General features: G+C 55.8%; 1 pseudogene and 12 gene segments (V, D, J or C); all 13 read right to left on the reverse strand.

The window, feature by feature from the left end:
• Positions 1–3,288: 3,288 nt before the first annotated feature.
• Positions 3,289–4,215, reverse strand: LOC118258919 (T cell receptor alpha variable 1-1-like; the record flags this gene model as incomplete). The annotated part of the segment is given in 2 exon segments: positions 3,289–3,635; positions 4,167–4,215. Coding segments are annotated over 2 exon segments (396 nt in total), but the record flags the coding sequence as incomplete, so codon positions are not given.
• Positions 4,216–7,143: 2,928 nt separating this feature from the next.
• Positions 7,144–8,180, reverse strand: LOC118258918 (T cell receptor alpha variable 26-2-like). The segment is given in 2 exon segments: positions 7,144–7,619; positions 8,066–8,180. Coding segments are annotated over 2 exon segments (528 nt in total).
• Positions 8,181–12,269: 4,089 nt separating this feature from the next.
• On the reverse strand, positions 12,270–13,342 carry LOC118258917 (T cell receptor alpha variable 1-1-like). The segment is given in 3 exon segments: positions 12,270–12,339; positions 12,465–12,762; positions 13,294–13,342. Coding segments are annotated over 3 exon segments (417 nt in total).
• Positions 13,343–16,286: 2,944 nt separating this feature from the next.
• LOC118258916 (T cell receptor alpha variable 26-2-like) lies at positions 16,287–17,306 on the reverse strand. The segment is given in 2 exon segments: positions 16,287–16,747; positions 17,192–17,306. Coding segments are annotated over 2 exon segments (513 nt in total).
• A 5,943-nt stretch (positions 17,307–23,249) lies between these two features.
• Positions 23,250–24,593, reverse strand: LOC126913774 (T cell receptor alpha variable 1-2-like). The segment is given in 3 exon segments: positions 23,250–23,319; positions 23,445–23,742; positions 24,545–24,593. Coding segments are annotated over 3 exon segments (417 nt in total).
• A 2,247-nt stretch (positions 24,594–26,840) lies between these two features.
• LOC118258914 (T cell receptor alpha variable 26-2-like) lies at positions 26,841–27,813 on the reverse strand. The segment is given in 2 exon segments: positions 26,841–27,316; positions 27,762–27,813. Coding segments are annotated over 2 exon segments (528 nt in total).
• Positions 27,814–29,104: 1,291 nt separating this feature from the next.
• On the reverse strand, positions 29,105–33,042 carry LOC118258913 (T cell receptor alpha variable 1-2-like). The segment is given in 3 exon segments: positions 29,105–29,194; positions 32,167–32,462; positions 32,994–33,042. Coding segments are annotated over 3 exon segments (435 nt in total).
• Positions 33,043–35,983: 2,941 nt separating this feature from the next.
• Positions 35,984–37,006, reverse strand: LOC118258912 (T cell receptor alpha variable 4-like). The segment is given in 2 exon segments: positions 35,984–36,444; positions 36,890–37,006. Coding segments are annotated over 2 exon segments (513 nt in total).
• Positions 37,007–38,497: 1,491 nt separating this feature from the next.
• On the reverse strand, positions 38,498–44,321 carry LOC118258911 (T cell receptor alpha variable 1-1-like). The segment is given in 4 exon segments: positions 38,498–38,648; positions 42,982–43,044; positions 43,170–43,467; positions 44,273–44,321. Coding segments are annotated over 4 exon segments (561 nt in total).
• Positions 44,322–46,569: 2,248 nt separating this feature from the next.
• LOC126913775 (T cell receptor alpha variable 26-2-like) lies at positions 46,570–47,607 on the reverse strand. The segment is given in 2 exon segments: positions 46,570–47,045; positions 47,491–47,607. Coding segments are annotated over 2 exon segments (528 nt in total).
• A 4,089-nt stretch (positions 47,608–51,696) lies between these two features.
• LOC118258910 (T cell receptor alpha variable 1-2-like) lies at positions 51,697–53,040 on the reverse strand. The segment is given in 3 exon segments: positions 51,697–51,766; positions 51,892–52,189; positions 52,992–53,040. Coding segments are annotated over 3 exon segments (417 nt in total).
• Positions 53,041–60,211: 7,171 nt separating this feature from the next.
• Positions 60,212–61,494, reverse strand: LOC118258909 (T cell receptor alpha variable 1-1-like). The segment is given in 3 exon segments: positions 60,212–60,220; positions 60,619–60,914; positions 61,446–61,494. Coding segments are annotated over 3 exon segments (354 nt in total).
• A 5,431-nt stretch (positions 61,495–66,925) lies between these two features.
• The window catches only part of LOC126913776 (T cell receptor alpha variable 1-1-like), a 5,549-nt pseudogene continuing 4,142 nt past the window's right edge, over positions 66,926–68,332 (reverse strand).

The raw sequence follows: 68,332 nt of genomic DNA on the forward strand, positions 1-68,332 counted from the left end.
CCCAGGCTGATCTTCCTGGCAGTGGCACCTGTGGCTTCTTGATAGGCCAACAGCTGGTGTGAATGGTGAGGTTTGTCTCTTGTCATTGCCTCTGTGTTTGTTTTCTCTGGTCTCAGTCTCTGTATGCTTGTTGATTGCCTCCTCTTTTCTTAGCATCCCAATTGACAAGGTCCCCGATCTTAGAACCTCAGTGGCATAAACACAGCCACAGGCCTGTGTACCCCTCCAAGTGGTGTGACTGCCCACATTTGGTCTCCTCACTGCCTCCCTCATCATCTGTCAGTCAGGCTTGTGTCCCTGCATGTTCTTCTTTCCAGCTTCCTTTTGTTCTTTCTCTCTGCCCCCCTCGCAAGTGCTGAAGGGCTGCTTCTAGGGAAGGAAAGAAGGAGTGGGAAGCTGAAAGGTAAGAAAGAAAGGTGCTCTCTGCAGAGAAGGCATCTAAAAGCATGAGGCATCCCGACCAAGACTTGGCAAATGTCATTGAAGGGGAGGTTGCCGAAGACAAACTGCATGGAAGGATGCAAGGGCTGGTTGGGCACCAGTCTGGATTCCCAGTCTGGGTGAAGTGGTCAATGACTGAGTCCAGGATGAAGAGCAGCATCTTTCAGCTCTCAGACAAACCCAGCAGCAACAAAAGAAACCACTCTGTAGACCTTCCCTCGCCCCTAGGGGAAGACAGCTGCAGCAGGAGGAAGGAGGAGATGGAGTTGCTGCTCAGGATTCATTCTCCTCCACCCCTCGATATCTTCTGGACAGACAAAACATCAGGGCCTCAGCAAGCCAGGATGTTCCTGCAGAGACAGTAGAAAGTAAGATCCCAACCCTGGGCTTCACATGAGCAGACTCTCCTCTCTTCACTGTGTGCACGCCTGTGTGTGTGTGTGTGTGTGTGCCTGACTGTACTTCAGTATGCATCCAGGAGTGCCTGTGTGTGGATCGATGAGTTCATGCATCTTTTTACATGAGCAGCAATGTGCGTGAGTGCTGTTCCCTCCATCAGCTTTTGATGTCATGAGCGATATCAGTATGAGAACAAGGGGCACACTGGGAATTAACAGAAACAGTGATCTGACAACAACATCCCACCAAGGCTGAGATGTGGTGATTATGCAGGTTGCCCCAAGACTCCTGAGCAGTCCTAGCCAGTCATCTGAGAAACCCTCCCAGAGGATCACAGGCTGCACCGCCAGCACGCATGTAGTCCAACCCTGTGTTCAAAGCAGGTCTCATCAGATCAGGTTGCTCAGGATCAAGTCCAGGCAAAGTTTGAACTCTTCCAAGGATGGAGCTCCCATAGCATCTCTTTGGCAGTCTGCTCCAGGCCTTGAACACCTTCAGGGTAATTATTTCTTCCATGCATCTAATCAGAATTACCCATTTCTGAATTTGCTAAAATCTGTGTAGAGAACATTCACAGCCCTCACATTTCCACAGTGCCAACCACCTTGCATAGGAGACAATGAAGCTGGGCAGGCATGATTGGCTCTCTGTACAGTTTGGCTGCTCCTAATCTCCTTGCTGTTTCCAGCACCCACATAGTCTAACCCTGTATTCAGAACAGGCCTCATCAGATCATGTTGCTCAGGATTTCTCAGCCTGTCTCCCTGTACATAAAGCTAACGCCATTCTTTTGAACTCTCTAGCTGTGGGGAGAGCAGCTGCGTCCTGGCCTGTAGAGGCAAGGAGGGGTGACTGCCACCATGCTCTTACACTCTGAATCCCGCTCTATGGAATAAAAGAAAAGGACCAAACTAGAGTGGACCCATGCTTGTTGGGCACTAAAATTGGCAGTAGCACAGGGTGGATTTCCTAGGGTCAGGAGAAGGGGGTCTGCAGACACAGAAGCTTGCATATCAGTGCGTGTGCTGTGGGCACTTCTGGGCCAGGATTGTTCTGTGGTTGTTCAGTTGCTCTCAGGTTCCTTCTTGCCCTGGCTGCTCTCTGGAGCTCACGGGCAGAGCAGTGGAGAATGCTCTGAGGTGGCCAGCATATTTTCTTGTGAGGGGGTCACACAAACACACACCTCCTCTTGCACACCTGTGTGGAATCATGCAAAAATCTGCACCCACAGACACTTGCACAAATCTAGCACACAGGCTGTGGTGGTTTCACACCAATGGTCAACTAAACAGCACCACATGGCTCTTTCACTTCCCCTCCTCAATGGAAGCTGTGGGGAGAAAATATAAGCCCTAAAGGGCTTACGACTTCAGATAGGGATAATTACATTAAATTAAGATAGGGAGTTGAGGAGTGAGGAAGGGCTGCTTCTGGGAGGTCTGTCATGTGAGGTGTCTTGTGGGATATGATGACAGGGCATCATGTGGTCTCAAAAGATTCAGAAGTGGAACAGTGTAAGAAACAGCCTTTGCAACAGCCCCAAGCATTCTTCTCCTCATCCTCCCATCAGTCTGCACAATGTGGGAGCATGGTCTGCACACAAGAGCAAGAGTGGCAAGGAAGGTGGCCTATACTCCCTCCTCATCCCAAAGCGTTCCCTGCACAGCCCAGGAGCTGCACAGCTTTGCAGGGTAGAGGTGACTCGCAGACTGAGGGTGAAATCAGCCTGGCCAGGCCGCACACAAGGCCCCTCACTGGCCTGGCACACCCCCAGCTCCCATCAGACAGGGCCATCCAAGGACAGCATCCGATGCCCAACCCCACCCTGGCTGCTCTGCAGGGCCTGCCTCTCCCCTGCCATGAAGCAGTTCTCGGTCAGTCCAGCCCTCTTCCTGGCATGGCCAACCTCTGTGGTGGTGGACACAGTCCTAGGGATATGTCTAACACACAAGAAACCATGTCCGATCTCCTGTGTTCCTCCCTGCCTAGGGATTTCCACTTCGCTGGGCAGCTTGGGAGATCCTGTTCTTGCTGATGCTGTGTGCTAACAACATTATGTTCTGTAGGAATGCCCACCCAGGGACGGTCCATCCTACCAGACCTATGGGGAAAGTCAGAGGACAAAGAAGCTTTTTGCATGGGACTGCCATGCTCAGGTGAGTCTCTGACCTCTTGCTTCCAGCCCTCGGTGCAGAGCAGAGCGCATAGATCAGAATGGGCCATGAGCTTTTTGCAAAGCAAATGGCAAAAGCTGCTTTGTCCATGGGTGCACAGGGAGAACAGTTTGAGGGCAAGGGCTCTTTCACCACCTTCTCCTTCCTTTCAAGCCACTGACACCAGTCCCACTGGGAAAGAGGATCTGGCTGGCAGATCTCGGAGTGCACAGGGGAAGCAGCGCTGCTAGGGGAGAGCTGAGGGCCCCATCCCAGAGCTCTGCCTTGCACAGACACATCCCCTCCCCATCCGGGGTTGTTCCTCAGCCAGGGCAGCTCTGTGCAGCAGGGTGTCACTCACAGCACAGAGGTACAAGGCGCTGTCAGAGAGCTCAACTTCCTTCAGCCGCAGGATGCTGGATTTCCCCACAGTGTTCAGCTCCGTGGTGAAACGGCCGTTCTGCTTGGTGCCTGCTGTGTTGTGATATGTGCCCAGTTGAGGGGCTTGTCCCTTCTTCTGCTGGTACCAGATCAAGGCATACAAGCTGGGGATTTGATACGTGCAAGTGGTCTGGAATGTGTTTCTCTGTTCCACGGTGACTTGTCCTTCTTGCTGGGTGACGGAGGTCTGCCCCATGACATCTGAAAGAAACCAAATGTCAGCAACTGATCACAGAAACCTAGAGGAGAAGCAAGCTTCTGGATGGGAAGGCTTCCTGTGCCTTCAACTGCAGCAAGAATCCCATGGATGTTGGCGTCTTTGGGAAGGAAGTCTATGACCAGAGGTTAGCATGGATCCCAGAGCAAGGTAATATTCATTACCTCCCACAGGTAAGGCCATTACCATACCCTCACGGTAGAGCTGTCTTTAGTTCCTTCTCTCCTACTGCCCAGAGTGTCAGAAGAGAGGGGCAGAGTGGCATGGATGGTTGGCAATAGGAAAGGAAGGGAAGAAGATCTGAGATGATCAGGAGAGGAGGTGTTTCTTGTGTCTCATCTTTCTTTCCAGCAGTAAGAGCATCTTCAGAAAAGAGGTGCAAAACAGTCATGATCTGATACTAGCCATCATTTTCCCAGTAATTCAAGAGCAGCTCCCTGCAGCGAGCTGTTGATGGGGGTGATATTCTCCTGAGGAGAAGGAGAATCATGCCACCAGCCACCGGCAATGCTTACCCAGTGGTTGCCTCAGGAAGGCAGCGAGGATGAGATAAACAAGGCGCATTCTGAGACCAATCCTCCTGCATGTGTGAAGGAACCTCAGAAGAGCACACGTCCCCACCAAGCACCCCAGGAGAGCAGAGCTGCAGGAAATGACTCGGCAAGGGGAACAAAGAATGAAAGGGGGAGGAGAAAATGCTTGTTCCTGGAGTGTTTGAAATACCTGGCTGGGGTCCTCCTCCAGCAGTGACAGTATTGCTTCTGCAGCCAACATCTGCACAGCTGGGGAACATGGTGGCTTTTTGGTCCCTGTGGTAGAAAGGGTCTGTTCCTGCACTGATCCTCCAATGGCGTCCTTCCTTCTTCAGTGAGAAACGCCTGCTCTTCTGCACACTCCTGATTTAGAGTCACCAAATCACAGAATCATTTAGGTTGGAAGAGACCTCCAAGATCACCTAGTCCAACCTCTGACCTAACACTAACAAGTCCTCCACTAAACCATATCACTGAACTCTACATCTAAACTTCTTTTAAAGACCTCCAGGGATGGTGACTCAACCACTTCCCTGAGCAGCCTATTCCAATGCCTAACAACCCTTTCAGTAAATAATTTTTTCCTAATATCCTACCTAAACCTCCCCTGAAGGAGGCTTCAGGGCTCTTGCCCCACTGGCGTTTTACACTACCTCCTGGGGTCCTCATTTCTCTGAGGATGGTTCTTTTTCCTCTGGGAACAACTAGCACTCTGTTTCTACCACCTCTCCCGTTTCCTTTCACGCTGCACTGGCAGTGCGTGTTTGCAGCCCAGAAGGCCAACTGCATCCTGGGCTGCATCAAAGGAGGAGAGGCCAGCAGGTCAAGGGAGGGGATTTTCCCCCTCTAACATGCCCTTGTGATGCCCCACTTGGAGTACTGCATCTAGGTCTGGAGTCCCCAGCACAAGAAGGATGTCAATCTATTAGAATGAGTCCAGAGGGGGGCCACAAAGATGATCAAGGGGCTGGAGCACCTCTCCTACGAAGAAAGGCTGGGAGAGCTGAGGCTGTTTAGCCTTCAGAAGAGAACGCTCCGGGGTGACCTCACTGCGAACTTTCAGTACTTGAAGGGGACTTGTAGAAGGAATGGAGAGCAACTTTGCTCAGTTGGATGTTGACAGGATGAGGGGGGATGGTTTTAAACTAAATGAGGGGAGATTTAGTTGAGAGGATAGGAGGAAATTCTTCACTCAGAGGGTGGTGAGGCACTGGAAGATGTTGCCCAGAGAGGTTGTGGATGCTCCACCCCTGGAGGTGTTCAAGACCAGGTTAGGTGAGGCCCTGATCAACCTGATCTATTGGGTGGCGTCCCTGCCTATGGCAGGGGGGTTGGAACTAGATGATCTTTGAGGTCCCTTCCAACCAAAGCCATTCTATGATTCTATGATTCATTCTACGATTCTACGATCCTTCCTCTACCAGCTGGGAACACCGCCAAGGTGATCCGCTCTGAAGCAGAATGCGTCCTGCAGTGGAGCAGGGGGATCATGGCCTGCAGGGGTTTTCCTACACCAAGGCAGCTGCCAGGAGCTGGAAGCACTCAAGATGGTGGCTGATGAGGCTTGGGTGGAGCCAGGAGCAACCCCACTCTGTTGTACAAAGGCAGCCCCTGGGGAGCGTGAGGGACCAGGAGTGTGGCAAACAGAGTGGGTAAACAAGGCATGGGACAAAACACCTCCTGGGGTCCTCATTTCTCTAGGGATGGTTTTTTTATTCTGGGTACAACTAGCACCCTGTTTCTAACCCCTTTCCTGTTTCCTTCCTCTACCACCTGGGAACATTGCCTTTTAATCAAGTCCGCAGAAATAAGTGAGGAACCCTGTGGTGCAGCATCCCAGAAGTCTGGCTGTGTCCTGATGGGGTGGGATGAGGTATGGTGTAGTCACTGTATCATTCAAGGTTCCAGAAGGTCTCATTAGAGTGAGTGTCCAGCAGAGACATTTCTTATAGCCAGGATGACATGGCAGCGCTAACAAAGGGCTTGGGACAAATCCTGTACAACAAGTTCTTAAGAAGTGACCACAACAGAAAATGGAGGAAAACCAGTGTAGCTGTTCCGATGCTCCCTTGGGCCCGTGCTGTTTAAATCCAGGCCCTGCAAGGGGACTTCCAAGCACCGGAAGAGTCTCCTGGCGAGCCTGGCTGTGTCTGTACCCCTATCCCTGCCCCTGCCTCACCTGCCCGGCCCCACCCACCCCAGGGCACCGCTTTGACCCCCCCAGCTCCGCAGGCCCTTGGCTGCCTTTGCTGCAAAGGCACGCTGCTGGCTTGTGTGTGGCTGGGTGCCTCCTGCACCCAAAACCCCTTCCTGAGACTCTGCTTCCTCGGCAGCCAGCCCCCACCCCGCATTACTCTGGGGGTGCTTCCTGCCCAAGAGGAAAATCCTTTTCTTTGCTCCTTTGCACCATCCTGAGGCTCTGGTCAGCCCCCTTCTCCAGCCTTCCTGCATTCTCTGAAGCCCCCTTGTCACCTACGCTGTCACCACCTGTGTGCCCCGGTTGGGGACCATGCACAAACTGGCCAAGGGTGCCCTCCTCCCGACTGCTCGTGGCCTTAATGAAAGCATTCAGCAGGACTGGATGTCTCTGGCATTGCCAGCTGCTACTCAGGCAGAACGTGCCCTCCATGCCAAAGCTGCTAGCCAGGGCCCCTGGGAAGGGCTCCCAGGAACTACAAACATGGTGCAGATGGGGAGGGAAGGAAGCTTTGCATCTCTGTGTCAAATTTCAACACCTGTCGATTTGCAGGCCTCTCTCTGCAAAGTGTTAGCAGCTTGAAAGGAGCAGTGGGAGCAGGACTGCGTGGAAGTCTCTGGTGCCACACACAGCTCATGCAGTCAGGTGTGCCCCTCCACTCGCTCCTCCACATCGCTGGGTGTGCCGTCCTGACCCCTCACACCCAGCTGGGTCCGACCCACACCGGACCTCCAGCGTCCTACCCAGAAGGACCGAAGGGGCTCAGTGGGGACGGGTCAGGGCCGGGCTGGCGGAGGTCCCCCCGGGGCTGCGGGGCGACGTGGTCCCGGCGGGCGGAGCGGCAGCGCCCCCTGGGGGCTGTGCCCCTGCCTCGCCCCCGCCACACACGCCCGGCCCCGCCCGCCACGGTTCCTGCCCGGCCGCAGCCCCGGCTCCTCTCCCCGTGGCTCTCAGGGCGCAGTAATACACCGCCGCGTCCCGAAGCCGGGGCTGGGCGAGCAACAGGACGCTGGACCGGCGGTCTGCTGCCACCGATAGCCGCCCTGCCGGGTCCGTCACATCTTGGGACCCACTAGAAGCCCACACGAGGAATGCGGGTCCTCGGCCTGGGAGCTGACGGTACCAACAGATGTACTCGTTTGACTGGATGTTGGGGTGTGAGCAGGTGATGTTGATGCCGGTGCCCTCCCTGGTCTCTGCCCGTGGCTCCTGCTGCACCTGGGCTCTGCCTGCAGCCACTGCCAAGAAGAAAAGGAGGAGAAAACTCAGAAAAGGGCTTTGCTGCCTCCAAAATATCACACAAGGGGAGAGGAGAGAAGATAAACGGTTGACAGCTGATGGGAGCATTTTCTCAGAAGAAAGCACACAAAGGCATTTCTCCGGGAATGGTTATTTGGGGACCAGGTCGGAGCAGGGCTGTTTGGAAGGAGGGTCCGAGCCGAGCCAGGAGGAGAAGGGAAGCAGGCAGGAATGAGTGGGGGTGTGCCGAAAGGAGAGGAGGAAGGCAGGGAGCAAGGCAAGGTGGGAGGGAACGGCCGGCTGAGCTCGCTGGAGGCAGACGGGATGGCTGCAGAGGGAGGACAGAGGGGAGCGAGGTCCGTAAGAAGCCGGCGGGCCAGCAGCGAGGGCGGCCCCGGCCCCCCGCAGCCCCCGTCCCGTCCCCGCCGCCGGCAGCCCCGCGCACCCAGGAGCACCGCGGCCAGCCCCGCCAGCCCTGCGGCCCGGCCCTGCCGCATCCCGCCGCTCCGCCGCCCGCGCCGCGCTGCCCCCGCCAGCCCCGGCTCTGCTCCGCCCGCGGCGCCTCCTCCCCGCCGCCGCCGCCGCCGCCCGGCGCCGCCAGCTCCGCCCCGGGGCCGCTCGGGGGCTGGCCCGGGCTGCGAGTGCTGGGCGCCTGTGGGCGGGCAGGGCTTGGGCTGCTGCCAGCGGGGCTCTGCCCGTCCTGCAGCCCAGCCCGGGACGCGGAGGCGAGTGCGGGGAAAGGCTGAGGCAGCTCCTTTGGCACGGACGAGGAGAGGGGAGGGGAAAGGAATGGGAGAGGGAGTGGAGAAAGCAGCTGCCCATCTGCAGCGTCCCCAGCAAGAGGGGCAGGTGAAGGGCAGCAGGCCTGGGTGGACGAGGCCTGGCAGTGTGGTGATGAGAAGCACTGGTTCCCCAGCTGTGGCTGGCACTGCCGGCAGCTCGAATGGTATCGAAGCTGAGCACATATCCGGGAGACACACAGACAAGGTCGTGCACACCCCATTTGAGGACCATACACCGAGGCCGGTACCCCCAGTAGCTGCTTTTGGAGACCCAAAACACTCCTGCCGCATTTGCCTGGAGGCTGAGACCCACTTTTCCCTGCTCCAGGAGCTTCACAGGCACACCCTGGCTCCAGCAGCTGACAGAATAAGCCAGGGGAGACCTCACCCCCAGTCTGACTCCAGCACCTGGCACCAAATCCACTCCTGCTGCTCCACCAGCAGCTGGCACTTTCTCCTTGCAGCACACATGCACATGGCACAGAGCGAGATTACGCAGAGGTAAGGAAAGATTCCAGAAGAGGACAGGACAGACGGCGGTGCTCAGGCTCAGGGCCCAGCCACACAAGTGCATGGAGCAGCCCCTTTTACACCCTGCTCTGTCTGCCCTCGTGTGCTCCTCCTGGCTCCTGTTTCTCTGCACGTCCCCTCATGGGGTTGTATAGGTCTGTCCTGCACCCATCCCAGCCTGTGTCCTGGCCCACAACTGTAGGAGGTGCAAGGCCCAGGCTGATCTTCCTGGCAGTGGCACCTGTGGCTTCTTGATAGGCCAACAGCTGGTGTGAATGGTGAGGTTTGTCTCTTGTCATTGCCTCTGTGTTTGTTTTCTTTGGTCTCGGTCTCTGTATGCTTGTTGATTGCCTCCTCTTTTCTTAGCATCCCAATTGACAAGGTCCCCGATCTTAGAACCTCAGTGGCATAAACACAGCCACAGGCCTGTGTACCCCTCCAAGTGGTGTGACTGCCCACATTTGGTCTCCTCACTGCCTCCCTCATCATCTGTCAGTCAGGCTTGTGTCCCTGCATGTTCTTCTTTCCAGCTTCCTTTTGTTCTTTCTCTCTGCCCCTCTCCCTAGTGCTGAAGGGCTGCTTCTAGGGAAGGAAAGAAGGAGTGGGAAGCTGAAAGGTAAGAAAGAAAGGTGCTCTCTGCAGAGAAGGCATCTAAAAGCATGAGGCATCCCGACCAAGACTTGGCAAATGTCATTGAAGGGGAGGTTGCCGAAGACAAACTGCATGGAAGGATGCAAGGGCTGGTTGGGCACCAGTCTGGATTCCCAGTCTGGGTGAAGTGGTCAATGACTGAGTCCAGGATGAAGAGCAGCATCTTTCAGCTCTCAGACAAACCCAGCAGCAACAAAAGAAACCACTCTGTAGACCTTCCCTCGCCCCTAGGGGAAGACAGCTGCAGCAGGAGGAAGGAGGAGATGGAGTTGCTGCTCAGGATTCATTCTCCTCCACCCCTCGATATCTTCTGGACAGACAAAACATCAGGGCCTCAGCAAGCCAGGATGTTCCTGCAGAGACAGTAGAAAGTAAGATCCCAACCCTGGGCTTCACATGAGCAGACTCTCCTCTCTTCACTGTGTGCACGCCTATGTGTGTGTGTGTGTGTGTGTGCCTGACTGTACTTCAGTATGCATCCAGGAGTGCCTGTGTGTGGATCGATGAGTTCATGCATCTTTTTACATGAGCAGCAATGTGCGTGAGTGCTGTTCCCTCCATCAGCTTTTGATGTCATGAGCGATATCAGTATGAGAACAAGGGGCACACTGGGAATTAACAGAAACAGTGATCTGACAACAACATCCCACCAAGGCTGAGATGTGGTGATTATGCAGGTTGCCCCAAGACTCCTGAGCAGTCCTAGCCAGTCATCTGAGAAACCCTCCCAGAGGATCACAGGCTGCACCGCCAGCACGCATGTAGTCCAACCCTGTGTTCAAAGCAGGTCTCATCAGATCAGGTTGCTCAGGATCAAGTCCAGGCAAAGTTTGAACTCTTCCAAGGATGGAGCTCCCATAGCATCTCTTTGGCAGTCTGCTCCAGGCCTTGAACACCTTCAGGGTAATTATTTCTTCCATGCATCTAATCAGAATTACCCATTTCTGAATTTGCTAAAATCTGTGTAGAGAACATTCACAGCCCTCACATTTCCACAGTGCCAACCACCTTGCATAGGAGACAATGAAGCTGGGCAGGCATGATTGGCTCTCTGTACAGTTTGGCTGCTCCTAATCTCCTTGCTGTTTCCAGCACCCACATAGTCTAACCCTGTATTCAGAACAGGCCTCATCAGATCATGTTGCTCAGGATTTCTCAGCCTGTCTCCCTGTACATAAAGCTAACGCCATTCTTTTGAACTCTCTAGCTGTGGGGAGAGCAGCTGCGTCCTGGCCTGTAGAGGCAAGGAGGGGTGACTGCCACCATGCTCTTACACTCTGAATCCCGCTCTATGGAATAAAAGAAAAGGACCAAACTAGAGTGGACCCATGCTTGTTGGGCACTAAAATTGGCAGTAGCACAGGGTGGATTTCCTAGGGTCAGGAGAAGGGGGTCTGCAGACACAGAAGCTTGCATATCAGTGCGTGTGCTGTGGGCACTTCTGGGCCAGGATTGTTCTGTGGTTGTTCAGTTGCTCTCAGGTTCCTTCTTGCCCTGGCTGCTCTCTGGAGCTCACGGGCAGAGCAGTGGAGAATGCTCTGAGGTGGCCAGCATATTTTCTTGTGAGGGGGTCACACAAACACACACCTCCTCTTGCACACCTATGTGGAATCATGCAAAAATCTGCACCCGCAGACACTTGCACAAATCTAGCACACAGGCTGTGGTGGTTTCACACCAATGGTCAACTAAACAGCACCACATGGCTCTTTCACTTCCCCTCCTCAATGGAAGCTGTGGGGAGAAAATATAAGCCCTAAAGGGCTTACGACTTCAGATAGGGATAATTACATTAAATTAAGATAGGGAGTTGAGGAGTGAGGAAGGGCTGCTTCTGGGAGGTCTGTCATGTGAGGTGTCTTGTGGGATATGATGACAGGGCATCATGTGGTCTCAAAAGATTCAGAAGTGGAACAGTGTAAGAAACAGCCTTTGCAACAGCCCCAAGCATTCTTCTCCTCATCCTCCCATCAGTCTGCACAATGTGGGAGCATGGTCTGCACACAAGAGCAAGAGTGGCAAGGAAGGTGGCCTATACTCCCTCCTCATCCCAAAGCGTTCCCTGCACAGCCCAGGAGCTGCACAGCTTTGCAGGGTAGAGGTGACTCGCAGACTGAGGGTGAAATCAGCCTGGCCAGGCCGCACACAAGGCCCCTCACTGGCCTGGCACACCCCCAGCTCCCATCAGACAGGGCCATCCAAGGACAGCATCCGATGCCCAACCCCACCCTGGCTGCTCTGCAGGGCCTGCCTCTCCCCTGCCATGAAGCAGTTCTCGGTCAGTCCAGCCCTCTTCCTGGCATGGCCAACCTCTGTGGTGGTGGACACAGTCCTAGGGATATGTCTAACGCACAAGAAACCATGTCCGATCTCCTGTGTTCCTCCCTGCCTAGGGATTTCCACTTCGCTGGGCAGCTTGGGAGATCCTGTTCTTGCTGATGCTGTGTGCTAACAACATTATGTTCTGTAGGAATGCCCACCCAGGGACGGTCCATCCTACCAGACCTATGGGGAAAGTCAGAGGACAAAGAAGCTTTTTGCATGGGACTGCCATGCTCAGGTGAGTCTCTGACCTCTTGCTTCCAGCCCTCGGTGCAGAGCAGAGCGCATAGATCAGAATGGGCCATGAGCTTTTTGCAAAGCAAATGGCAAAAGCTGCTTTGTCCATGGGTGCACAGGGAGAACAGTTTGAGGGCAAGGGCTCTTTCACCACCTTCTCCTTCCTTTCAAGCCACTGACACCAGTCCCACTGGGAAAGAGGATCTGGCTGGCAGATCTCGGAGTGCACAGGGGAAGCAGCGCTGCCAGGGGAGAGCTGAGGGCCCCATCCCAGAGCTCTGCCTTGCACAGACACATCCCCTCCCCATCCGGGATTGTTGCTCAGCCAGGGCAGCTCCCTGCACCAAGGTGTCATGCACAGCGCAGAGGTACAAGGCGCTGTCAGAGAGCTCAACTTCCTTCAGCCGCAGGATGCTGGATTTCCCCGCAGTGTTCAGCTCCGTGGTGAAACGGCCGTTCTGCTTGGTGCCTGCTGTGTTGTGATATGTGACCAGTTGAGGGGCTTGTCCCTTCTTCTGCTGGTACCAGATCAAGGCATAAAAATAGGAGCTCTGGTACGTGCAAGTGGTCTGGAACCTTTTTTTCTGTTCCACGGTGACTTGTCCTTCTTGCTGGGTGACGGAGGTCTGCCCCATGACATCTGAAAGAAACCAAATGTCAGCAACTGATCACAGAAACCTAGAGGAGAAGCAAGCTTCTGGATGGGAAGGCTTCCTGTGCCTTCAACTGCAGCAAGAATCCCATGGATGTTGGCGTCTTTGGGAAGGAAGTCTATGACCAGAGGTTAGCATGGATCCCAGAGCAAGGTAATATTCATTACCTCCCACAGGTAAGGCCATTACCATACCCTCACGGTAGAGCTGTCTTTAGTTCCTTCTCTCCTACTGCCCAGAGTGTCAGAAGAGAGGGGCAGAGTGGCATGGATGATTGGCAATAGGAAAGGAAGGGAAGAAGATCTGAGATGATCAGGAGAGGAGGTGTTTCTTGTGTCTCATCTTCCTTTCCAGCAGTAAGAGCATCTTCAGAAAAGAGGTGCAAAACAGTCATGATCTGATACTAGCCATCATTTTCCCAGTAATTCAAGAGCAGCTCCCTGCAGCGAGCTGTTGATGGGGGTGATATTCTCCTGAGGAGAAGGAGAATCATGCCACCAGCCACCGGCAATGCTTACCCAGTGGTTGCCTCAGGAAGGCAGCGAGGATGAGATAAACAAGGCGCATTCTGAGACCAATCCTCCTGCATGTGTGAGGAAACCTCAGAAGAGCACACGTCCCCACCAAGCACCCCAGGAGAGCAGAGCTGCAGGAAATGACTCGGCAAGGGGAACAAAGAATGAAAGGGGGAGGAGAAAATGCTTGTTCCTGGAGTGTTTGAAATACCTGGCTGGGGTCCTCCTCCAGCAGTGACAGTATTGCTTCTGCAGCCAACATCTGCACAGCTGGGGAACATGGTGGCTTTTTGGTCCCTGTGGTAGAAAGGGTCTGTTCCTGCACTGATCCTCCAATGGCGTCCTTCCTTCTTCAGTGAGAAACTGCCTGCTCTTCTGCACACTCCTGATTTAGAGTCACCAAATCACAGAATCATTTAGGTTGGAAGAGACCTCCAAGATCACCTAGTCCAACCTCTGACCTAACACTAACAAGTCCTCCACTAAACCATATCACTGAACTCTACATCTAAACTTCTTTTAAAGACCTCCAGGGATGGTGACTCAACCACTTCCCTGAGCAGCCTATTCCAATGCCTAACAACCCTTTCAGTAAATAATTTTTTCCTAATATCCTACCTAAACCTCCCCTGAAGGAGGCTTCAGGGCTCTTGCCCCACTGGCGTTTTACACTACCTCCTGGGGTCCTCATTTCTCTGGGGATGGTACTTTTTCCTCTGGGAACAACTAGCACTCTGTTTCTACCACCTCTCCCGTTTCCTTTCACGCTGCACTGGCAGTGCGTGTTTGCAGCCCAGAAGGCCAACTGCATCCTGGGCTGCATCAAAGGAGGAGAGGCCAGCAGGTCAAGGGAGGGGATTTTCCCCCTCTAACATGCCCTTGTGATGCCCCACTTGGAGTACTGCATCTAGGTCTGGAGTCCCCAGCACAAGAAGGATGTCAATCTATTAGAACGAGTCCAGAGGGGGGCCACAAAGATGATCAAGGGGCTGGAGCACCTCTCCTACGAAGAAAGGCTGGGAGAGCTGAGGCTGTTTAGCCTTCAGAAGAGAACGCTCCGGGGTGACCTCACTGCGAACTTTCAGTACTTGAAGGGGACTTGTAGAAGGAATGGAGAGCAACTTTGCTCAGTTGGATGTTGACAGGATGAGGGGGGAATGGTTTTAAACTAAATGAGGGGAGATTTAGTTGAGAGGATAGGAGGAAATTCTTCACTCAGAGGGTGGTGAGGCACTGGAAGATGTTGCCCAGAGAGGTTGTGGATGCTCCATCCCTGGAGGTGTTCAAGACCAGGTTAGGTGAGGCCCTGATCAACCTGATCTATTGGGTGGCGTCCCTGCCTATGGCAGGGGGGTTGGAACTAGATGATCTTTGAGGTCCCTTCCAACCAAAGCCATTCTATGATTCTATGATTCATTCTACGATTCTACGATCCTTCCTCTACCAGCTGGGAACACCGCCAAGGTGATCCGCTCTGAAGCAGAATGCGTCCTGCAGTGGAGCAGGGGGATCATGGCCTGCAGGGGTTTTCCTACACCAAGGCAGCTGCCAGGAGCTGGAAGCACTCAAGATGGTGGCTGATGAGGCTTGGGTGGAGCCAGGAGCAACCCCACTCTGTTGTACAAAGGCAGCCCCTGGGGAGCGTGAGGGACCAGGAGTGTGGCAAACAGAGTGGGTAAACAAGGCATGGGACAAAACACCTCCTGGTGTCCTCATTTCTCTAGGGATGGTTTTTTTATTCTGGGTACAACTAGCACCCTGTTTCTAACCCCTTTCCTGTTTCCTTCCTCTACCACCTGGGAACATTGCCTTTTAATCAAGTCCGCAGAAATAAGTGAGGAACCCTGTGGTGCAGCATCCCAGAAGTCTGGCTGTGTCCTGATGGGGTGGGATGAGGTATGGTGTAGTCACTGTATCATTCAAGGTTCCAGAAGGTCTCATTAGAGTGAGTGTCCAGCAGAGACATTTCTTATAGCCAGGATGACATGGCAGCGCTAACAAAGGGCTTGGGACAAATCCTGTACAACAAGTTCTTAAGAAGTGACCACAACAGAAAATGGAGGAAAACCAGTGTAGCTGTTCCGATGCTCCCTTGGGCCCGTGCTGTTTAAATCCAGGCCCTGCAAGGGGACTTCCAAGCACCGGAAGAGTCTCCTGGCGAGCCTGGCTGTGTCTGTACCCCTATCCCTGCCCCTGCCTCACCTGCCCGGCCCCACCCACCCCAGGGCACCGCTTTGACCCCCCCAGCTCTGCAGGCCCTTGGCTGCCTTTGTTGCAAAGGCACGCTGCTGGCTTGTGTGTGGCTGGGTGCCTCCTGCATCCAAAACCCCTTCCTGAGACTCTGCTTCCTCGGCAGCCAGCCCCCACCCCGCATTACTCTGGGGGTGCTTCCTGCCCAAGAGGAAAATCCTTTTCTTTGCTCCTTTGCACCATCCTGAGGCTCTGGTCAGCCCCCTTCTCCAGCCTTCCTGCATTCTCCGAAGCCCCCTTGTCACCTACGCTGTCACCACCTGTGTGCCCCGGTTGGGGACCATGCACAAACTGGCCAAGGGTGCCCTCCTCCCGACTGCTCGTGGCCTTAATGAAAGCATTCAGCAGGACTGGATGACTCTGGCATTGCCAGCTGCTACTCAGGCAGAAGGTGCCCTCCATGCCAAAGCTGCTGGCCAGGGCCCTGGGAAGGGCTCCCAGGAACTACAAACATGGTGCAGATGGGGAGGGAAGGAAGCTTTGCATCTCTGTGTCAAATTTCAACACCTGTTGATTTGCAGGCCTCTCTCTGCAAGGTGTTAGCAACTTGAAAGGAGCAGTGGGAGCAGGACTGCGTGGAGGTCTCTGGTGCCACACACAGCTCATGCAGTCAGGTGTGCCCCTCCACTTCGCTCCTCCACATCGCTGGGTGTGCCGTCCTGACCCCTCACACCCAGCTGGGTCCGACCCACACCGGACCTCCAGCGTCCTACCCAGAAGAACCGAAGGGGCTCAGTGGGGACGGGTCAGGGCCGGGCTGGCGGGTGCCCCCCGGGGCTGCGGGGCGACGTGGTCCCGGCGGGCGGAGCGGCAGCGCCCCCTGGGGGCTGTGCCCCTGCCTCGCCCCCGCCACACACGCCCGGCCCCGCCCGCCACGGTTCCTGCCCGGCCGCAGCCCCGGCTCCTCTCCCCGTGGCTCTCAGGGCGCAGTAATACGCCGCCGCGTCCCGAAGCCGGGGCTGGGCGAGCCACAGGGCGCTGGACCGGCGGTCTGCTGCCACCGATAGCCGCCCTGCCGGGTCCGTCACATCTTGGGACCCAGTTAAAGCCCACACGAGGAATGCGGGTCCTCGGCCTGGGAGCTGACGGTACCAATAGATGTACTCGTTTGACTGGATGTTGGGGTGTGAGCAGGTGATGCTGATGCCGGTGCCCTCCCTGGTCTCTGCCCGTGGCTCCTGCTGCACCTGGGCTCTGCCTGCAGCCACTGCCAAGAAGAAAAGGAGGAGAAAACTCAGAAAAGGGCTTTGCTGCCACCAAAATATCACACAAGGGGAGAGGAGAGAAGAAAACGGTTGACAGCTGATGGGAGCATTTTCTCGAAGAAAGCACACAAAGGCATTTCTCCGAGAATGGTTATTTGGGGACCAGGTCGGAGCAGGGCTGTTTGGAAGGAGGGTCCGAGCCGAGCCAGGAGGAGAAGGGAAGCAGGCAGGAATGAGTGGGGGTGTGCCGAAAGGAGAGGAGGAAGGCAGGGAGCAAGGCAAGGTGGGAGGGAACGGCCGGCTGAGCTCGCTGGAGGCAGACGGGATGGCTGCAGAGGGAGGACAGAGGGGAGCGAGGTCCGTAAGAAGCCGGCGGGCCAGCAGCGAGGGCGGCCCCGGCCCCCCGCAGCCCCCGTCCCGTCCCCGCCGCCGGCAGCCCCGCGCACCCAGGAGCACCGCGGCCAGCCCCGCCAGCCCTGCGGCCCGGCCCTGCCGCATCCCGCCGCTCCGCCGCCCGCGCCGCGCTGCCCCCGCCAGCCCCGGCTCTGCTCCGCCCGCGGCGCCTCCTCCCCGCCGCCGCCGCCGCCGCCGCCCGGCGCCGCCAGCTCCGCCCCGAGGCCGCTCGGGGGCTGGCCCGGGCTGCGAGTGCTGGGCGCCTGTGGGCGGGCAGGGCTTGGGCTGCTGCCAGCGGGGCTCTGCCCGTCCTGCAGCCCAGCCCGGGACGCGGAGGCGTGTGGGGAAAGGCTGGGGCAGCTCCTTTGGCACGGACGAGGAGAGGGGAGGGGAAAGGAATGGGAGGGGGAGAGGGAGTGGAGAAAGCAGCTGCCCGTCTGCAGCGTCCGCAGCAGGAGGGGCTGGCGGAGGGCAGCGGGCCGGGCTAGACTGGGTCTGGTAGCGCTGTGCTGCCAAGCGCTGGTCTCCTGGCTGTGGCCGGCACTGCTGACAGCTCCACTGGTATGGAAGCTGAGCACATATCCGGGAGACACACAGACGGGATCATGCACACTCCATTTGGGGAAGATACAGCCGGGCTGGTACCCCCATTAGCTGCTTTTGGAGACCCAAAACACTCCTGCTACATTTGCCTGGAGGCTGAGACCCACTTTTCCCTGCTCCAGGAGCTTCACGGGGACCCCCTGGCTCCAGCAGCTGACAGCACAGGCCAGGGATGTCCTTGCCCTCAGTCTGACTCCAGCACCTGGCACCAAATCCACTCCTGCTGCTCCACCAGCAGCTGGCACTTTCTCCTTGCAGCACACATGCACATGGGACAGAGCGAGATTATGCAGAGGTAAGGACAGATGGTGGTGCTCAGCCGCAAGACCCAAGAAGCACACAAGGCAGCCCCTTTTACCCCACTGCTCTGTCTGCCCTTGTGTGCTCCTCCTGGCTCCCCTTGCCCTGCATGTCCCCTCATGGGGTTGTATAGGTCTGTCCTGCACCCATCCCAGCCTGTGTCCTGGCCCACAGCTGTAGGAGGTGCAAGGCCCAGGCTGATCTTCCTGGCAGTGGCACCTGTGGCTTCTTGATAGGCCAACAGCTGGTGTGAATGGTGAGGTTTGTCTCTTGTCATTGCCTCTGTTTGTTTTCTCTGGTCTCAGTCTCTGGACGCTTGTTGATTGCCTCCTCTTTTCTTAGCATCCCAATTGACAAGGTCCCCAATCTTAGAACCTCAGTGGCATAAACACAGCCACAGGCCTGTGTACCCCCCCAAGTGGTGTGACTGCCCACATTTGGTCTCCTCACTGCCTCCCTTGTCATCTGTCAGTCAGGCTTGTGTCCCTGCATGTTCTTCTTTCCAGCTTCCTGCTGTTCTTTCTCTCTGCCCCTCTCCCTAGTGCTGAAGGGCTGCTTCTAGGGAAGGAAAGAAGGAGGGAGAAGCTGAAAGGTAAGAAAGAAAATAAGGGCTGCTGTGGAAGCAGTGATGGCTGCTGCCCCATCTCCATTGCTGATGAGAGTAGAGAAAACAGCATGTTCCTGAAAGCACAGACAAGCAACACAGCAAAGAAAACAAACAAACAACCCCCCTCAGTTTCTCAGTTTTCCCATGGCTTCTTTCACCTTCTGGGTCCCCAGGCTGTACATTGTTGCATGGAGCAGGGGCATCACAGCCCTGGAGAAGATGGACACCACTTTGTTGAGGGAGACATTGGCAGTGGCGTGGGTATAGAGGAGGGAACGTGGCCCCAGGCACGAAAAAGTGAGAGTGAGCTGACAGTCTTGAGTGTCCTCATATGTCTACGTTGAGAGGCAGACCAGGAGCACCCTGCAGGAGCTCAGGGAGGACAGGAAAACTGGTGGTGCTGTTGTAGTCAAGGAGCACACCAGTCCAGAAGCTCTCAGCAGAGGCCAGCTGCATGACAGATAGCGAGTCCCAGAAGAAGCTGTGACTGTATAGGGCTAGCACAGGGCCAACGAAGGGGGAGTGCCACTTGTGCCAAGGAGGGGAGCGTGGCCTCAGCCCACAGGCCTCCCACCAGGTAGGCCCAGACGTTCCCCCCCATGGCACTGGAGTACTGCAGTGGGTGGCAGATGGCCACAGATTGGTCCTAGGCCATGAGCGTGAAGAGGAGATCCCAGTTTAAGGATCCAAACTAGTGTGGACCTTCCTCGTTGGGGACTAAAATTGCCAGTAGCACAGGGTGGATTTCCTAGGGTCAGGAGAAGGGGGTCTGCAGACACAGAAGGTTGCATATCAGTGCTTGTGCTGTGGGCACTTCTGGGCCAGGATTGTTCTGTGGTTGTTCAGTTGCTCTCAGGTTCCTTCTTGCCCTGGCTGCTCTCTGGAGCTCACGGGCAGAGCAGTGGAGAATGCTCTGAGGTGGCCAGCATATTTTCTTGTGAGGGGGTCACACAAACACACACCTCCTCTTGCACACCTATGTGGAATCATGCAAAAATCTGCACCCGCAGACACTTGCACAAATCTAGCACACAGGCTGTGATGGTTTCACACCAATGGTCAACTAAACAGCACCACATGGCTCTTTCACTTCCCCTCCTCAATGGAAGCTGTGGGGAGAAAATATGATTTAATCTAATGGGTTTACGAGTTGAGATAGGGATAATTTTATTAAAGGAGAATCACTAAGCCTAGGCGCATTCTCGACTCTGCTCCACACTCCGTACTGTTCCTCTTAGACTCATCACACCAGGTTGCCCCAGTGTGATGAACATTTAAGGTTGGAGGCCTTGGGAACTTTAATGTTGTGCAGCTACACTCCACCCTGGAAGCTTCTTCAGTGCTGTACCTTTTCTTTAAAATGTGAATATCAGTTTAATTTCCAAGTTTCCTCAGGCAATTACTCCACACCTGCCTGTAGCTGATGTTAATTGAGGAGACCGAGACCAACATTTTAAAAAGACATTGTCCACATAGCATCTCATTGTCTCTGAAAACCATAGAATAACAGAACAATATGATATCTTGAGTTAGAACTGACCCACAAGGATAGATGAGCGTCTCTGTTCTAGCTCCACACTGGACTACTTACAAATTACAGCATAGGTCTGAGAGTGTTGTCCTAATGCTTGTTGAATCCCAGCAGGCTTGGTGCCATGACCACTTCCTGGGCCTTTTCTGAGGCTGCACCAGTACCTGGCACCACCACACAGAGATGACACTACAGGCCCTGGGATCAGCTGGACACATGCCTAAGGTCAGGTGAATTATGTGCACACATGTGCACTAGCACATACCAAGAGTGCATGCACATTACACAAACAGATCCATGGACACACGCAAACATGCATGCGCATGCATGCACACACAGTTCCATAGATGCCCTGACAAATGCAGGTGCAAAGACTGCGTGCACAGAAACATGAGGCCACACATCTGCACATGCAGACATCAGGTACATGTGTGCACTCAGTGCCTCTGGTGGGTTCACAAGGGCTCTGCCCCACAAACGACTACCCTGTCAGGGCAAGGGCAGAGGCCAAGGGCATCTGATAGAAGAGATGCTGGGGACCTTTCTGGCAGGGCAGAGCTGTGGCGCTCTGAGCAGGACAAGGCTCCAAAGGAGAGGACAGCGCAGTGTGGGGATGTGCAGAGACTACCCATAGAGAGGAGTCCAAGGAGGTCAGCCCATTTCTCCAGAGGGCAGCTTTAGGAGGAAGAGACGAGAAACCCCACAGTGTAGCCCACCAGCCTGGAAACCTGGAAACCAGGACAGCATCACGGATTCCAGCCTGTGCTGAAACCATCATATGCTTGAGCTGAGTGCTGTGCAACCACTGACAGTCCTGGCCCAGAAATCTTGGGGCCTCTCCATCCCAGCGCTCAGAAGAAGCCTCCAAGTGGAAATGGGTGTGGCATTAGCCAGGAAATGAAAAGCCAGCATAGAAGAGAAAGCAGCCCCACAGCCCGTCAGTAGCTGGGAGCTTTTCCTTTCATCATGAGCACGCTAGAAAATTATCACTTCCGTGGAGGCTTCTTCTGGGCCTGGGGCAGTGCAGGGCCACCAGAAAAGGCAGACCAACTCCTCTACCCCCTCATCTTCTTCTGTATGGGAACCCAGTATGTCTGAAACCCTTTCTGTATGTCTTTTTCTAGTAATGACAATACCAGTTGCACTGGGTCTTCGCGATGGTGGTCATGAGAGAGGGATGAGGAAAGGTGTGACTCAGAGACCGTGTAGGACCTGGCTGAGTTGGATTTTCATCTCGGAGAGAGGCAGGAGCCTTATTTGTCCCAATCACTCTTTTTGGATCTTGTATGTATGAAGACATTTTGCTCCTCACATTTCCCTGTGCTCCTCTTCCTCCCTACGCTGTCTCCCAGGTTCACCTGCAGCCCCAAGACATGTCCTGCTATGAACAGTGCATGCTGTGCTGGCCCTTTGGCCCAGCCCCGCTGGTCAGCAGCTGCTACGAGCCCTGCATCAGGCATTGCTGGAACTCCACTGTCATCATCCAGCCCTCTCCTGTGATCATTGCTCTGCCAGATCCCATCCTCAGCTCTTACCCACAGAACACCACTGTGGAATCCTCCATGTCTGCTGCTGATTGCAGCATCCTCAGCTGTGAGGTTAAAAGACATTTAGATTTAGAGCTAAGTGATATGGTTTAGTGGAGGACTTGTCAGTATTAGGTCAGAGGTTGGACTCGGTGATCTTGGAGGTCTCTTCCAACCTAGATGATTCTGTGATTCTGTGAGGTGCAGACTTCTGGTACCTCCTGGTGCTGCCTGCACTGACAGCCTCTTCTAGAAGTCACCCAATTTACCTCCTGAGAGTCATTAAAGTTTTCTGCATCCCACCCTCTTCCTCCACGTGAAACTTTTCTTGGTGGTCTCAAGTTGCCAGGGAAGAAAGGCATTGCCTTGTTTGGCAGGGGAATGGTGAGCACAGGAGGGGGCCTTTCATCGTTTGCAGAGGAATTTGATGGTGGGACACAGGGCAGTGGGGACCCTTCAGGCACTGTCCCTTGGAGCTGAGGAAGACCTCTGCAGCTCCTCCAGAGCCAGTTGTGACCAGGCCCTGTCTTCTGGCATCTCTGCCCTAATGCACCCCTTTGGGCTAACAGTATGTCCTGCAGATGGGGAGCCTGGCAACCGCTGTCCTTGGATGAGGAGCCTGGTGCTGCTGGAAGCTCTGAGAGGTCAGCATCTCCCAAGCTTGCACAGAAGGGACTTTCTCCTGCTCTGGCTACATCGTGCTGGTGAAAGAGGCTCCATCAGAAGAGGGCCCAAAGGATTCAGGAGTGGATTGTTGTGAGAAACAGCTTTTGGAACAGCCCTGAGCATTCTTCTCCTCATCCTCCCATCAGTCTGCACAATGTGGGAGCATGGTCTGCACACAAGAGCAAGAGTGGCAAGGAAGGTGGCCTATACTCCCTCCTCATCCCAAAGCGTTCCCTGCACAGCCCAGGAGCTGCACAGCTTTGCAGGGTAGAGGTGACTCACAGACTGAGGGTGAAACCAGCCTGGCCAGGCCACACACAAGGCCCCTCACTGGCCTGGCACACCCCCAGCTCCCATCAGACAGGGCCATCCAGGGACAGCATCCGATGCCCAACCCCACCCTGGCTGCTCTGCAGGGCCTGCCTCTCCCGCGCCATGAAGCAGTTCTCGGTCAGTCCAGCCCTCTTCCTGGCATGGCCAACCTCTGTGGTGGTGGACACAGTCCTAGGGATATGTCTAACGCACAAGAAACCATGTCCGATCTCCTGTGTTCCTCCCTGCCTAGGGATTTCCACTTCGCTGGGCAGCTTGGGAGATCCTGTTCTTGCTGATGCTGTGTGCTAACAACATTATGTTCTGCAGGAATGCCCACCCAGGGACGGTCCATCCTACCAGACCTATGGGGAAAGTCAGAGGACAAAGAAGCTTTTTGCATGGGACTGCCATGCTCAGGTGAGTCTCTGACCTCTTGCTTCCAGCCCTCGGTGCAGAGCAGAGCGCATAGATCAGAATGGGCCATGAGCTTTTTGCAAAGCAAATGGCAAAAGCTGCTTTGTCCATGGGTGCACAGGGAGAACAGTTTGAGGGCAGGGGCTCTTTCACCACCTTCTCCTTCCTTTCAAGCCACTGACACCAGTCCCACTGGGAAAGAGGATCTGGCTGGCAGATCTCGGAGTGCACAGGGGAAGCAGCACTGCCAGGGGAGTGCTGAGGGCCCCATCCCAGAGCTCTGCCTTGCACAGACACATCCCCTCCCCATCCGGGGTTGTTGCTCAGCCAGGGCAGCTCTGTGCAGCAGGGTGTCACTCACAGCACAGAGGTACAAGGCGCTGTCAGAGAGCTCAACTTCCTTCAGCCGCAGAATGCTGGATTTCCCCACAGTGTTCAGCCCCGTGGTGAAACGGCCGTTCTGCTTGGTGCCTGCTGTGTTGTGATATGTGACCAGTTGAGGGGCTTGTCCCTTCTTCTGCTGGTACCAGAACAAGGCATACAAGCTGGGGATTTGATACGTGCAAGTGGTCTGGAATGCGTTTCTCTGTTCCACGGTGACTTGTCCTTCTTGCTGGGTGACGGAGGTCTGCCCCATGACATCTGAAAGAAACCAAATGTCAGCAACTGATCACAGAAACCTAGAGGAGAAGCAAGCTTCTGGATGGGAAGGCTCCCTGTGCCTTAAACTGCAGCAGGATCCCCATCAATATTGGTATCTCTTGGCAGGAGGTCTATGACCAGAGGTTAGCATGGATCCCAGAGCAAGGTAATGTTCATTACCTCTCACAGGAACACCCCCAGGGTAGAGCTGTCTTTAGTTCCTTCTGTCCTACTGCCCAGAGTCTCCTGGGAGCAGGTTGTAGTGCTTGGTCCTCCTGGGCTGGGACCAAGACACTCCCGGAAGGGTGAGGGACCTCAGGATTGCCTGCAAACGTTTCATCCTGTTCCCATTCCCTGTCTGCTCAGATGTGGCTCTGAGATCAAGGAATGGCAGGAAAAGGAAGCCCTGGCAGTGCTGACAGGCAGGAGACAAAGGGGAAACAGGGCATTGGTCAGGACCTGTGCCAGCCAGGAGAGAGCCTTGGGGGACACCCTAGTGGGATGAGGTCCTTCCATCTCGTTGCATCCACTTTCAAGCATCCTGTGTGTTTGGCTTCCAAAGTAACAAAAACCAACCAACCAACAAACAAACAAAACCAAACAAAAACAAACAAACAAAAACCCCACACCTTACTTTCCAGCAGTAAGAGCATCTTCAGAAGAGAGGTGCAAAACAGTCATGATCTGATACTAGCCATCATTTTCCCAGTAATTCAAGAGCAGTTCCCTGCAGAGAGCTGTTGATGGGGGTGATGGTCTCCTGAGAAGGAGAATCATGCCGCCAGCCACCGGCAATGCTTACCCAGTGGTTGCCTCAGGAAGGCAGCGAGGATGAGATAAACAAGGCGCATTCTGAGACCAATCCTCCTGCATGTGTGAAGGAACCTCAGAAGAGCACACGTCCCCACCAAGCGCCCCAGGAGAGCAGAGCTGCAGGAAATGACTCGGCAAGGGGAACAAAGAATGAAAGGGGGAGGAGAAAATGCTTGTTCCTGGAGTGTTTGAAATACCTGGCTGGGGTCCTCCTCCAGCAGTGACAGTATTGCTTCTGCAGCCAACATCTGCACAGCTGGGGAACATGGTGGCTTTTTGGTCCCTGTGGTAGAAAGGGTCTGTTCCTGCACTGATCCTTCAGTGGCATCCTTCCTTCTTCAGTGAGAAACGCCTGCTCTTCTGCAAACTCCTGATGGCCCATGTAGAGTCTTCAGGGCTTTTGCCCCGCTGGGGTTTTACATCACCTCTTGGGGTCCTCATTTCTCTGGGGATGGTTCTTTTTCTTCTGGGAACAACTTGCACCCTGTTTCTGACCCCTCTTCTCTTTCCTTCCTCCACAACCTGGGAACATTACCTTCTAAGCAAGTCCCCAGAAATTGGTGAGGAACCCTGTGGTGCAGCAACCCAGCAGTCTGGCTGTGTCCTGATGGGGTGGGATGAGGTATGGTGTAGTCACTGTATCGTTCAAGGTTCCAAAAGGTGTCATTAGAGCGAGTGTCCAGCACTGACATTTCTTGTATTGCCAGGACGTTATCTCAGCACCAAAGGTAGAATCATAGAATCATAGAATATCCCAAGTTTGAAGGGACCCATAAGGATCATCGAGTCCAACTCTTGGCACCACACAGGTCTACCCAAGATCGTATGACTAAGAGCATAGTCCAACCGCTTCTTAAACTCCGACAGGCTTGGTGCCGTGACTACATCCCTGCAGAGCCTGTTCCAGTGTGTGACCACCCTCTCAGTGAAGAACCACTTCCTGATATCCAAACTGAACTTTCCCGCAACTTGACTCCATTCCCTTGGGTCCTATTGCTGGTTACCAGAGAGAATAGATTAGCGCCTGCCACTCTACTCCCCCTTGTAAGGAAGCTGTAGACCACGATGAATTCTCAGCCTCCTCTTTTCCAGGTTGAACAGGCCAGGTGACCTCAGCCGCTCCTCAAACGTCTTCCCCTCTGGGACCTTCACCATCTTTGTAGTCCTTCTCTGGACACTCTCCAATAGTTTCATGTCTTTTTTGTACTTTGGTGCCCAAAACTGCACACAGTACTCGAGGTGAGGTCACACCAGCGCAGAGTACAGTGGGACAATCACTTCCTTCGACCAGCTAGCAAGGCTGTGCTTGAAGTAATGTGCTGGATTTGGGCTTGGGACAAATCCTGTACAACAAGATCTTAAAATGCGACCACTACAGAAAACTGAGGAAACCCAATATAACTGCCCCGATGCCCTCTCAGGCCAGTGCCGTTTAACTCCAGGCCCTGCAAGGGGACTTCCAAGCACCGGCAGTGCCCCCCAGCGGGCCTGGCTGCGGCTGTGCCCCCACCTCGCCCCCATCCACCCCGGACCACCCCCTGACCCTCCCAGCTCCGCAGGCCCTTGGCTGCCTTTGCTGCAAGGGCGCGCTGCTGGCTTGTGTGTGGCTGGGTGCCTCCTGCACCCAAAACCCTTTCCTGAGGCTCTGCTTCCTCGGCAGCCAGCCCCCACCTTGCATTATTCTGCGGATGCTTCCTGCCCAAGAGGAAAATCCTTTTCTTTGCTCCTTTGCACCATCCTGAGGCTCTGGTCAGCCCCCTTCTCCAGCCTTCCTGCATTCTCTGAAGCCCCCTTGTCTCCTACGCTGTCACCACCTGTGTGCCCCGGTTGGGGACCATGCACAAACTGGCCAAGGGTGCCCTCCTCCCGACTGCTCATGGCCTTAATGAAAGCATTCAGCAGGACTGGATGTCTCTGGCATTGCCAGCTGCTACTCAGGCAGAACGTGCCCTCCATGCCAAAGCTGCTGGCCAGGGCCCTGGGAAGGGCTCCCAGGAACTACAAACATGGTGCAGATGGGGAGGGAAGGAAGCTTTGCATCTCTGTGTCAAATTTCAACACCTGTCGATTTGCAGGCCTCTCTCTGCAAAGTGTTAGCAGCTTGAAAGGAGCAGTGGGAGCAGGACTGCGTGGAGGTCTCTGGTGCCACACACAGCTCATGCAGTCAGGTGTGCCCCTCCACTCGCTCCTCCACATCGCTGGGCGTGCCGTCCTGACCCCTCACACCCAGCTGGGTCCGACCCACACCGGACCTCCAGCGTGCTACCCAGAAGAACCGAAGGGGCTCAGTGGGGACGGGTCAGGGCCGGGCTGGCGGAGGTCCCCCCGGGGCTGCGGGGCGACGTGGTCCCGGCGGGCGGAGCGGCAGCGCCCCCTGGGGGCTGTGCCCCTGCCTCGCCCCCGCCACACACGCCCGGCCCCGCCCGCCACGGTTCCTGCCCGGCCGCAGCCCCGGCTCCTCTCCCCGTGGCTCTCAGGGCGCAGTAATACACCGCCGCGTCCCGAAGCCGGGGCCGGGCGAGCCACAGGGCGCTGGACCGGCGGTCTGCTGCCACCGATAGCCGCCCTGCCGGGTCCGTCACATCTTTGGAGCCACGAGAAGCCCACACGAGGAATGCGGGTCCTCGGCCTGGGAGCTGACGGTACCAATAGATGTACTCGTTTGACTGGATGTTGGGGTGTGAGCAGGTGATGCTGATGCCGGTGCCCTCCCTGGTCTCTGCCCGTGGCTCCTGCTGCACCTGGGCTCTGCCTGCAGCCACTGCCAAGAAGAAAAGGAGGAGAAAACTCAGAAAAGGGCTTTGCTGCCACCAAAATATCACACAAGGGGAGAGGAGAGAAGAAAACGGTTGACAGCTGATGGGAGCATTTTCTCGGAAGAAAGCACACAAAGGCATTTCTCCGAGAATGGTTATTTGGGGACCAGGTCGGAGCAGGGCTGTTTGGAAGGAGGGTCCGAGCCGAGCCAGGAGGAGAAGGGAAGCAGGCAGGAATGAGTGGGGGTGTGCCGAAAGGAGAGGAGGAAGGCAGGGAGCAAGGCAAGGTGGGAGGGAACGGCCGGCTGAGCTCGCTGGAGGCAGACGGGATGGCTGCAGAGGGAGGACAGAGGGGAGCGAGGTCCGTAAGAAGCCGGCGGGCCAGCAGCGAGGGCGGCCCCGGCCCCCCGCAGCCCCCGTCCCGTCCCCGCCGCCGGCAGCCCCGCGCACCCAGGAGCACCGCGGCCAGCCCCGCCAGCCCTGCGGCCCGGCCCTGCCGCATCCCGCCGCTCCGCCGCCCGCGCCGCGCTGCCCCCGCCAGCCCCGGCTCTGCTCCGCCCGCGGCGCCTCCTCCCCGCCGCCGCCGCCGCCGCCCGGCGCCGCCAGCTCCGCCCCGGGGCCGCTCGGGGGCTGGCCCGGGCTGCGAGTGCTGGGCGCCTGTGGGCGGGCAGGGCTTGGGCTGCTGCCAGCGGGGCTCTGCCCGTCCTGCAGCCCAGCCCGGGACGCGGAGGCGAGTGCGGGGAAAGGCTGAGGCAGCTCTTTCGGCACGGACGAGGAGAGGGGAGGGGAAGGGAGTGGGAGGGGGAGAGGGAGTGGAGAAAGCAGCTGCCCGTCTGCAGCGTCCCCAGCAAGAGGGGCAGGTGAAGGGCAGCAGGCCTGGGTGGACTAAGCCTGGCAGTGTGGTGATGAGAAGCACTGGTTCCCCAGCTGTGGCTGGCACTGCCTGCAGCTCGAATGGTATTGAAGCTGTGCACATATCTGGGAGACACACAGACAAGGTCGTGCATACCCCATTTGAGGACTATACACCCAGGCCAGTACCCCCAGTAGCTCTTTTGGAGACCTAAAACGCTCCTGCCGCAGTTGCCTGGAGTCTGAGACCCGCTTCCCCTGCTCCAGGAGCTTCACAGGGACACCCTGGCTCCAGCAGCTGACAGAATAGACCAGGGGAGACCTCACCCCCAGTCTGACTCCAGCACCTGGCACCAAATCCACTCCTGCTGCTCCACCAGCAGCTGGCACTTTCTCCTTGCAGCACACATGCACATGGCACAGAGCGAGATTACGCAGAGGTAAGGAAAGATTCCAGAAGAGGACAGGACAGACGGCGGTGCTCAGGCGCAGGGCCCAGCCACACAAGTGCATGGAGCAGCCCCTTTTACACCCTGCTCTGTCTGCCCTCGTGTGCTCCTCCTGGCTCCCGTTTCTCTGCACGTCCCCTCATGGGGTTGTATAGGTCTGTCCTGCACCCATCCCAGCCTGTGTCCTGGCCCACAGCTGTAGGAGGTGCAAGGCCCAGGCTGATCTTCCTGGCAGTGGCACCTGTGGCTTCTTGATAGGCCAACAGCTGGTGTGAATGGTGAGGTTTGTCTCTTGTCATTGCCTCTGTGTTTGTTTTCTCTGGTCTCAGTCTCTGTATGCTTGTTGATTGCCTCCTCTTTTCTTAGCATCCCAATTGACAAGGTCCCCGATCTTAGAACCTCAGTGGCATAAGCACAGCCACAGGCCTGTGTACCCCCCCAAGTGGTGTGACTGCCCACATTTGGTCTCCTCACTGCCTCCCTCATCATCTGTCAGTCAGGCTTGTGTCCCTGCATGTTCTTCTTTCCAGCTTCCTTTTGTTCTTTCTCTCTGCCCCCCTCGCAAGTGCTGAAGGGCTGCTTCTAGGGAAGGAAAGAAGGAGTGGGAAGCTGAAAGGTAAGAAAGAAAGGTGCTCTCTGCAGAGAAGGCATCTAAAAGCATGAGGCATCCCGACCAAGACTTGGCAAATGTCATTGAAGGGGAGGTTGCCGAAGACAAACTGCATGGAAGGATGCAAGGGCTGGTTGGGCACCAGTCTGGATTCCCAGTCTGGGTGAAGTGGTCAATGACTGAGTCCAGGATGAAGAGCAGCATCTTTCAGCTCTCAGACAAACCCAGCAGCAACAAAAGAAACCACTCTGTAGACCTTCCCTCGCCCCTAGGGGAAGACAGCTGCAGCAGGAGGAAGGAGGAGATGGAGTTGCTGCTCAGGATTCATTCTCCTCCGCCCCTCGATATCTTCTGGACAGACAAAACATCAGGGCCTCAGCAAGCCAGGATGTTCCTGCAGAGACAGTAGAAAGTAAGATCCCAACCCTGGGCTTCACATGAGCAGACTCTCCTCTCTTCACTGTGTGCACGCCTATGTGTGTGTGTGTGTGTGTGTGCCTGACTGTACTTCAGTATGCATCCAGGAGTGCCTGTGTGTGGATCGATGAGTTCATGCATCTTTTTACATGAGCAGCAATGTGCGTGAGTGCTGTTCCCTCCATCAGCTTTTGATGTCATGAGCGATATCAGTATGAGAACAAGGGGCACACTGGGAATTAACAGAAACAGTGATCTGACAACAACATCCCACCAAGGCTGAGATGTGGTGATTATGCAGGTTGCCCCAAGACTCCTGAGCAGTCCTAGCCAGTCATCTGAGAAACCCTCCCAGAGGATCACAGGCTGCACCGCCAGCACGCATGTAGTCCAACCCTGTGTTCAAAGCAGGTCTCATCAGATCAGGTTGCTCAGGATCAAGTCCAGGCAAAGTTTGAACTCTTCCAAGGATGGAGCTCCCATAGCATCTCTTTGGCAATCTGCTCCAGGCCTTGAACACCTTCAGGGTAATTATTTCTTCCATGCATCTAACCAGAATTACCCATTTCTGAATTTGCTAAAATCTGTGTAGAGAACATTCACAGCCCTCACATTTCCACAGTGCCAACCACCTTGCATAGGAGACAATGAAGCTGGGCAGGCATGATTGGCTCTCTGTACAGTTTGGCTGCTCCTAATCTCCTTGCTGTTTCCAGCACCCACATAGTCTAACCCTGTATTCAGAACAGGCCTCATCAGATCATGTTGCTCAGGATTTCTCAGCCTGTCTCCCTGTACATAAAGCTAACACCATTCTTTTGAACTCTCTAGCTGTGGGGAGAGCAGCTGCATCCTGGCCTGTAGAGGCAAGGAGGGGTGACTGCCACCATGCTCTTACACTCTGAATCCCGCTCTATGCAATAAAAGAAAAGAACCAAACTAGAGTGGACCCATGCTTGTTGGGCACTAAAATTGGCAGTAGCACAGGGTGGATTTCCTAGGGTCAGGAGAAGGGGGTCTGCAGACACAGAAGGTTGCATATCAGTGCGTGTGCTGTGGGCACTTCTGGGCCAGGATTGCTCTGTGGTTGTTCAGTTGCTCTCAGGTTCCTTCTTGCCCTGGCTGCTCTCTGGAGCTCACGGGCAGAGCAGTGGAGAATGCTCTGAGGTGGCCAGCATATTTTCTTGTGAGGGGGTCACACAAACACACACCTCCTCTTGCACACCTGTGTGGAATCATGCAAAAATCTGCACCCGCAGACACTTGCACAAATCTAGCACACAGGCTGTGGTGGTTTCACACCAATGGTCAACTAAACAGCACCACATGGCTCTTTCACTTCCCCTCCTCAATGGAAGCTGTGGGGAGAAAATATAAGCCCTAAAGGGCTTACGACTTCAGATAGGGATAATTACATTAAATTAAGATAGGGAGTTGAGGAGTGAGGAAGGGCTGCTTCTGGGAGGTCTGTCATGTGAGGTGTCTTGTGGGATATGATGACAGGGCATCATGTGGTCTCAAAAGATTCAGAAGTGGAACAGTGTAAGAAACAGCCTTTGCAACAGCCCCAAGCATTCTTTTCCTCATCCTCCCATCAGTCTGCACAATGTGGGAGCATGGTCTGCACACAAGAGCAAGAGTGGCAAGGAAGGTGGCCTATACTCCCTCCTCATCCCAAAGCGTTCCCTGCACAGCCCAGGAGCTGCACAGCTTTGCAGGGTAGAGGTGACTCGCAGACTGAGGGTGAAATCAGCCTGGCCAGGCCACACACAAGGCCCCTCACTGGCCTGGCACACCCCCAGCTCCCATCAGACAGGGCCATCCAAGGACAGCATCCGATGCCCAACCCCACCCTGGCTGCTCTGCAGGGCCTGCCTCTCCCGCGCCATGAAGCAGTTCTCGGTCAGTCCAGCCCTCTTCCTGGCATGGCCAACCTCTGTGGTGGTGGACACAGTCCTAGGGATATGTCTAACGCACAAGAAACCATGTCCGATCTCCTGTGTTCCTCCCTGCCTAGGGATTTCCACTTCGCTGGGCAGCTTGGGAGATCCTGTTCTTGCTGATGCTGTGTGCTAACAACATTATGTTCTGCAGGAATGCCCACCCAGGGACGGTCCATCCTACCAGACCTATGGGGAAAGTCAGAGGACAAAGAAGCTTTTTGCATGGGACTGCCATGCTCAGGTGAGTCTCTGACCTCTTGCTTCCAGCCCTCGGTGCAGAGCAGAGCGCATAGATCAGAATGGGCCATGAGCTTTTTGCAAAGCAAATGGCAAAAGCTGCTTTGTCCATGGGTGCACAGGGAGAACAGTTTGAGGGCAAGGGCTCTTTCACCACCTTCTCCTTCCTTTCAAGCCACTGACACCAGTCCCACTGGGAAAGAGGATCTGGCTGGCAGATCTCGGAGTGCACAGGGGAAGCAGCGCTGCCAGGGGAGAGCTGAGGGCCCCATCCCAGAGCTCTGCCTTGCACAGACACATCCCCTCCCCATCCGGGGTTGTTGCTCAGCCAGGGCAGCTCCCTGTACCAAGGTGTCATGCACAGCGCAGAGGTACAAGGCGCTGTCAGAGAGCTCAACTTCCTTCAGCCGCAGGATGCTGGATTTCCCCGCAGTGTTCAGCTCCGTGGTGAAACGGCCGTTCTGCTTGGTGCCTGCTGTGTTGTGATATGTGACCAGTTGAGGGGCTTGTCCCTTCTTCTGCTGGTACCAGAACAAGGCATACAAGCTGGGGATTTGATACGTGCAAGTGGTCTGGAATGTGTTTCTCTGTTCCACGGTGACTTGTCCTTCTTGCTGGGTGACGGAGGTCTGCCCCATGACATCTGAAAGAAACCAAATGTCAGCAACTGATCACAGAAACCTAGAGGAGAAGCAAGCTTCTGGATGGGAAGGCTTCCTGTGCCTTCAACTGCAGCAAGAATCCCATGGATGTTGGCGTCTTTGGGAAGGAAGTCTATGACCAGAGGTTAGCATGGATCCCAGAGCAAGGTAATATTCATTACCTCCCACAGGTAAGGCCATTACCATACCCTCACGGTAGAGCTGTCTTTAGTTCCTTCTCTCCTACTGCCCAGAGTGTCAGAAGAGAGGGGCAGAGTGGCATGGATGGTTGGCAATAGGAAAGGAAGGGAAGAAGATCTGAGATGATCAGGAGAGGAGGTGTTTCTTGTGTCTCATCTTTCTTTCCAGCAGTAAGAGCATCTTCAGAAAAGAGGTGCAAAACAGTCATGATCTGATACTAGCCATCATTTTCCCAGTAATTCAAGAGCAGCTCCCTGCAGAGAGCTGTTGATGGGGGTGATATTCTCCTGAGGAGAAGGAGAATCATGCCACCAGCCACCGGCAATGCTTACCCAGTGGTTGCCTCAGGAAGGCAGCGAGGATGAGATAAACAAGGCGCATTCTGAGACCAATCCTCCTGCATGTGTGAGGAAACCTCAGAAGAGCACACGTCCCCACCAAGCACCCCAGGAGAGCAGAGCTGCAGGAAATGACTCGGCAAGGGGAACAAAGAATGAAAGGGGGAGGAGAAAATGCTTGTTCCTGGAGTGTTTGAAATACCTGGCTGGGGTCCTCCTCCAGCAGTGACAGTATTGCTTCTGCAGCCAACATCTGCACAGCTGGGGAACATGGTGGCTTTTTGGTCCCTGTGGTAGAAAGGGTCTGTTCCTGCACTGATCCTCCAATGGCGTCCTTCCTTCTTCAGTGAGAAATGCCTGCTCTTCTGCACACTCCTGATTTAGAGTCACCAAATCACAGAATCATTTAGGTTGGAAGAGACCTCCAAGATCACCTAGTCCAACCTCTGACCTAACACTAACAAGTCCTCCACTAAACCATATCACTGAACTCTACATCTAAACTTCTTTTAAAGACCTCCAGGGATGGTGACTCAACCACTTCCCTGAGCAGCCTATTCCAATGCCTAACAACCCTTTCAGTAAATAATTTTTTCCTAATATCCTACCTAAACCTCCCCTGAAGGAGGCTTCAGGGCTCTTGCCCCACTGGCGTTTTACACTACCTCCTGGGGTCCTCATTTCTCTGGGGATGGTTCTTTTTCCTCTGGGAACAACTAGCACTCTGTTTCTACCACCTCTCCCGTTTCCTTTCACGCTGCACTGGCAGTGCGTGTTTGCAGCCCAGAAGGCCAACTGCATCCTGGGCTGCATCAAAGGAGGAGAGGCCAGCAGGTCAAGGGAGGGGATTTTCCCCCTCTAACATGCCCTTGTGATGCCCCACTTGGAGTACTGCATCTAGGTCTGGAGTCCCCAGCACAAGAAGGATGTCAATCTATTAGAACGAGTCCAGAGGGGGGCCACAAAGATGATCAAGGGGCTGGAGCACCTCTCCTACGAAGAAAGGCTGGGAGAGCTGAGGCTGTTTAGCCTTCAGAAGAGAACGCTCCGGGGTGACCTCACTGCGAACTTTCAGTACTTGAAGGGGACTTGTAGAAGGAATGGAGAGCAACTTTGCTCAGTTGGATGTTGACAGGATGAGGGGGAATGGTTTTAAACTAAATGAGGGGAGATTTAGTTGAGAGGATAGGAGGAAATTCTTCACTCAGAGGGTGGTGAGGCACTGGAAGATGTTGCCCAGAGAGGTTGTGGATGCTCCACCCCTGGAGGTGTTCAAGACCAGGTTAGGTGAGGCCCTGATCAACCTGATCTATTGGGTGGCGTCCCTGCCTATGGCAGGGGGGTTGGAACTAGATGATCTTTGAGGTCCCTTCCAACCAAAGCCATTCTATGATTCTATGATTCATTCTACGATTCTACGATCCTTCCTCTACCAGCTGGGAACACCGCCAAGGTGATCCGCTCTGAAGCAGAATGCGTCCTGCAGTGGAGCAGGGGGATCATGGCCTGCAGGGGTTTTCCTACACCAAGGCAGCTGCCAGGAGCTGGAAGCACTCAAGATGGTGGCTGATGAGGCTTGGGTGGAGCCAGGAGCAACCCCACTCTGTTGTACAAAGGCAGCCCCTGGGGAGCGTGAGGGACCAGGAGTGTGGCAAACAGAGTGGGTAAACAAGGCATGGGACAAAACACCTCCTGGGGTCCTCATTTCTCTAGGGATGGTTTTTTTATTCTGGGTACAACTAGCACCCTGTTTCTAACCCCTTTCCTGTTTCCTTCCTCTACCACCTGGGAACATTGCCTTTTAATCAAGTCCGCAGAAATAAGTGAGGAACCCTGTGGTGCAGCATCCCAGAAGTCTGGCTGTGTCCTGATGGGGTGGGATGAGGTATGGTGTAGTCACTGTATCATTCAAGGTTCCAGAAGGTCTCATTAGAGTGAGTGTCCAGCAGAGACATTTCTTATAGCCAGGATGACATGGCAGCGCTAACAAAGGGCTTGGGACAAATCCTGTACAACAAGTTCTTAAGAAGTGACCACAACAGAAAATGGAGGAAAACCAGTGTAGCTGTTCCGATGCTCCCTTGGGCCCGTGCTGTTTAAATCCAGGCCCTGCAAGGGGACTTCCAAGCACCGGAAGAGTCTCCTGGCGAGCCTGGCTGTGTCTGTACCCCTATCCCTGCCCCTGCCTCACCTGCCCGGCCCCACCCACCCCAGGGCACCGCTTTGACCCCCCCAGCTCTGCAGGCCCTTGGCTGCCTTTGCTGCAAAGGCACGCTGCTGGCTTGTGTGTGGCTGGGTGCCTCCTGCACCCAAAACCCCTTCCTGAGACTCTGCTTCCTCGGCAGCCAGCCCCCACCCCGCATTACTCTGGGGGTGCTTCCTGCCCAAGAGGAAAATCCTTTTCTTTGCTCCTTTGCACCATCCTGAGGCTCTGGTCAGCCCCCTTCTCCAGCCTTCCTGCATTCTCCGAAGCCCCCTTGTCACCTACGCTGTCACCACCTGTGTGCCCCGGTTGGGGGCCATGCACAAACTGGCCAAGGGTGCCCTCCTCCCGACTGCTCGTGGCCTTAATGAAAGCATTCAGCAGGACTGGATGTCTCTGGCATTGCCAGCTGCTACTCAGGCAGAACGTGCCCTCCATGCCAAAGCTGCTGGCCAGGGCCCTGGGAAGGGCTCCCAGGAACTACAAACATGGTGCAGATGGGGAGGGAAGGAAGCTTTGCATCTCTGTGTCAAATTTCAACACCTGTCGATTTGCAGGCCTCTCTCTGCAAAGTGTTAGCAGCTTGAAAGGAGCAGTGGGAGCAGGACTGCGTGGAGGTCTCTGGTGCCACACACAGCTCATGCAGTCAGGTGTGCCCCTCCACTCGCTCCTCCACATCGCTGGGCGTGCCGTCCTGACCCCTCACACCCAGCTGGGTCCGACCCACACCGGACCTCCAGCGTCCTACCCAGAAGAATCGAAGGGGCTCAGTGGGGACGGGTCAGGGCCGGGCTGGCGGGTGCCCCCCGGGGCTGCGGGGCGACGTGGTCCCGGCGGGCGGAGCGGCAGCGCCCCCTGGGGGCTGTGCCCCTGCCTCGCCCCCGCCACACACGCCCGGCCCCGCCCGCCACGGTTCCTGCCCGGCCGCAGCCCCGGCTCCTCTCCCCGTGGCTCTCAGGGCGCAGTAATACACCGCCGCGTCCCGAAGCCGGGGCTGGGCGAGCAACAGGGCGCTGGACCGGCGGTCTGCTGCCACCGATAGCCGCCCTGCCAGGTCCGTCACATCTTGGGACCCACTATAAGCCCTCACGAGGAATGCGGGGCCTCGGCCTGGGAGCTGACGGTACCAATAGATGTACTCGTTTGACTGGATGTTGGGGTGTGAGCAGGTGATGTTGATGCCGGTGCCATCTCTGGTCTCTGCCCGTGGCTCCTGCTGCACCTGGGCTCTGCCTGCAGCCACTGCCAAGAAGAAAAGGAGGAGAAAACTCAGAAAAGGGCTTTGCTGCCACCAAAATATCAGGCAAGGGGAGAGGAGAGAAGAAAACGGTTGACAGCTGATGGGAGCATTTTCTCAGAAGAAAGCACACAAAGGCATTTCTCCGGGAATGGTTATTTGGGGACCAGGTAGGAGCAGGGCTGTTTGGAAGGAGGGTCCGAGCCGAGCCAGGAGGAGAAGGGAAGCAGGCAGGAATGAGTGGGGGTGTGCCGAAAGGAGAGGAGGAAGGCAGGGAGCAAGGCAAGGTGGGAGGGAACGGCCGGCTGAGCTCGCTGGAGGCAGACGGGATGGCTGCAGAGGGAGGACAGAGGGGAGCGAGGTCCGTAAGAAGCCGGCGGGCCAGCAGCGAGGGCGGCCCCGGCCCCCCGCAGCCCCCGTCCCGTCCCCGCCGCCGGCAGCCCCGCGCACCCAGGAGCACCGCGGCCAGCCCCGCCAGCCCTGCGGCCCGGCCCTGCCGCATCCCGCCGCTCCGCCGCCCGCGCCGCGCTGCCCCCGCCAGCCCCGGCTCTGCTCCGCCCGCGGCGCCTCCTCCCCGCCGCCGCCGCCGCCGCCGCCCGGCGCCGCCAGCTCCGCCCCGGGGCCGCTCGGGGGCTGGCCCGGGCTGCGAGTGCTGGGCGCCTGTGGGCGGGCAGGGCTTGGGCTGCTGCCAGCGGGGCTCTGCCCGTCCTGCAGCCCAGCCCGGGACGCGGAGGCGTGTGGGGAAAGGCTGGGGCAGCTCCTTCGGCACGGACGAGGAGAGGGGAGGGGAAAGGGAAGTGGGAGAGGGAGAGGGAGTGGAGAAAGCAGCTGCCCGTCTGCAGCGTCCGCAGCAGGAGGGGCTGGCGGAGGGCAGCGGGCCGGGCTAGACTGGGTCTGGTAGCGCTGTGCTGCCAAGCGCTGGTCTCCTGGCTGTGGCCGGCACTGCTGACAGCTCCACTGGTATGGAAGCTGAGCACATATCCGGGAGACACACAGACGGGATCATGCACACTCCATTTGGGGAAGATACAGCCGGGCTGGTACCCCCATTAGCTGCTTTTGGAGACCCAAAACACTCCTGCTACATTTGCCTGGAGGCTGAGACCCACTTTTCCCTGCTCCAGGAGCTTCACGGGGACCCCCTGGCTCCAGCAGCTGACAGCACAGGCCAGGGATGTCCTTGCCCTCAGTCTGACTCCAGCACCTGGCACCAAATCCACTCCTGCTGCTCCACCAGCAGCTGGCACTTTCTCCTTGCAGCACACATGCACATGGGACAGAGCGAGATTATGCAGAGGTAAGGACAGATTCCACAAGAGGACAGGACAGATGGTGGTGCTCAGGCGCAAGACCCAAGAAGCACACAAGGCAGCCCCTTTTACCCCACTGCTCTGTCTGCCCTTGTGTGCTCGTCTCGGCTCCCCTTGCCCTGCATGTCCCCTCATGGGGTTGTATAGGTCTGTCCTGCACCCATCCCAGCCTGTGTCCTGGCCCACAGCTGTAGGAGGTGCAAGGCCCAGGCTGATCTTCCTGGCAGTGGCACCTGTGGCTTCTTGATAGGCCAACAGCTGGTGTGAATGGTGAGGTTTGTCTCTTGTCATTGCCTCTGTGTTTGTTTTCTCTGGTCTCAGTCTCTGTATGCTTGTTGATTGCCTCCTCTTTTCTTAGCATCCCAATTGACAAGGTCCCCGATCTTAGAACCTCAGTGGCATAAGCACAGCCACAGGCCTGTGTACCCCTCCAAGTGGTGTGACTGCCCACATTTGGTCTCCTCACTGCCTCCCTTATCATCTGTCAGTCAGGCTTGTGTCCCTGCATGTTCTTCTTTCCAGCTTCCTTTTGTTCTTTCTCTCTGCCCCTCTCCCTAGTGCTGAAGGGCTGCTTCTAGGGAAGGAAAGAAGGAGGGAGAAGCTGAAAGGTAAGAAAGAAAATAAGGGCTGCTGTGGAAGCAGTGATGGCTGCTGCCCCATCTCCATTGCTGATGAGAGTAGAGAAAACAGCATGTTCCTGAAAGCACAGACAAGCAACACAGCAAAGAAAACAAACAAACAACCCCCCTCAGTTTCTCAGTTTTCCCATGGCTTCTTTCACCTTCTGGGTCCCCAGGCTGTACATTGTTGCATGGAGCAGGGGCATCACAGCCCTGGAGAAGATGGACACCACTTTGTTGAGGGAGACATTGGCAGTGGCGTGGGTATAGAGGAGGGAACTGTGGCCCCAGGCACGAAAAAGTGAGAGTGAGCTGACAGTCTTGAGTGTCCTCATATGTCTACGTTGAGAGGCAGACCAGGAGCACCCTGCAGGAGCTCAGGGAGGACAGGAAAACTGGTGGTGCTGTTGTAGTCAAGGAGCACACCAGTCCAGAAGCTCTCTAGCAGAAGGCCAGCTGCATGACAGATAGCGAGTCCCAGAAGAAGCTGTGACTGTATAGGGCTAGCACAGGGCCAACGAAGGGGGAGTGCCACTTGTGCCAAGGAGGTGAGCGTGGCCTCAGCCCACAGGCCTCCCACCAGGTAGGCCCAGACGTTCCCCCCCATGGCACTGGAGTACTGCAGTGGGTGGCAGATGGCCACAGATTGGTCCTAGGCCCTGAGTGTGAAGAGGAGATCCCAGTTTAAGGATCCAAACTAGTGTGGACCTTCCTCGTTGGGGACTAAAATTGCCAGTAGCACAGGGTGGATTTCCTAGGGTCAGGAGAAGGGGGTCTGCAGACACAGAAGGTTGCATATCAGTGCTTGTGCTGTGGGCACTTCTGGGCCAGGATTGTTCTGTGGTTGTTCAGTTGCTCTCAGGTTCCTTCTTGCCCTGGCTGCTCTCTGGAGCTCACGGGCAGAGCAGTGGAGAATGCTCTGAGGTGGCCAGCATATTTTCTTGTGAGGGGGTCACACAAACACACACCTCCTCTTGCACACCTATGTGGAATCATGCAAAAATCTGCACCCGCAGACACTTGCACAAATCTAGCACACAGGCTGTGGTGGTTTCACACCAATGGTCAACTAAACAGCACCACATGGCTCTTTCACTTCCCCTCCTCAATGGAAGCTGTGGGGAGAAAATATGATTTAATCTAATGGGTTTACGAGTTGAGATAGGGATAATTTCATTAAAGGAGAATCACTAAGCCTAGGCGCAGTCTCGACTCTGCTCCACACTCCGTACTGTTCCTCTTAGACTCATCACACCAGGTTGCCCCAGTGTGATGAACATTTAAGGTTGGAGGCCTTGGGAACTTTAATGTTGTGCAGCTACACTCCACCCTGGAAGCTTCTTCAGTGCTGTACCTTTTCTTTAAAATGTGAATATCAGTTTAATTTCCAAGTTTCCTCAGGCAATTACTCCACACCTGCCTGTAGCTGATGTTAATTGAGGAGACCGAGACCAACATTTTAAAAAGACATTGTCCACATAGCATCTCATTGTCTCTGAAAACCATAGAATAACAGAACAATATGATATCTTGAGTTAGAACTGACCCACAAGGATAGATGAGCGTCTCTGTTCTAGCTCCACACTGGACTACTTACAAATTACAGCATAGGTCTGAGAGTGTTGTCCTAATGCTTGTTGAATCCCAGCAGGCTTGGTGCCATGACCACTTCCTGGGCCTTTTCTGAGGCTGCACCAGTACCTGGCACCACCACACAGAGATGACACTACAGGCCCTGGGATCAGCTGGACACATGCCTAAGGTCAGGTGAATTATGTGCACACATGTGCACTAGCACATACCAAGAGTGCATGCACATTACACAAACAGATCCATGGACACACGCAAACATGCATGTGCATGCATGCACACACAGTTCCATAGATGCCCTGACAAATGCAGGTGCAAAGACTGCGTGCACAGAAACATGAGGCCACACATCTGCACATGCAGACATCAGGTACATGTGTGCACTCAGTGCCTCTGGTGGGTTCACAAGGGCTCTGCCCCACAAACGACTACCCTGTCAGGGCAAGGGCAGAGGCCAAGGGCATCTGATAGAAGAGATGCTGGGGACCTTTCTGGCAGGGCAGAGCTGTGGCGCTCTGAGCAGGACAAGGCTCCAAAGGAGAGGACAGCGCAGTGTGGGGATGTGCAGAGACTACCCATAGAGAGGAGTCCAAGGAGGTCAGCCCATTTCTCCAGAGGGCAGCTTTAGGAGGAAGAGACGAGAAACCCCACAGTGTAGCCCACCAGCCTGGAAACCTGGAAACCAGGACAGCATCACGGATTCCAGCCTGTGCTGAAACCATCATATGCTTGAGCTGAGTGCTGTGCAACCACTGACAGTCCTGGCCCAGAAATCTTGGGGCCTCTCCATCCCAGCGCTCAGAAGAAGCCTCCAAGTGGAAATGGGTGTGGCATTAGCCAGGAAATGAAAAGCCAGCATAGAAGAGAAAGCAGCCCCACAGCCCGTCAGTAGCTGGGAGCTTTTCCTTTCATCATGAGCACGCTAGAAAATTATCACTTCCGTGGAGGCTTCTTCTGGGCCTGGGGCAGTGCAGGGCCACCAGAAAAGGCAGACCAACTCCTCTACCCCCTCATCTTCTTCTGTATGGGAACCCAGTATGTCTGAAACCCTTTCTGTATGTCTTTTTCTAGTAATGACAATACCAGTTGCACTGGGTCTTCGCGATGGTGGTCATGAGAGAGGGATGAGGAAAGGTGTGACTCAGAGACTGTGTAGGACCTGGCTGAGTTGGATTTTCATCTCGGAGAGAGGCAGGAGCCTTATTTGTCCCAATCACTCTTTTTGGATCTTGTATGTATGAAGACATTTTGCTCCTCACATTTCCCTGTGCTCCTCTTCCTCCCTACGCTGTCTCCCAGGTTCACCTGCAGCCCCAAGACATGTCCTGCTATGAACAGTGCATGCTGTGCTGGCCCTTTGGCCCAGCCCCGCTGGTCAGCAGCTGCTACGAGCCCTGCATCAGGCATTGCTGGAACTCCACTGTCATCATCCAGCCCTCTCCTGTGATCATTGCTCTGCCAGATCCCATCCTCAGCTCTTACCCACAGAACACCACTGTGGAATCCTCCATGTCTGCTGCTGATTGCAGCATCCTCAGCTGTGAGGTTAAAAGACATTTAGATTTAGAGCTAAGTGATATGGTTTAGTGGAGGACTTGTCAGTATTAGGTCAGAGGTTGGACTCGGTGATCTTGGAGGTCTCTTCCAACCTAGATGATTCTGTGATTCTGTGAGGTGCAGACTTCTGGTACCTCCTGGTGCTGCCTGCACTGACAGCCTCTTCTAGAAGTCACCCAATTTACCTCCTGAGAGTCATTAAAGTTTTCTGCATCCCACCCTCTTCCTCCACGTGAAACTTTTCTTGGTGGTCTCAAGTTGCCAGGGAAGAAAGGCATTGCCTTGTTTGGCAGGGGAATGGTGAGCACAGGAGGGGGCCTTTCATCGTTTGCAGAGGAATTTGATGGTGGGACACAGGGCAGTGGGGACCCTTCAGGCACTGTCCCTTGGAGCTGAGGAAGACCTCTGCAGCTCCTCCAGAGCCAGTTGTGACCAGGCCCTGTCTTCTGGCATCTCTGCCCTAATGCACCCCTTTGGGCTAACAGTATGTCCTGCAGATGGGGAGCCTGGCAACCGCTGTCCTTGGATGAGGAGCCTGGTGCTGCTGGAAGCTCTGAGAGGTCAGCATCTCCCAAGCTTGCACAGAAGGGACTTTCTCCTGCTCTGGCTACATCGTGCTGGTGAAGAGGGCCATCAGAAGAGGGCCCAAAGGATTCAGGAGTGGATTGTTGTGAGAAACAGCTTTTGGAACAGCCCTGAGCATTCTTCTCCTCATCCTCCCATCAGTCTGCACAATGTGGGAGCATGGTCTGCACACAAGAGCAAGAGTGGCAAGGAAGGTGGCCTATACTCCCTCCTCATCCCAAAGCGTTCCCTGCACAGCCCAGGAGCTGCACAGCTTTGCAGGGTAGAGGTGACTCGCAGACTGAGGGTGAAATCAGCCTGGCCAGGCCGCACACAAGGCCCCTCACTGGCCTGGCACACCCCCAGCTCCCATCAGACAGGGCCATCCAAGGACAGCATCCGATGCCCAACCCCACCCTGGCTGCTCTGCAGGGCCTGCCTCTCCCCTGCCATGAAGCAGTTCTCGGTCAGTCCAGCCCTCTTCCTGGCATGGCCAACCTCTGTGGTGGTGGACACAGTCCTAGGGATATGTCTAACGCACAAGAAACCATGTCCGATCTCCTGTGTTCCTCCCTGCCTAGGGATTTCCACTTCGCTGGGCAGCTTGGGAGATCCTGTTCTTGCTGATGCTGTGTGCTAACAACATTATGTTCTGCAGGAATGCCCACCCAGGGACGGTCCATCCTACCAGACCTATGGGGAAAGTCAGAGGACAAAGAAGCTTTTTGCATGGGACTGCCATGCTCAGGTGAGTCTCTGACCTCTTGCTTCCAGCCCTCGGTGCAGAGCAGAGCGCATAGATCAGAATGGGCCATGAGCTTTTTGCAAAGCAAATGGCAAAAGCTGCTTTGTCCATGGGTGCACAGGGAGAACAGTTTGAGGGCAAGGGCTCTTTCACCACCTTCTCCTTCCTTTCAAGCCACTGACACCAGTCCCACTGGGAAAGAGGATCTGGCTGGCAGATCTCGGAGTGCACAGGGGAAGCAGCGCTGCCAGGGGAGAGCTGAGGGCCCCATCCCAGAGCTCTGCCTTGCACAGACACATCCCCTCCCCATCCGGGGTTGTTGCTCAGCCAGGGCAGCTCTGTGCAGCAGGGTGTCACTCACAGCACAGAGGTACAAGGCGCTGTCAGAGAGCTCAACTTCCTTCAGCCGCAGAATGCTGGATTTCCCCACAGTGTTCAGCCCCGTGGTGAAACGGCCGTTCTGCTTGGTGCCTGCTGTGTTGTGAAATGTGACCAGTTGAGGGGCTTGTCCCTTCTTCTGCTGGTACCAGAACAAGGCATACAAGCTGGGGATTTGATACGTGCAAGTGGTCTGGAATGTGTTTCTCTGTTCCACGGTGACTTGTCCTTCTTGCTGGGTGACGGAGGTCTGCCCCATGACATCTGAAAGAAACCAAATGTCAGCAACTGATCACAGAAACCTAGAGGAGAAGCAAGCTTCTGGATGGGAAGGCTCCCTGTGCCTTAAACTGCAGCAGGATCCCCATCAATATTGGTATCTCTTGGCAGGAGGTCTATGACCAGAGGTTAGCATGGATCCCAGAGCAAGGTAATGTTCATTACCTCTCACAGGAACACCCCCAGGGTAGAGCTGTCTTTAGTTCCTTCTGTCCTACTGCCCAGAGTCTCCTGGGAGCAGGTTGTAGTGCTTGGTCCTCCTGGGCTGGGACCAAGACACTCCCGGAAGGGTGAGGGACCTCAGGATTGCCTGCAAACGTTTCATCCTGTTCCCATTCCCTGTCTGCTCAGATGTGGCTCTGAGATCAAGGAATGGCAGGAAAAGGAAGCCCTGGCAGTGCTGACAGGCAGGAGACAAAGGGGAAACAGGGCATTGGTCAGGACCTGTGCCAGCCAGGAGAGAGCCTTGGGGGACACCCTAGTGGGATGAGGTCCTTCCATCTCGTTGCATCCACTTTCAAGCATCCTGTGTGTTTGGCTTCCAAAGTAACAAAAACCAACCAACCAACAAACAAACAAAACCAAACAAAACCAAACAAACAAAAACCCCACACCTTACTTTCCAGCAGTAAGAGCATCTTCAGAAGAGAGGTGCAAAACAGTCATGATCTGATACTAGCCATCATTTTCCCAGTAATTCAAGAGCAGCTCCCTGCAGCGAGCTGTTGATGGGGGTGATATTCTCCTGAGGAGAAGGAGAATCATGCCACCAGCCACCGGCAATGCTTACCCAGTGGTTGCCTCAGGAAGGCAGCGAGGATGAGATAAACAAGGCGCATTCTGAGACCAATCCTCCTGCATGTGTGAAGGAACCTCAGAAGAGCACACGTCCCCACCAAGCGCCCCAGGAGAGCAGAGCTGCAGGAAATGACTCGGCAAGGGGAACAAAGAATGAAAGGGGGAGGAGAAAATGCTTGTTCCTGGAGTGTTTGAAATACCTGGCTGGGGTCCTCCTCCAGCAGTGACAGTATTGCTTCTGCAGCCAACATCTGCACAGCTGGGGAACATGGTGGCTTTTTGGTCCCTGTGGTAGAAAGGGTCTGTTCCTGCACTGATCCTTCAGTGGCATCCTTCCTTCTTCAGTGAGAAACGCCTGCTCTTCTGCAAACTCCTGATGGCCCATGTAGAGTCTTCAGGGCTTTTGCCCCGCTGGGGTTTTACATCACCTCTTGGGGTCCTCATTTCTCTGGGGATGGTTCTTTTTCTTCTGGGAACAACTTGCACCCTGTTTCTGACCCCTCTTCTCTTTCCTTCCTCCACAACCTGGGAACATTACCTTCTAAGCAAGTCCCCAGAAATTGGTGAGGAACCCTGTGGTGCAGCAACCCAGCAGTCTGGCTGTGTCCTGATGGGGTGGGATGAGGTATGGTGTAGTCACTGTATCGTTCAAGGTTCCAAAAGGTGTCATTAGAGCGAGTGTCCAGCACTGACATTTCTTGTATTGCCAGGACGTTATCTCAGCACCAAAGGTAGAATCATAGAATCATAGAATATCCCAAGTTTGAAGGGACCCATAAGGATCATCGAGTCCAACTCTTGGCACCACACAGGTCTACCCAAGATCGTATGACTAAGAGCATAGTCCAACCGCTTCTTAAACTCCGACAGGCTTGGTGCCGTGACTACATCCCTGCAGAGCCTGTTCCAGTGTGTGACCACCCTCTCAGTGAAGAACCACTTCCTGATATCCAAACTGAACTTTCCCGCAACTTGACTCCATTCCCTTGGGTCCTATTGCTGGTTACCAGAGAGAATAGATTAGCGCCTGCCACTCTACTCCCCCTTGTAAGGAAGCTGTAGACCACGATGAATTCTCAGCCTCCTCTTTTCCAGGTTGAACAGGCCAGGTGACCTCAGCCGCTCCTCAAACGTCTTCCCCTCTGGGACCTTCACCATCTTTGTAGTCCTTCTCTGGACACTCTCCAGTAGTTTCATGTCTTTTTTTGTACTTTGGTGCCCAAAACTGCACACAGTACTCGAGGTGAGGTCACACCAGCGCAGAGTACAGTGGGACAATCACTTCCTTCGACCAGCTAGCAAGGCTGTGCTTGAAGTAATGTGCTGGATTTGGGCTTGGGACAAATCCTGTACAACAAGATCTTAAAATGCGACCACTACAGAAAACTGAGGAAACCCAATATAACTGCCCCGATGCCCTCTCAGGCCAGTGCCGTTTAACTCCAGGCCCTGCAAGGGGACTTCCAAGCACCGGCAGTGCCCCCCAGCGGGCCTGGCTGCGGCTGTGCCCCCGCCTCGCCCCCATCCACCCCGGACCACCCCCTGACCCTCCCAGCTCCGCAGGCCCTTGGCTGCCTTTGCTGCAAGGGCGCGCTGCTGGCTCGCGTGTGGCTGGGTGCCTCCTGCACCCAAAACCCTTTCCTGAGGCTCTGCTTCCTCGGCAGCCAGCCCCCACCTTGCATTATTCTGCGGATGCTTCCTGCCCAAGAGGAAAATCCTTTTCTTTGCTCCTTTGCACCATCCTGAGGCTCTGGTCAGCCCCCTCCTCCAGCCTTCCTGCATTCTCCGAAGCCCCCTTGTCACCTACGCTGTCACCACCTGTGTGCCCCGGTTGGGGACCATGCACAAACTGGCCAAGGGTGCCCTCCTCCCGACTGTTCGTGGCCTTAATGAAAGCATTCAGCAGGACTGGATGTCTCTGGCATTGCCAGCTGCTACTCAGGCAGAACGTGCCCTCCATGCCAAAGCTGCTGGCCAGGGCCCTGGGAAGGGCTCCCAGGAACTACAAACATGGTGCAGATGGGGAGGGAAGGAAGCTTTGCATCTCTGTGTCAAATTTCAACACCTGTCGATTTGCAGGCCTCTCTCTGCAAAGTGTTAGCAGCTTGAAAGGAGCAGTGGGAGCAGGACTGCGTGGAGGTCTCTGGTGCCACACACAGCTCATGCAGTCAGGTGTGCCCCTCCACTCGCTCCTCCACATCGCTGGGCGTGCCGTCCTGACCCCTCACACCCAGCTGGGTCCGACCCACACCGGACCTCCAGCGTCCTACCCAGAAGAACCGAAGGGGCTCAATGGGGACGGGTCAGGGCCGGGCTGGCGGAGGTCCCCCCGGGGCTGCGGGGCGAGGTGGTCCCGGCGGGCGGAGCGGCAGCGCCCCCTGGGGGCTGTGCCCCTGCCTCGCCCCCGCCACACACGCCCGGCCCCGCCCGCCACGGTTCCTGCCCGGCCGCAGCCCCGGCTCCTCTCCCCGTGGCTCTCAGGGCGCAGTAATACACCGCCGCGTCCCGAAGCCGGGGCCGGGCGAGCCACAGGGCGCTGGACCGGCGGTCTGCTGCCACCGATAGCTGCCCTGCCGGGTCCGTCACATCTTTGGAGCCACGAGAAGCCCACACGAGGAATGCGGGTCCTCGGCCTGGGAGCTGACGGTACCAATAGATGTACTCGTTTGACTGGATGTTGGGGTGTGAGCAGGTGATGCTGATGCCGGTGCCCTCCCTGGTCTCTGCCCGTGGCTCCTGCTGCACCTGGGCTCTGCCTGCAGCCACTGCCAAGAAGAAAAGGAGGAGAAAACTCAGAAAAGGGCTTTGCTGCCACCAAAATATCACACAAGGGGAGAGGAGAGAAGAAAACGGTTGACAGCTGATGGGAGCATTTTCTCAGAAGAAAGCACACAAAGGCATTTCTCCGAGAATGGTTATTTGGGGACCAGGTCGGAGCAGGGCTGTTTGGAAGGAGGGTCCGAGCCGAGCCAGGAGGAGAAGGGAAGCAGGCAGGAATGAGTGGGGGTGTGCCGAAAGGAGAGGAGGAAGGCAGGGAGCAAGGCAAGGTGGGAGGGAACGGCCGGCTGAGCTCGCTGGAGGCAGACGGGATGGCTGCAGAGGGAGGACAGAGGGGAGCGAGGTCCGTAAGAAGCCGGCGGGCCAGCAGCGAGGGCGGCCCCGGCCCCCCGCAGCCCCCGTCCCGTCCCCGCCGCCGGCAGCCCCGCGCACCCAGGAGCACCGCGGCCAGCCCCGCCAGCCCTGCGGCCCGGCCCTGCCGCATCCCGCCGCTCCGCCGCCCGCGCCGCGCTGCCCCCGCCAGCCCCGGCTCTGCTCCGCCCGCGGCGCCTCCTCCCCGCCGCCGCCGCCGCCGCCCGGCGCCGCCAGCTCCGCCCCGGGGCCGCTCGGGGGCTGGCCCGGGCTGCGAGTGCTGGGCGCCTGTGGGCGGGCAGGGCTTGGGCTGCTGCCAGCGGGGCTCTGCCCGTCCTGCAGCCCAGCCCGGGACGCGGAGGCGAGTGCGGGGAAAGGCTGAGGCAGCTCCTTCGGCACGGACGAGGAGAGGGGAGGGGAAGGGAGTGGGAGGGGGAGAGGGAGTGGAGAAAGCAGCTACCCATCTGCAGCGTCCCCAGCAAGAGGGGCAGGTGAAGGGCAGCAGGCCTGGGTGGACTAAGCCTGGCAGTGTGGTGATGAGAAGCACTGGTTCCCCAGCTGTGGCTGGCACTGCCTGCAGCTCGAATGGTATTGAAGCTGAGCACATATCTGGGAGACACACAGACAAGGTCGTGCATACCCCATTTGAGGACTATACACCCAGGCCAGTACCCCCAGTAGCTCTTTTGGAGACCTAAAACGCTCCTGCCGCAGTTGCCTGGAGTCTGAGACCCGCTTCCCCTGCTCCAGGAGCTTCACAGGGACACCCTGGCTCCAGCAGCTGACAGAATAGGCCAGGGGAGACCTCACCCCCAGTCTGACTCCAGCACCTGGCACCAAATCCACTCCTGCTGCTCCACCAGCAGCTGGCACTTTCTCCTTGCAGCACACATGCACATGGCACAGAGCGAGATTACGCAGAGGTAAGGAAAGATTCCAGAAGAGGACAGGACAGACGGCGGTGCTCAGGCGCAGGGCCCAGCCACACAAGTGCATGGAGCAGCCCCTTTTACACCCTGCTCTGTCTGCCCTCGTGTGCTCCTCCTGGCTCCTGTTTCTCTGCACGTCCCCTCATGGGGTTGTATAGGTCTGTCCTGCACCCATCCCAGCCTGTGTCCTGGCCCACAACTGTAGGAGGTGCAAGGCCCAGGCTGATCTTCCTGGCAGTGGCACCTGTGGCTTCTTGATAGGCCAACAGCTGGTGTGAATGGTGAGGTTTGTCTCTTGTCATTGCCTCTGTGTTTGTTTTCTCTGGTCTCGGTCTCTGTATGCTTGTTGATTGCCTCCTCTTTTCTTAGCATCCCAATTGACAAGGTCCCCGATCTTAGAACCTCAGTGGCATAAACACAGCCACAGGCCTGTGTACCCCCCCAAGTGGTGTGACTGCCCACATTTGGTCTCCTCACTGCCTCCCTTGTCATCTGTCAGTCAGGCTTGTGTCCCTGCATGTTCTTCTTTCCAGCTTCCTGCTGTTCTTTCTCTCTGCCCCCCTCGCAAGTGCTGAAGGGCTGCTTCTAGGGAAGGAAAGAAGGAGTGGGAAGCTGAAAGGTAAGAAAGAAAGGTGCTCTCTGCAGAGAAGGCATCTAAAAGCATGAGGCATCCCGACCAAGACTTGGCAAATGTCATTGAAGGGGAGGTTGCCGAAGACAAACTGCATGGAAGGATGCAAGGGCTGGTTGGGCACCAGTCTGGATTCCCAGTCTGGGTGAAGTGGTCAATGACTGAGTCCAGGATGAAGAGTAGCATCTTTCAGCTCTCAGACAAACCCAGCAGCAACAAAAGAAACCACTCTGTAGACCTTCCCTCGCCCCTAGGGGAAGACAGCTGCAGCAGGAGGAAGGAGGAGATGGAGTTGCTGCTCAGGATTCATTCTCCTCCACCCCTCGATATCTTCTGGACAGACAAAACATCAGGGCCTCAGCAAGCCAGGATGTTCCTGCAGAGACAGTAGAAAGTAAGATCCCAACCCTGGGCTTCACATGAGCAGACTCTCCTCTCTTCACTGTGTGCACGCCTGTGTGTGTGTGTGTGTGTGTGCCTGACTGTACTTCAGTATGCATCCAGGAGTGCCTGTGTGTGGATCGATGAGTTCATGCATCTTTTTACATGAGCAGCAATGTGCGTGAGTGCTGTTCCCTCCATCAGCTTTTGATGTCATGAGCGATATCAGTATGAGAACAAGGGGCACACTGGGAATTAACAGAAACAGTGATCTGACAACAACATCCCACCAAGGCTGAGATGTGGTGATTATGCAGGTTGCCCCAAGACTCCTGAGCAGTCCTAGCCAGTCATCTGAGAAACCCTCCCAGAGGATCACAGGCTGCACCGCCAGCACGCATGTAGTCCAACCCTGTGTTCAAAGCAGGTCTCATCAGATCAGGTTGCTCAGGATCAAGTCCAGGCAAAGTTTGAACTCTTCCAAGGATGGAGCTCCCATAGCATCTCTTTGGCAATCTGCTCCAGGCCTTGAACACCTTCAGGGTAATTATTTCTTCCATGCATCTAATCAGAATTACCCATTTCTGAATTTGCTAAAATCTGTGTAGAGAACATTCACAGCCCTCACATTTCCAGAGTGCCAACCACCTTGCATAGGAGACAATGAAGCTGGGCAGGCATGATTGGCTCTCTGTACAGTTTGGCTGCTCCTAATCTCCTTGCTGTTTCCAGCACCCACATAGTCTAACCCTGTATTCAGAACAGGCCTCATCAGATCATGTTGCTCAGGATTTCTCAGCCTGTCTCCCTGTACATAAAGCTAACGCCATTCTTTTGAACTCTCTAGCTGTGGGGAGAGCAGCTGCGTCCTGGCCTGTAGAGGCAAGGAGGGGTGACTGCCACCATGCTCTTACACTCTGAATCCCGCTCTATGCAATAAAAGAAAAGAACCAAACTAGAGTGGACCCATGCTTGTTGGGCACTAAAATTGGCAGTAGCACAGGGTGGATTTCCTAGGGTCAGGAGAAGGGGGTCTGCAGACACAGAAGCTTGCATATCAGTGCGTGTGCTGTGGGCACTTCTGGGCCAGGATTGCTCTGTGGTTGTTCAGTTGCTCTCAGGTTCCTTCTTGCCCTGGCTGCTCTCTGGAGCTCACGGGCAGAGCAGTGGAGAATGCTCTGAGGTGGCCAGCATATTTTCTTGTGAGGGGGTCACACAAACACACACCTCCTCTTGCACACCTATGTGGAATCATGCAAAAATCTGCACCCACAGACACTTGCACAAATCTAGCACACAGGCTGTGGTGGTTTCACACCAATGGTCAACTAAACAGCACCACATGGCTCTTTCACTTCCCCTCCTCAATGGAAGCTGTGGGGAGAAAATATAAGCCCTAAAGGGCTTACGACTTCAGATAGGGATAATTACATTAAATTAAGATAGGGAGTTGAGGAGTGAGGAAGGGCTGCTTCTGGGAGGTCTGTCATGTGAGGTGTCTTGTGGGATATGATGACAGGGCATCATGTGGTCTCAAAAGATTCAGAAGTGGAACAGTGTAAGAAACAGCCTTTGCAACAGCCCCAAGCATTCTTCTCCTCATCCTCCCATCAGTCTGCACAATGTGGGAGCATGGTCTGCACACAAGAGCAAGAGTGGCAAGGAAGGTGGCCTATACTCCCTCCTCATCCCAAAGCGTTCCCTGCACAGCCCAGGAGCTGCACAGCTTTGCAGGGTAGAGGTGACTCGCAGACTGAGGGTGAAATCAGCCTGGCCAGGCCACACACAAGGCCCCTCACTGGCCTGGCACACCCCCAGCTCCCATCAGACAGGGCCATCCAAGGACAGCATCCGATGCCCAACCCCACCCTGGCTGCTCTGCAGGGCCTGCCTCTCCCCTGCCATGAAGCAGTTCTCGGTCAGTCCAGCCCTCTTCCTGGCATGGCCAACCTCTGTGGTGGTGGACACAGTCCTAGGGATATGTCTAACGCACAAGAAACCATGTCCGATCTCCTGTGTTCCTCCCTGCCTAGGGATTTCCACTTCGCTGGGCAGCTTGGGAGATCCTGTTCTTGCTGATGCTGTGTGCTAACAACATTATGTTCTGCAGGAATGCCCACCCAGGGACGGTCCATCCTACCAGACCTATGGGGAAAGTCAGAGGACAAAGAAGCTTTTTGCATGGGACTGCCATGCTCAGGTGAGTCTCTGACCTCTTGCTTCCAGCCCTCGGTGCAGAGCAGAGCGCATAGATCAGAATGGGCCATGAGCTTTTTGCAAAGCAAATGGCAAAAGCTGCTTTGTCCATGGGTGCACAGGGAGAACAGTTTGAGGGCAAGGGCTCTTTCACCACCTTCTCCTTCCTTTCAAGCCACTGACACCAGTCCCACTGGGAAAGAGGATCTGGCTGGCAGATCTCGGAGTGCACAGGGGAAGCAGCGCTGCCAGGGGAGAGCTGAGGGCCCCATCCCAGAGCTCTGCCTTGCACAGACACATCCCCTCCCCATCCGGGATTGTTGCTCAGCCAGGGCAGCTCTGTGCAGCAGGGTGTCACTCACAGCACAGAGGTACAAGGCGCTGTCAGAGAGCTCAACTTCCTTCAGCCGCAGAATGCTGGATTTCCCCACAGTGTTCAGCTCCGTGGTGAAACGGCCGTTCTGCTTGGTGCCTGCTGTGTTGTGAAATGTGACCAGTTGAGGGGCTTGTCCCTTCTTCTGCTGGTACCAGAACAAGGCATACAAGCTGGGGATTTGATACGTGCAAGTGGTCTGGAATGTGTTTCTCTGTTCCACGGTGACTTGTCCTTTTTGCTGGGTGACGGAGGTCTGCCCCATGACATCTGAAAGAAACCAAATGTCAGCAACTGATCACAGAAACCTAGAGGAGAAGCAAGCTTCTGGATGGGAAGGCTCCCTGTGCCTTAAACTGCAGCAGGATCCCCATCAATATTGGTATCTCTTGGCAGGAGGTCTATGACCAGAGGTTAGCATGGATCCCAGAGCAAGGTAATGTTCATTACCTCTCACAGGAACACCCCCAGGGTAGAGCTGTCTTTAGTTCCTTCTGTCCTACTGCCCAGAGTCTCCTGGGAGCAGGTTGTAGTGCTTGGTCCTCCTGGGCTGGGACCAAGACACTCCCGGAAGGGTGAGGGACCTCAGGATTGCCTGCAAACGTTTCATCCTGTTCCCATTCCCTGTCTGCTCAGATGTGGCTCTGAGATCAAGGAATGGCAGGAAAAGGAAGCCCTGGCAGTGCTGACAGGCAGGAGACAAAGGGGAAACAGGGCATTGGTCAGGACCTGTGCCAGCCAGGAGAGAGCCTTGGGGGACACCCTAGTGGGATGAGGTCCTTCCATCTCGTTGCATCCACTTTCAAGCATCCTGTGTGTTTGGCTTCCAAAGTAACAAAAACCAACCAACCAACAAACAAACAAAACCAAACAAAACCAAACAAACAAAAACCCCACACCTTACTTTCCAGCAGTAAGAGCATCTTCAGAAGAGAGGTGCAAAACAGTCATGATCTGATACTAGCCATCATTTTCCCAGTAATTCAAGAGCAGCTCCCTGCAGAGAGCTGTTGATGGGGGTGATGGTCTCCTGAGAAGGAGAATCATGCCGCCAGCCACCAGCAATGCTTACCCAGTGGTTGCCTCAGGAAGGCAGCGAGGATGAGATAAACAAGGCGCATTCTGAGACCAATCCTCCTGCATGCGTGAGGGAACCTCAGAAGAGCACACGTCCCCACCAAGCGCCCCAGGAGAGCAGAGCTGCAGGAAATGACTCGGCAAGGGGAACAAAGAATGAAAGGGGGAGGAGAAAATGCTTGTTCCTGGAGTGTTTGAAATACCTGGCTGGGGTCCTCCTCCAGCAGTGACAGTATTGCTTCTGCAGCCAACATCTGCACAGCTGGGGAACATGGTGGCTTTTTGGTCCCTGTGGTAGAAAGGGTCTGTTCCTGCACTGATCCTTCAGTGGCATCCTTCCTTCTTCAGTGAGAAACGCCTGCTCTTCTGCAAGCTCCTGATGGCCCATGTAGAGTCTTCAGGGCTTTTGCCCCGCTGGGGTTTTACATCACCTCCTGGGGTCCTCATTTCTCTGGGGATGGTTCTTTTTCTTCTGGGAACAACTTGCACCCTGTTTCTGACCCCTCTTCTCTTTCCTTCCTCCACAACCTGGGAACATTACCTTCTAAGCAAGTCCCCAGAAATTGGTGAGGAACCCTGTGGTGCAGCAACCCAGCAGTCTGGCTGTGTCCTGATGGGGTGGGATGAGGTATGGTGTAGTCACTGTATCGTTCAAGGTTCCAAAAGGTGTCATTAGAGCGAGTGTCCAGCACTGACATTTCTTGTATTGCCAGGACGTTATCTCAGCACCAAAGGTAGAATCATAGAATCATAGAATATCCCAAGTTTGAAGGGACCCATAAGGATCATCGAGTCCAACTCTTGGCACCACACAGGTCTACCCAAGATCGTATGACTAAGAGCATAGTCCAACCGCTTCTTAAACTCCGACAGGCTTGGTGCCGTGACTACATCCCTGCAGAGCCTGTTCCAGTGTGTGACCACCCTCTCAGTGAAGAACCACTTCCTGATATCCAAACTGAACTTTCCCGCAACTTGACTCCATTCCCTTGGGTCCTATTGCTGGTTACCAGAGAGAATAGATTAGCGCCTGCCACTCTACTCCCCCTTGTAAGGAAGCTGTAGACCACGATGAATTCTCAGCCTCCTCTTTTCCAGGTTGAACAGGCCAGGTGACCTCAGCCGCTCCTCAAACGTCTTCCCCTCTGGGACCTTCACCATCTTTGTAGTCCTTCTCTGGACACTCTCCAGTAGTTTCATGTCTTTTTTTGTACTTTGGTGCCCAAAACTGCACACAGTACTCGAGGTGAGGTCACACCAGCGCAGAGTACAGTGGGACAATCACTTCCTTCGACCAGCTAGCAAGGCTGTGCTTGAAGTAATGTGCTGGATTTGGGCTTGGGACAAATCCTGTACAACAAGATCTTAAAATGCGACCACTACAGAAAACTGAGGAAACCCAATATAACTGCCCCGATGCCCTCTCAGGCCAGTGCCGTTTAACTCCAGGCCCTGCAAGGGGACTTCCAAGCACCGGCAGTGCCCCCCAGCGGGCCTGGCTGCGGCTGTGCCCCCGCCTCGCCCCCATCCACCCCGGACCACCCCCTGACCCTCCCAGCTCCGCAGGCCCTTGGCTGCCTTTGCTGCAAGGGCGCGCTGCTGGCTCGCGTGTGGCTGGGTGCCTCCTGCACCCAAAACCCTTTCCTGAGGCTCTGCTTCCTCGGCAGCCAGCCCCCACCTTGCATTATTCTGCGGATGCTTCCTGCCCAAGAGGAAAATCCTTTTCTTTGCTCCTTTGCACCATCCTGAGGCTCTGGTCAGCCCCCTCCTCCAGCCTTCCTGCATTCTCCGAAGCCCCCTTGTCACCTACGCTGTCACCACCTGTGTGCCCCGGTTGGGGACCATGCACAAACTGGCCAAGGGTGCCCTCCTCCCGACTGTTCGTGGCCTTAATGAAAGCATTCAGCAGGACTGGATGTCTCTGGCATTGCCAGCTGCTACTCAGGCAGAACGTGCCCTCCATGCCAAAGCTGCTGGCCAGGGCCCTGGGAAGGGCTCCCAGGAACTACAAACATGGTGCAGATGGGGAGGGAAGGAAGCTTTGCATCTCTGTGTCAAATTTCAACACCTGTCGATTTGCAGGCCTCTCTCTGCAAAGTGTTAGCAGCTTGAAAGGAGCAGTGGGAGCAGGACTGCGTGGAGGTCTCTGGTGCCACACACAGCTCATGCAGTCAGGTGTGCCCCTCCACTCGCTCCTCCACATCGCTGGGTGTGCCGTCCTGACCCCTCACACCCAGCTGGGTCCGACCCACACCGGACCTCCAGCGTCCTACCCAGAAGAACCGAAGGGGCTCAATGGGGACGGGTCAGGGCCGGGCTGGCGGAGGTCCCCCCGGGGCTGCGGGGCGAGGTGGTCCCGGCGGGCGGAGCGGCAGCGCCCCCTGGGGGCTGTGCCCCTGCCTCGCCCCCGCCACACACGCCCGGCCCCGCCCGCCACGGTTCCTGCCCGGCCGCAGCCCCGGCTCCTCTCCCCGTGGCTCTCAGGGCGCAGTAATACACCGCCGCGTCCCGAAGCCGGGGCCGGGCGAGCCACAGGGCGCTGGACCGGCGGTCTGCTGCCACCGATAGCTGCCCTGCCGGGTCCGTCACATCTTTGGAGCCACGAGAAGCCCACACGAGGAATGCGGGTCCTCGGCCTGGGAGCTGACGGTACCAATAGATGTACTCGTTTGACTGGATGTTGGGGTGTGAGCAGGTGATGCTGATGCCGGTGCCCTCCCTGGTCTCTGCCCGTGGCTCCTGCTGCACCTGGGCTCTGCCTGCAGCCACTGCCAAGAAGAAAAGGAGGAGAAAACTCAGAAAAGGGCTTTGCTGCCACCAAAATATCACACAAGGGGAGAGGAGAGAAGAAAACGGTTGACAGCTGATGGGAGCATTTTCTCAGAAGAAAGCACACAAAGGCATTTCTCCGGGAATGGTTATTTGGGGACCAGGTCGGAGCAGGGCTGTTTGGAAGGAGGGTCCGAGCCGAGCCAGGAGGAGAAGGGAAGCAGGCAGGAATGAGTGGGGGTGTGCCGAAAGGAGAGGAGGAAGGCAGGGAGCAAGGCAAGGTGGGAGGGAACGGCCGGCTGAGCTCGCTGGAGGCAGACGGGATGGCTGCAGAGGGAGGACAGAGGGGAGCGAGGTCCGTAAGAAGCCGGCGGGCCAGCAGCGAGGGCGGCCCCGGCCCCCCGCAGCCCCCGTCCCGTCCCCGCCGCCGGCAGCCCCGCGCACCCAGGAGCACCGCGGCCAGCCCCGCCAGCCCTGCGGCCCGGCCCCTGCCGCATCCCGCCGCTCCGCCGCCCGCGCCGCGCTGCCCCCGCCAGCCCCGGCTCTGCTCCGCCCGCGGCGCCTCCTCCCCGCCGCCGCCGCCGCCGCCCGGCGCCGCCAGCTCCGCCCCGGGGCCGCTCGGGGGCTGGCCCGGGCTGCGAGTGCTGGGCGCCTGGGGGCGGGCAGGGCTTGGGCTGCTGCCAGCGGGGCTGTGTCCGTCCTGCAGCCCAGTCCGGGACGCGGAGGCGAGTGCGGGGAAAGGCTGAGGCAGCTCCTTTGGCACGGACGAGGAGAGGGGAGGGGAGGGGAAGGGAGTGGGAGGGGGAGAGGGAGTGGAGAAAGCAGCTGCCCGTCTGCAGCGTCCCCAGCAAGAGGGGCAGGTGAAGGGCAGCAGGCCTGGGTGGACTAAGCCTGGCAGTGTGGTGATGAAAAGCACTGGTTCCCCAGCTGTGGCTGGCACTGCCTGCAGCTCGAATGGTATTGAAGCTGAGCACATATCTGGGAGACACACAGACAAGGTCGTGCATACCCCATTTGAGGACTATACACCCAGGCCAGTAACCCCAGTAGCTCTTTTGGAGACCTAAAACGCTCCTGCCGCAGTTGCCTGGAGTCTGAGACCCGCTTCCCCTGCTCCAGGAGCTTCACAGGGACACCCTGGCTCCAGCAGCTGACAGAATAGACCAGGGGAGACCTCACCCCCAGTCTGACTCCAGCACCTGGCACCAAATCCACTCCTGCTGCTCCACCAGCAGCTGGCACTTTCTCCTTGCAGCACACATGCACATGGGACAGAGCGAGATTACACAGAGGTAAGGAAAGATTCCAGAAGAGGACAGGACAGACGGCGGTGCTCAGGCTCAGGGCCCAGCCACACAAGTGCATGGAGCAGCCCCTTTTACACCCTGCTCTGTCTGCCCTCGTGTGCTCCTCCTGGCTCCTGTTTCTCTGCACGTCCCCTCATGGGGTTGTATAGGTCTGTCCTGCACCCATCCCAGCCTGTGTCCTGGCCCACAACTGTAGGAGGTGCAAGGCCCAGGCTGATCTTCCTGGCAGTGGCACCTGTGGCTTCTTGATAGGCCAACAGCTGGTGTGAATGGTGAGGTTTGTCTCTTGTCATTGCCTCTGTGTTTGTTTTCTCTGGTCTCAGTCTCTGTATGCTTGTTGATTGCCTCCTCTTTTCTTAGCATCCCAATTGACAAGGTCCCCGATCTTAGAACCTCGGTGGCATAAGCACAGCCACAGGCCTGTGTACCCCTCCAAGTGGTGTGACTGCCCACATTTGGTCTCCTCACTGCCTCCCTCATCATCTGTCAGTCAGGCTTGTGTCCCTGCATGTTCTTCTTTCCAGCTTCCTGCTGTTCTTTCTCTCTGCCCCTCTCCCTAGTGCTGAAGGGCTGCTTCTAGGGAAGGAAAGAAGGAGTGGGAAGCTGAAAGGTAAGAAAGAAAGGTGCTCTCTGCAGAGAAGGCATCTAAAAGCATGAGGCATCCCGACCAAGACTTGGCAAATGTCATTGAAGGGGAGGTTGCCGAAGACAAACTGCATGGAAGGATGCAAGGGCTGGTTGGGCACCAGTCTGGATTCCCAGTCTGGGTGAAGTGGTCAATGACTGAGTCCAGGATGAAGAGCAGCATCTTTCAGCTCTCAGACAAACCCAGCAGCAACAAAAGAAACCACTCTGTAGACCTTCCCTCGCCCCTAGGGGAAGACAGCTGCAGCAGGAGGAAGGAGGAGATGGAGTTGCTGCTCAGGATTCATTCTCCTCCACCCCTCGATATCTTCTGGACAGACAAAACATCAGGGCCTCAGCAAGCCAGGATGTTCCTGCAGAGACAGTAGAAAGTAAGATCCCAACCCTGGGCTTCACATGAGCAGACTCTCCTCTCTTCACTGTGTGCACGCCTATGTGTGTGTGTGTGTGTGTGCCTGACTGTACTTCAGTATGCATCCAGGAGTGCCTGTGTGTGGATCGATGAGTTCATGCATCTTTTTACATGAGCAGCAATGTGCGTGAGTGCTGTTCCCTCCATCAGCTTTTGATGTCATGAGCGATATCAGTATGAGAACAAGGGGCACACTGGGAATTAACAGAAACAGTGATCTGACAACAACATCCCACCAAGGCTGAGATGTGGTGATTATGCAGGTTGCCCCAAGACTCCTGAGCAGTCCTAGCCAGTCATCTGAGAAACCCTCCCAGAGGATCACAGGCTGCACCGCCAGCACGCATGTAGTCCAACCCTGTGTTCAAAGCAGGTCTCATCAGATCAGGTTGCTCAGGATCAAGTCCAGGCAAAGTTTGAACTCTTCCAAGGATGGAGCTCCCATAGCATCTCTTTGGCAGTCTGCTCCAGGCCTTGAACACCTTCAGGGTAATTATTTCTTCCATGCATCTAATCAGAATTACCCATTTCTGAATTTGCTAAAATCTGTGTAGAGAACATTCACAGCCCTCACATTTCCACAGTGCCAACCACCTTGCATAGGAGACAATGAAGCTGGGCAGGCATGATTGGCTCTCTGTACAGTTTGGCTGCTCCTAATCTCCTTGCTGTTTCCAGCACCCACATAGTCTAACCCTGTATTCAGAACAGGCCTCATCAGATCATGTTGCTCAGGATTTCTCAGCCTGTCTCCCTGTACATAAAGCTAACGCCATTCTTTTGAACTCTCTAGCTGTGGGGAGAGCAGCTGCGTCCTGGCCTGTAGAGGCAAGGAGGGGTGACTGCCACCATGCTCTTACACTCTGAATCCCGCTCTATGCAATAAAAGAAAAGAACCAAACTAGAGTGGACCCATGCTTGTTGGGCACTAAAATTGGCAGTAGCACAGGGTGGATTTCCTAGGGTCAGGAGAAGGGGGTCTGCAGACACAGAAGCTTGCATATCAGTGCGTGTGCTGTGGGCACTTCTGGGCCAGGATTGTTCTGTGGTTGTTCAGTTGCTCTCAGGTTCCTTCTTGCCCTGGCTGCTCTCTGGAGCTCACGGGCAGAGCAGTGGAGAATGCTCTGAGGTGGCCAGCATATTTTCTTGTGAGGGGGTCACACAAACACACACCTCCTCTTGCACACCTGTGTGGAATCATGCAAAAATCTGCACCCGCAGACACTTGCACAAATCTAGCACACAGGCTGTGGTGGTTTCACACCAATGGTCAACTAAACAGCACCACATGGCTCTTTCACTTCCCCTCCTCAATGGAAGCTGTGGGGAGAAAATATAAGCCCTAAAGGGCTTACGACTTCAGATAGGGATAATTACATTAAATTAAGATAGGGAGTTGAGGAGTGAGGAAGGGCTGCTTCTGGGAGGTCTGTCATGTGAGGTGTCTTGTGGGATATGATGACAGGGCATCATGTGGTCTCAAAAGATTCAGAAGTGGAACAGTGTAAGAAACAGCCTTTGCAACAGCCCCAAGCATTCTTCTCCTCATCCTCCCATCAGTCTGCACAATGTGGGAGCATGGTCTGCACACAAGAGCAAGAGTGGCAAGGAAGGTGGCCTATACTCCCTCCTCATCCCAAAGCGTTCCCTGCACAGCCCAGGAGCTGCACAGCTTTGCAGGGTAGAGGTGACTCGCAGACTGAGGGTGAAATCAGCCTGGCCAGGCCGCACACAAGGCCCCTCACTGGCCTGGCACACCCCCAGCTCCCATCAGACAGGGCCATCCAAGGACAGCATCCGATGCCCAACCCCACCCTGGCTGCTCTGCAGGGCCTGCCTCTCCCCTGCCATGAAGCAGTTCTCGGTCAGTCCAGCCCTCTTCCTGGCATGGCCAACCTCTGTGGTGGTGGACACAGTCCTAGGGATATGTCTAACGCACAAGAAACCATGTCCGATCTCCTGTGTTCCTCCCTGCCTAGGGATTTCCACTTCGCTGGGCAGCTTGGGAGATCCTGTTCTTGCTGATGCTGTGTGCTAACAACATTATGTTCTGCAGGAATGCCCACCCAGGGATGGTCCATCCTACCAGACCTATGGGGAAAGTCAGAGGACAAAGAAGCTTTTTGCATGGGACTGCCATGCTCAGGTGAGTCTCTGACCTCTTGCTTCCAGCCCTCGGTGCAGAGCAGAGCGCATAGATCAGAATGGGCCATGAGCTTTTTGCAAAGCAAATGGCAAAAGCTGCTTTGTCCATGGGTGCACAGGGAGAACAGTTTGAGGGCAAGGGCTCTTTCACCACCACCTCCTTCCTTTCAAGCCACTGACACCAGTCCCACTGGGAAAGAGGATCTGGCTGGCAGATCTCGGAGTGCACAGGGGAAGCAGCGCTGCCAGGGGAGAGCTGAGGGCCCCATCCCAGAGCTCTGCCTTGCACAGACACATCCCCTCCCCATCCGGGATTGTTGCTCAGCCAGGGCAGCTCCCTGCACCAAGGTGTCACTCACAGCACAGAGGTACAAGGCGCTGTCAGAGAGCTCAACTTCCTTCAGCCGCAGGATGCTGGATTTCCCCGCAGTGTTCAGCTCCGTGGTGAAACGGCCGTTCTGCTTGGTGCCTGCTGTGTTGTGATATGTGACCAGTTGAGGAGCTTGTCCCTTCTTCTGCTGGTACCAGATCAAGGCATAAAAATAGGAGCTCTGGTACGTGCAAGTGGTCTGGAACGTTTTTTTCTGTTCCACGGTGACTTGTCCTTCTTGCTGGGTGACGGAGGTCTGCCCCATGACATCTGAAAGAAACCAAATGTCAGCAACTGATCACAGAAACCTAGAGGAGAAGCAAGCTTCTGGATGGGAAGGCTTCCTGTGCCTTCAACTGCAGCAAGAATCCCATGGATGTTGGCGTCTTTGGGAAGGAAGTCTATGACCAGAGGTTAGCATGGATCCCAGAGCAAGGTAATATTCATTACCTCCCACAGGTAAGGCCATTACCATACCCTCACGGTAGAGCTGTCTTTAGTTCCTTCTCTCCTACTGCCCAGAGTGTCAGAAGAGAGGGGCAGAGTGGCATGGATGGTTGGCAATAGGAAAGGAAGGGAAGAAGATCTGAGATGATCAGGAGAGGAGGTGTTTCTTGTGTCTCATCTTTCTTTCCAACAGTAAGAGCATCTTCAGAAAAGAGGTGCAAAACAGTCATGATCTGATACTAGCCATCATTTTCCCAGTAATTCAAGAGCGGCTCCCTGCAGAGAGCTGTTGATGGGGGTGATATTCTCCTGAGGAGAAGGAGAATCATGCCACCAGCCACCGGCAATGCTTACCCAGTGGTTGCCTCAGGAAGGCAGCGAGGATGAGATAAACAAGGCGCATTCTGAGACCAATCCTCCTGCATGTGTGAAGGAACCTCAGAAGAGCACACGTCCCCACCAAGCGCCCCAGGAGAGCAGAGCTGCAGGAAATGACTCGGCAAGGGGAACAAAGAATGAAAGGGGGAGGAGAAAATGCTTGTTCCTGGAGTGTTTGAAATACCTGGCTGGGGTCCTCCTCCAGCAGTGACAGTATTGCTTCTGCAGCCAACATCTGCACAGCTGGGGAACATGGTGGCTTTTTGGTCCCTGTGGTAGAAAGGGTCTGTTCCTGCACTGATCCTCCAATGGCGTCCTTCCTTCTTCAGTGAGAAACGCCTGCTCTTCTGCACACTCCTGATTTAGAGTCACCAAATCACAGAATCATTTAGGTTGGAAGAGACCTCCAAGATCACCTAGTCCAACCTCTGACCTAACACTAACAAGTCCTCCACTAAACCATATCACTGAACTCTACATCTAAACTTCTTTTAAAGACCTCCAGGGATGGTGACTCAACCACTTCCCTGAGCAGCCTATTCCAATGCCTAACAACCCTTTCAGTAAATAATTTTTTCCTAATATCCTACCTAAACCTCCCCTGAAGGAGGCTTCAGGGCTCTTGCCCCACTGGCGTTTTACACTACCTCCTGGGGTCCTCATTTCTCTGGGGATGGTTCTTTTTCCTCTGGGAACAACTAGCACTCTGTTTCTACCACCTCTCCCGTTTCCTTTCACGCTGCACTGGCAGTGCGTGTTTGCAGCCCAGAAGGCCAACTGCATCCTGGGCTGCATCAAAGGAGGAGAGGCCAGCAGGTCAAGGGAGGGGATTTTCCCCCTCTAACATGCCCTTGTGATGCCCCACTTGGAGTACTGCATCTAGGTCTGGAGTCCCCAGCACAAGAAGGATGTCAATCTATTAGAACGAGTCCAGAGGGGGGCCACAAAGATGATCAAGGGGCTGGAGCACCTCTCCTACGAAGAAAGGCTGGGAGAGCTGAGGCTGTTTAGCCTTCAGAAGAGAACGCTCCGGGGTGACCTCACTGCGAACTTTCAGTACTTGAAGGGGACTTGTAGAAGGAATGGAGAGCAACTTTGCTCAGTTGGATGTTGACAGGATGAGGGGGAATGGTTTTAAACTAAATGAGGGGAGATTTAGTTGAGAGGATAGGAGGAAATTCTTCACTCAGAGGGTGGTGAGGCACTGGAAGATGTTGCCCAGAGAGGTTGTGGATGCTCCATCCCTGGAGGTGTTCAAGACCAGGTTAGGTGAGGCCCTGATCAACCTGATCTATTGGGTGGCGTCCCTGCCTATGGCAGGGGGGTTGGAACTAGATGATCTTTGAGGTCCCTTCCAACCAAAGCCATTCTATGATTCTATGATTCATTCTACGATTCTACGATCCTTCCTCTACCAGCTGGGAACACCGCCAAGGTGATCCGCTCTGAAGCAGAATGCGTCCTGCAGTGGAGCAGGGGGATCATGGCCTGCAGGGGTTTTCCTACACCAAGGCAGCTGCCAGGAGCTGGAAGCACTCAAGATGGTGGCTGATGAGGCTTGGGTGGAGCCAGGAGCAACCCCACTCTGTTGTACAAAGGCAGCCCCTGGGGAGCGTGAGGGACCAGGAGTGTGGCAAACAGAGTGGGTAAACAAGGCATGGGACAAAACACCTCCTGGTGTCCTCATTTCTCTAGGGATGGTTTTTTTATTCTGGGTACAACTAGCACCCTGTTTCTAACCCCTTTCCTGTTTCCTTCCTCTACCACCTGGGAACATTGCCTTTTAATCAAGTCCGCAGAAATAAGTGAGGAACCCTGTGGTGCAGCATCCCAGAAGTCTGGCTGTGTCCTGATGGGGTGGGATGAGGTATGGTGTAGTCACTGTATCATTCAAGGTTCCAGAAGGTCTCATTAGAGTGAGTGTCCAGCAGAGACATTTCTTATAGCCAGGATGACATGGCAGCGCTAACAAAGGGCTTGGGACAAATCCTGTACAACAAGTTCTTAAGAAGTGACCACAACAGAAAATGGAGGAAAACCAGTGTAGCTGTTCCGATGCTCCCTTGGGCCCGTGCTGCTTAAATCCAGGCCCTGCAAGGGGACTTCCAAGCACCGGAAGAGTCTCCTGGCGAGCCTGGCTGTGTCTGTACCCCTATCCCTGCCCCTGCCTCACCTGCCCGGCCCCACCCACCCCAGGGCACCGCTTTGACCCCCCCAGCTCTGCAGGCCCTTGGCTGCCTTTGCTGCAAAGGCACGCTGCTGGCTTGTGTGTGGCTGGGTGCCTCCTGCATCCAAAACCCCTTCCTGAGACTCTGCTTCCTCGGCAGCCAGCCCCCACCCCGCATTACTCTGGGGGTGCTTCCTGCCCAAGAGGAAAATCCTTTTCTTTGCTCCTTTGCACCATCCTGAGGCTCTGGTCAGCCCCCTTCTCCAGCCTTCCTGCATTCTCCGAAGCCCCCTTGTGACCTACGCTGTCACCACCTGTGTGCCCCGGTTGGGGGCCATGCACAAACTGGCCAAGGGTGCCCTCCTCCCGACTGCTCGTGGCCTTAATGAAAGCATTCAGCAGGACTGGATGTCTCTGGCATTGCCAGCTGCTACTCAGGCAGAAGGTGCCCTCCATGCCAAAGCTGCTGGCCAGGGCCCTGGGAAGGGCTCCCAGGAACTACAAACATGGTGCAGATGGGGAGGGAAGGAAGCTTTGCATCTCTGTGTCAAATTTCAACACCTGTCGATTTACAGGCCTCTCTCTGCAAGGTGTTAGCAGCTTGAAAGGAGCAGTGGGAGCAGGACTGCGTGGAGGTCTCTGGTGCCACACACAGCTCATGCAGTCAGGTGTGCCCCTCCACTCGCTCCTCCACATCGCTGGGTGTGCCGTCCTGACCCCTCACACCCAGCTGGGTCCGACCCACACCGGACCTCCAGCGTCCTACCCAGAAGAACCGAAGGGGCTCAGTGGGGACGGGTCAGGGCCGGGCTGGCGGAGGTCCCCCCGGGGCTGCGGGGCGACGTGGTCCCGGCGGGCGGAGCGGCAGCGCCCCCTGGGGGCTGTGCCCCTGCCTCGCCCCCGCCACACACGCCCGGCCCCGCCCGCCACGGTTCCTGCCCGGCCGCAGCCCCGGCTCCTCTCCCCGTGGCTCTCAGGGCGCAGTAATACACCGCCGCGTCCCGAAGCCGGGGCCGGGCGAGCCACAGGGCGCTGGACCGGCGGTCTGCTGCCACCGATAGCCGCCCTGCCGGGTCCGTCACATCTTGGGACCCACTAGAAGCCCACACGAGGAATGCGGGTCCTCGGCCTGGGAGCTGATGGTACCAGTGGATGTACTCGTTTGACTGGATGTTGGGGTGTGAGCAGGTGATGTTGATGCCGGTGCCCTCCCTGGTCTCTGCCCGTGGCTCCTGCTGCACCTGGGCTCTGCCTGCAGCCACTGCCAAGAAGAAAAGGAGGAGAAAACTCAGAAAAGGGCTTTGCTGCCACCAAAATATCACACAAGGGGAGAGGAGAGAAGAAAACGGTTGACAGCTGATGGGAGCATTTTCTCAGAAGAAAGCACACAAAGGCATTTCTCCGGGAATGGTTATTTGGGGACCAGGTCGGAGCAGGGCTGTTTGGAAGGAGGGTCCGAGCCGAGCCAGGAGGAGAAGGGAAGCAGGCAGGAATGAGTGGGGGTGTGCCGAAAGGAGAGGAGGAAGGCAGGGAGCAAGGCAAGGTGGGAGGGAACGGCCGGCTGAGCTCGCTGGAGGCAGACGGGATGGCTGCAGAGGGAGGACAGAGGGGAGCGAGGTCCGTAAGAAGCCGGCGGGCCAGCAGCGAGGGCGGCCCCGGCCCCCCGCAGCCCCCGTCCCGTCCCCGCCGCCGGCAGCCCCGCGCACCCAGGAGCACCGCGGCCAGCCCCGCCAGCCCTGCGGCCCGGCCCTGCCGCATCCCGCCGCTCCGCCGCCCGCGCCGCGCTGCCCCCGCCAGCCCCGGCTCTGCTCCGCCCGCGGCGCCTCCTCCCCGCCGCCGCCGCCGCCGCCGCCCGGCGCCGCCAGCTCCGCCCCGGGGCCCCTCGGGGGCTGGCCCGGGCTGCGAGTGCTGGGCGCCTGTGGGCGGGCAGGGCTTGGGCTGCTGCCAGCGAGGCTCTGCCCGTCCTGCAGCCCAGCCCGGGACGCGGAGGCGTGTGGGGAAAGGCTGGGGCAGCTCCTTTGGCACGGACGAGGAGAGGGGAGGGGAAAGGAATGGGAGAGGGAGAGGGAGTGGAGAAAGCAGCTGCCCGTCTGCAGCGTCCGCAGCAGGAGGGGCTGGCGGAGGGCAGCGGGCCGGGCTAGACTGGGTCTGGTAGCGCTGTGCTGCCAAGCGCTGGTCTCCTGGCTGTGGCCGGCACTGCTGACAGCTCCACTGGTATGGAAGCTGAGCACATATCCGGGAGACACACAGACGGGATCATGCACACTCCATTTGGGGAAGATACAGCCGGGCTGGTACCCCCATTAGCTGCTTTTGGAGACCCAAAACACTCCTGCTACATTTGCCTGGAGGCTGAGACCCACTTTTCCCTGCTCCAGGAGCTTCACGGGGACCCCCTGGCTCCAGCAGCTGACAGCACAGGCCAGGGATGTCCTTGCCCTCAGTCTGACTCAGCACCTGGCACCAAATCCACTCCTGCTGCTCCACCAGCAGCTGGCACTTTCTCCTTGCAGCACACATGCACATGGGACAGAGCGAGATTATGCAGAGGTAAGGACAGATGGTGGTGCTCAGCCGCAAGACCCAAGAAGCACACAAGGCAGCCCCTTTTACCCCACTGCTCTGTCTGCCCTTGTGTGCTCGTCTCGGCTCCCCTTGCCCTGCATGTCCCCTCATGGGGTTGTATAGGTCTGTCCTGCACCCATCCCAGCCTGTGTCCTGGCCCACAACTGTAGGAGGTGCAAGGCCCAGGCTGATCTTCCTGGCAGTGGCACCTGTGGCTTCTTGATAGGCCAACAACTGGTGTGAATGGTGAGGTTTGTCTCTTGTCATTGCCTCTGTGTTTGTTTTCTCTGGTCTCAGTCTCTGTACGCTTGTTGATTGCCTCCTCTTTTCTTAGCATCCCAATTGACAAGGTCCCCGATCTTAGAACCTCAGTGGCATAAGCACAGCCACAGGCCTGTGTACCCCTCCAAGTGGTGTGACTGCCCACATTTGGTCTCCTCACTGCCTCCCTCATCATCTGTCAGTCAGGCTTGTGTCCCTGCATGTTCTTCTTTCCAGCTTCCTTTTGTTCTTTCTCTCTGCCCCTCTCCCTAGTGCTGAAGGGCTGCTTCTAGGGAAGGAAAGAAGGAGGGAGAAGCTGAAAGGTAAGAAAGAAAATAAGGGCTGCTGTGGAAGCAGTGATGGCTGCTGCCCCATCTCCATTGCTGATGAGAGTAGAGAAAACAGCATGTTCCTGAAAGCACAGACAAGCAACACAGCAAAGAAAACAAACAAACAACCCCCCTCAGTTTCTCAGTTTTCCCATGGCTTCTTTCACCTTCTGGGTCCCCAGGCTGTACATTGTTGCATGGAGCAGGGGCATCACAGCCCTGGAGAAGATGGACACCACTTTGTTGAGGGAGACATTGGCAGTGGCGTGGGTATAGAGGAGGGAATGTGGCCCCAGGCACGAAAAAGTGAGAGTGAGCTGACAGTCTTGAGTGTCCTCATATGTCTACGTTGAGAGGCAGACCAGGAGCACCCTGCAGGAGCTCAGGGAGGACAGGAAAACTGGTGGTGCTGTTGTAGTCAAGGAGCACACCAGTCCAGAAGCTCTCAGCAGAGGCCAGCTGCATGACAGATAGCGAGTCCCAGAAGAAGCTGTGACTGTATAGGGCTAGCACAGGGCCAACGAAGGGGGAGTGCCACTTGTGCCAAGGAGGTGAGCGTGGCCTCAGCCCACAGGCCTCCCACCAGGTAGGCCCAGACGTTCCCCCCCATGGCACTGGAGTACTGCAGTGGGTGGCAGATGGCCACAGATTGGTCCTAGGCCCTGAGTGTGAAGAGGAGATCCCAGTTTAAGGATCCAAACTAGTGTGGACCTTCCTCGTTGGGGACTAAAATTGCCAGTAGCACGGGGTGGATTTCCTAGGGTCAGGAGAAGGGGGTCTGCAGACACAGAAGGTTGCATATCAGTGCTTGTGCTGTGGGCACTTCTGGGCCAGGATTGTTCTGTGGTTGTTCAGTTGCTCTCAGGTTCCTTCTTGCCCTGGCTGCTCTCTGGAGCTCACGGGCAGAGCAGTGGAGAATGCTCTGAGGTGGCCAGCATATTTTCTTGTGAGGGGGTCACACAAACACACACCTCCTCTTGCACACCTATGTGGAATCATGCAAAAATCTGCACCCGCAGACACTTGCACAAATCTAGCACACAGGCTGTGGTGGTTTCACACCAATGGTCAACTAAACAGCACCACATGGCTCTTTCACTTCCCCTCCTCAATGGAAGCTGTGGGGAGAAAATATGATTTAATCTAATGGGTTTACGAGTTGAGATAGGGATAATTTCATTAAAGGAGAATCACTAAGCCTAGGCGCAGTCTCGACTCTGCTCCACACTCCGTACTGTTCCTCTTAGACTCATCACACCAGGTTGCCCCAGTGTGATGAACATTTAAGGTTGGAGGCCTTGGGAACTTTAATGTTGTGCAGCTACACTCCACCCTGGAAGCTTCTTCAGTGCTGTACCTTTTCTTTAAAATGTGAATATCAGTTTAATTTCCAAGTTTCCTCAGGCAATTACTCCACACCTGCCTGTAGCTGATGTTAATTGAGGAGACCGAGACCAACATTTTAAAAAGACATTGTCCACATAGCATCTCATTGTCTCTGAAAACCATAGAATAACAGAACAATATGATATCTTGAGTTA

This window comes from Cygnus atratus, unplaced genomic scaffold, assembly GCF_013377495.2.
Source record: "Cygnus atratus isolate AKBS03 ecotype Queensland, Australia unplaced genomic scaffold, CAtr_DNAZoo_HiC_assembly HiC_scaffold_77, whole genome shotgun sequence".
NCBI classification, from domain to species: Eukaryota; Metazoa; Chordata; class Aves; order Anseriformes; family Anatidae; genus Cygnus; species Cygnus atratus.